This window comes from Apium graveolens, chromosome 4 (genome assembly GCF_009905375.1).
Source record: "Apium graveolens cultivar Ventura chromosome 4, ASM990537v1, whole genome shotgun sequence".
NCBI classification, from domain to species: domain Eukaryota; kingdom Viridiplantae; phylum Streptophyta; class Magnoliopsida; order Apiales; family Apiaceae; genus Apium; species Apium graveolens.
The window spans coordinates 139575990-139648078 of record NC_133650.1 but is presented as its reverse complement, the minus strand read 5'-3'; the positions used below and the strand labels follow the sequence as shown (position 1 = coordinate 139648078).

The 72089-nt window shown below is 36.9% G+C and overlaps 1 protein-coding gene and 1 non-coding gene across 7 annotated transcripts; both read left to right on the top strand.

Moving 5' to 3' along the window:
* Positions 1 to 52449: 52449 nt before the first annotated feature.
* Positions 52450 to 52556, top strand: LOC141723158 (small nucleolar RNA R71). Its single transcript, XR_012576148.1, has one exon. It is a non-coding gene; the product is annotated as a small nucleolar RNA R71 (small nucleolar RNA).
* Positions 52557 to 62266: 9710 nt separating this feature from the next.
* On the top strand, positions 62267 to 67478 carry LOC141720317 (UDP-galactose transporter 1-like). 6 transcript variants are annotated; one of them, XR_012574231.1, is made up of 6 exons: positions 62267 to 62507; positions 62585 to 62696; positions 63904 to 64100; positions 64477 to 64550; positions 66500 to 66730; positions 67143 to 67478. XR_012574231.1 is itself a non-coding variant. In XM_074522657.1 (5 exons), exons 2-5 carry the CDS (start codon positions 62598 to 62600, stop codon positions 67276 to 67278), a joined length of 663 nt encoding a protein of 220 aa, XP_074378758.1. In that variant the 5' UTR covers positions 62279 to 62507; positions 62585 to 62597; the 3' UTR covers positions 67279 to 67478. The 6 variants fall into 6 exon arrangements, 5 of the variants coding, with proteins under 5 accessions (XP_074378758.1, XP_074378757.1, XP_074378761.1 ...); XM_074522657.1 differs by lacking the exon at positions 64477 to 64550 and having other exon boundaries at positions 62279 to 62507; XM_074522656.1 differs by lacking the exon at positions 64477 to 64550 and having other exon boundaries at positions 62281 to 62507; positions 66479 to 66730.
* The last annotated feature ends 4611 nt before the right edge of the window (positions 67479 to 72089 follow it).

Sequence of the window (72089 nt, the reverse complement as noted above, 5' to 3'; positions counted from 1 at the left end):
TCAAGTCATTATCACATAAACATGCAAAAATTGAACAAAACAACAAGAATGATTTCAAGGACCATTCATTCGGCTCCCATATGGTCATGGCCGAATGAAATGGATGGAAATGGCCATTAAATCATCAAGAGTTTCCTTCTCAAGACTTGGCACTTATCCATTTATTGTAGTCCTCTCGAAAACAACCTTAAATCCATAAGAATCAAGATTGTATTTTGAGTTTCACTAAAACCTTTACATGCAACCCTTAAACTTAAACTTTCTACTCAAAACTCTTTAAAATATGAATGATCATGATATAGGAAGTAATATTTACTTGTATGGAAGGTGGAAACTTGAATGTGGAATGAAGAAAAGGGGAGGGGGTAGGTTTTCGGCTAAAAACCCGAGAGGAGAGGGGGAGGGCCGAGAGGAGAGGGAGGAGGGAGGAGAAGTGTGGAAATGGTGGAGTGAAAGTGGTGTGTTTGTCATGTTTACTTGGTTTTTATTTGCCCATAAGTGAGTGGATGAGAGAAATTACAATAGTAACCTTCCAATCTTAGTTAGGTAGATTTGCATGCAAGGACAAAATAGTAATGTGGCTAGTAAAATGAAAGTGAGTGGGGTTGGAATTGCCCTCCTTGCCCCTTGGTTGAATGGAAGAGAGTTTGCATGCAAGGGTAATCATGTAATTTGATAATTATTAAGCAACTAATTTCCAAAGATTTATTTTTATATAATAAAATACAAGTTCAAAAATTATAAAATTTATACCATAAAATAACTTGGATTTTTAGAGACTTTATAAAATCATTTTCAAAATTTTGTGAACAAAATGTCTTTTAAAAGAAAATTTTTCCAAAGCTTAGAATATTCCTTATAAATCAAAAATAAAGAAATTAAATAAATTCTTGCTTTGAAAAATCATATACTACCCAAAGCAAATTTATAATGCAGAAATTTTCACTCACACAAACGTACAAGCATTGAATATATTTTTATTTAACTTAATATTATTCACAAATAATATTACATAAAATGCCGGTCGTAACATCCTCTCCCCCTTAAGGGATTCTGTCCCCAGAATCTAAGAGAACAGATGAGGATACCGGGAACGCATATCAGACTCTAACTCCCAAGTCGACTCTTCGACCTTAGGGTTCCTCCAAAGTACTTTCACTAACTTTACTGATTTATTTCTAAGACTCTTTACTTGCCAGTCGAGTACTTTAACCGGTTGCTCCACAAATGACAGGTCTGCCTGAATTTCTACAGGTTCATATTCTATCACATGGCTAGCGTCAGGATTGTACTTCTTAAGCAACGACACATGGAACACATTATGCACATGCTGATACTGAGGTGGTAAGGCCAACTCGTAGGCCACCTTTCCTACTTGACTCAAAATCTCAAAAGGACCTACGTATCTAGGTGCTAACTTTCCTTTCTTGCCAAATCTTATCAACCCTTTCCTAGGTGACACTTTTAGCAACACAGCTTCGCCAATTTGGAATTGAACATCCTTACGCGCTGGATCCGCATACTTCCTCTGTCTATCTTGAGCAGCAAGCAACCTTTTCTGAATTAACTTGACTGAGTCATGCAACTGTTGTACCAATTCTGAGCCGAGAATTCTTCCTTCTCCTACTTCATCCCAACTTGTTGGTGATCTACATTTTCGGCCGTACAAAGCTTCATATGGTGGCATGCCGATACTGGAATGATAGCTGTTGTTATATGAAAATTCAATTAATGGCAGGTGGTCGTCCCAACTTCCAGCAAAATCGATTGCACAACTGCGCAACATGTCTTCAATTGTTTGAATTGTTCTTTCACTCTAGCCATCAGTCTGCGGGTGATACGCCGTGCTCATATTCAACTTCGTGCCAAGACATTCCTGGAATTGCTTCCAGAATCTTGAGTTAAATCGGGGATCTCTGTCTGAAACTATTGATACAGGTACCCCATGCCTTAATACGATTTCGTGCACATACAGATGAACCAACTTGTCCAGTGACGACTTCTCATTTATTGGAAGGAAATGCGCCGACTTCGTAAGACGATCAATTATAACCCATATTGCGTCATGTCCGGATTTTGTTCGCGGTAGTCCTACTATAAAGTCCATAGCGATATTTTCCCATTTCCATTCTGGAATCTTCAGGGGCTGAATTAATCCGCTTGGTCGTTGATGTTCTGCCTTTACTTTCTGACAAGTATAGCACTTCGCAACCCATTCTGCCACGTCTCTTTTCATATTTGGCCACCAAAAGTTCTTCTTTAAGTCTTGATACATCTTGGTGCTTCCCGGGTGGATTGAAAATTTCGAATGGTGGGCTTCATGGAGGATCTCATTCTTTAATTCAGGTACATGGGGAATCCATATTCTGGATGAAAACCTTAGTATTCCTTGCTCATCCCTTTTAGTATTAATCTCTTCTCCAGATAACTGATTTTTCTCTTTTTCCATTACTTCCTCTTGATACTTCTTTATCTTTTCCAGTAGTGTTGGCTGAAAGGTCATTGCATGACAAACTTCTTTGACTTTCCCATAAGCACAAAGTTCCAATTCAAATTTTCCAATTTCTTCGGATAACTCTTTTGATGTTATCATTATATTCAATCTTTCCTTCCGACTCAGCGCATCGGCCACTACGTTCGCCTTTCCAGGATGGTAATTTATCGAACAGTCATAGTCCTTAATCAATTCCAGCCATCTCCTCTGCCTCATATTGAGCTCTTTCTAAGTAAAAATGTATTTTAAACTCTTGTGATCCGTGTAGATTTCACACTTTTCTCCATAGAGATAGTGTCTCCAAATCTTGAGTGCGAACACTATGGCGGCTAGTTCCAAGTCATGCGTCGGATACTTTAACTCGTGCGGCTTCAACTGTCTTGACGCATATGCTATTACCTTACTGTGTTGCATCAACACACAACCCAAACCCTTATGTGAAGCGTCGCTGAATATTACAAAATTCCCTTGATCATCTGGAAGTACCAACACCGGAGCTGTTACCAACTTCTGTTTTAACTCTTGAAAGCTATTTTCACATTCTGCACTCCATTCAAACTTTTGATTCTTTCTGGTTAACTTGGTCAATGGCGTGGCGATCTTCGAGAAATCCTTGACGAATCTTCTATAGTATCCGGCCAATCCTAGAAAACTTCGCACTTCCGTAGGAGTCTTTGGCCTCTCCCAACTCATAACTGCCTCAATCTTCGCCGGATCCACTTTAACTCCCTCATTTCCAATAACATGCCCCAAAAATTGAACTTCCTTTAACCAAAACTCACATTTGGTAAACTTGGCATACAACTTCTCTTGTCGGAGTATCTCCAATGCTATCCAGAGGTGCTGCATATGTTCTTCTTCCGATTTAGAATAAATAAGGATGTCATCAATAAATACCACGACAAATTTATCCAAATACTTCTTAAATACTCGATTCATCAGATCCATGAATGCGGCCGGAGCGTTGGTCAATCCAAACGGCATTACTAGGAATTCATAATGCCCATATCTGGTCCTAAATGCGGTCTTGGGAATATCTTCTTCCTTGATCTTTAATTGATGGTATCCCGATCTCAAGTCAATCTTCGAAAAACATTTTGCTCCCTTTAACTGATCAAAAAGGTCATCTATCCTTGGTAGCGGGTAGCGGTTCTTGATCGTTACTTTATTCAACTCCCGGTAATCTATGCATAGACGCATACTCCCATCTTTCTTCTTCACAAAGAGAACAGGTGCTCCCCATGGCGACGTACTTGGTCGTATCACTCCCTTATCCAATAATTCTTGTAGCTGGCTCGCCAACTCTTTCATTTCTGCTGGTGCCATCCTATACGGAGCCTTTGAAACTGGTTCCGTGCCTGGAGCAAGGTTGATCTCGAACTCAATTTGTCGATCTGGTGGTAAGCCTGGTAGTTCGTCGGGAAACACATCGGGGAACTCATTAACTACAGGAATATCTTCCATGCTGGGGCTGCCTCTCTCTGAATCCACTACATATGCTAGGAACGACTCACAACCTTTTCTAAGTAACTTCTTAGCCTGAATAATTGTAAGAAATAGTCGCTCTTGCCTCTGTCCCTTAAATACTACCTTCTCTCCACTCTTCGTCTTTAAATACACTCTCTTGGTCTTACAATTTATCTGAGCGCTATTCTCTCCTAACCAATCCATTCCTAAAATTATATCAAACTCTCCCAGCTTGAAGAGTATCAAGTCGGCCGAGAACTTATATCCCGAAATATCAATCTCACATTTTGGACAAAATTGATTCACAGGAATCTTCTCTTGGTTCGCAATTACCACATTTACTACCTCACTCATAACCGTTTTATCACATTGGATCTTATCAACAAAAGATTCTGATATGAAAGATCTTGTGGCTCCCGAATCAATCAATATTTTGGCTTTGACATTATTGAGTAAAAGTGTACCTGCTATCACCTCAGAATTCTGAACAGCATCTTTCATCTTTAGATCAAATGTCCTTGCTGTTGCTTGCGGGGTTGGTGCGGGTGGTGGAGGTAATGCCAATACCTCAGCTGGCACGCTTGCACTGGTACTTACCACGTTCATCAGAGCTCTGACTGGTCCTGTTGCCTTACACTCCCTAGCCATGTGTCCAGTCTTCCCACATTTGTAGCACGTAACTCCTGGCTTCGGCATCTTGCACTCATTTGCCAAATGTCCCTTCTGATTGCACCTATAACAGGTCATACTCAGCTTATTGCATACTCCGAGGTGCCTTCTTCCACAGTGCTTGCATTCTGGCCTCTGGAACCTGTTTTCTCCAACTTGCCCTTGGCTTGCCTGATTGTTCCCTTTTGATTCTTGCCTTTTGCCCAAATTTCCTTTCCTTTGAAAATTTCCGCCCTTCTGGAAACCAATCCTCTTTACATTCCGATCTTGCGAACTTCCAGCTTCAGACTTTTCTCCATAAAATGGAACCTTCCTCTTCTTGTTATCCCTCTCTTTCCTTGACTGCATCCCATTATTCTCAATCAGAGCAGCTTTCTGTACTACTCCCGCATAAGTTTCAAGCTCAAATATAGCCACCCTATCTCTGATCCAAGGCTCCAATCCTTGCTGAAATTTCTTTGCTTTTTCTTCCTCAGTGCTGGTATACTTTGTCACAAACCTTGACAACTCAGTGAACTTCTTCTCATATTCCAGTACAGTCATGTTCCCTTGTTTTAACTCAAGAAATTTTAGCTCCATCTGATTCTGCATGTACTTAGGGTAATACTTGTCCATAAATAACTTTTTAAATCTCTCCCAAGAAACCTGCTGAGTGACTTCCATAGCTTTTACTGATTCCCACCAATAGATGACTTCTCCCTTCAAGAAGTAAGTGGCATACGGCGTCTTCTGATCGTCTCCTAACTGTACCAACTCAAAAGCCCTTTCCATCTCCTTGATCCATGTGTTTGCTATCACTGGATCAGTGGTATCATGAAATACAGGTGGATTCACATTCTGAAAAGCTTTAAAAGTGACAATTTGTCTTGGTGGTACTGGTGGTTCAGGTGGTTGGTGTGGCTCACGGTCATCTTGGTTTTCAATTCGTTGTTGAAGAGTTAGTTGTTGTTGAGCTATAGCATTGGTTTGCTGTTGCAAGGTTTCCAGTAGTTGAAGAATGTTTGGGTCTGTGGTGAAGGTGGTTGTTGGGTTCTTCTTTTTGGGAGGCATGATCCTGAAATAAGAGTTGTGTCATAACAAATATGAATGATAAAATGATTCGAGGGTATCGCATGGCATTCGCATTTACATATGGGGTCAAGTTTCCAAATTAAGCAGATATGATGATAAAAACATAAAATAACAGTTGAGAGCAGATGGAACAATAGCACATAATTATTGAAATTTTAAAGGTCACAGTACATAGGATTGGGACATAGTCTGATTCTAGAAATAACAGGCTTATTTAAAGGAAAGACGGAAACAACTGGGGATTCCATAGAGTTTGATAGTACAACAACATGAAAGGTAAATGGAAAGAACTAAGGCTCCACTCCATCTGAACGGGGCTTGGTAGTCTTTTCCTCTCGAAGCGTCTTCACAATGCTCTGGAGCTCATCCGCCACCATCTGAATGACATACTGGCTGGTACGGTCCCGGTGTGCTGGCATCTCCTCAAGCTTAGTGTTGACGTACCCAACCAAGGTCTCAAGTCTCGCAATCATCTGCTCCTTGGGCTTCCCTTCGTAGTTTCGGCTGTCCGGATACACGTTCTTCAGTCGGTCTATCAGTCGGTCGTACTTGCCCTGAAGCATGTCGAACTCGCGCCTCAACTCAGCATACACGGAGAAAGCAATAGTGTCGTCCGACCCAGAGGATGACGAGGAATGCGCCCTTTGCTGACAACCAATAAGAGGAGTATTAATAATAATTTACTTTACCTTCTCTCTCGCGTAATATCTATAACCTACACACAAATCCTATAACCTATTTGGGCTGTCCAGGGACTCTAAACCGTAGCTCTGATACCAAAACCTGTCACACCCCCAACTTAAATAGCAAAATAATTATAGCTAGTACATCATTTTAATGAGTATTACACAACCAAAATCCAAGATCTTATAGTTTAGGGTTTGGAACAGCCCAACACTACCAACTATTACATCTGATTACAAATACCGAGTCCTCACACAACTATTATTACTTATTCTACCTGAGCTCGAACATAAGCATCAGCATCACAGGTCTTACGGGCAGTCTGCTTGAATCTAACCATGGCTGCTAGCTGTAATATCAGGGTAAAGCAAGAAGTGAGCCAAAAGCTCAACAAGTGCTAACAATACAACGCAAAGCATAAATCGAGATATACCTTTAGGAATGACAATGGAATGACATAATCAATGATAATCGAGAGATAAAACTTATGTGAGTTGGCATCATTTTGCTTGCATCAAAACAAATTTTAAAACCATTCTTAATCAAAATCATTTTATGACGCTACGGATTACAGCCGGTGATCAGCCGCGAAGTAATCCCGAACCTCGCTGGGTTCTAAAACATTATTGGGAATCCCTAGGCAACTTTTAAGCCTAATATAAGTGTGGAAAGGACTCGCGTCTCAGTCCAGATCCACCATTCAAGAAAACATTTGTCCCCCTTTGGGACTGAAAAATCCACCTTTTATTCATTTTGAAAACTGATGCCGATTTATGACAAAATCTCTTTTGACTGAAATCATTTTTTTTTTTATCAGGGGATTATAGATCAACTTGAAACACTGGAAATATGACACTAAATCTCAGGGCCATGATCCACTAGACTTTACTATATTAGGGTAATCGAGAGATTTCCATGAACAAGAATTTTGACAAGGAAATTAAGCAAGGCTATTGGATAATATGAAAGAGTAATGCCAAACTAGGCTTAAAGCAATGGTTGTAGACAAGGTATAGGTATTAGAACATCAAGAAGATAAGCATCACTGGTTCCAATAGGATAGAGGTGCTAAAATATAAAGGAAGTGATCATCAGCTCAAGATATAACAGGGTATCAAGCTTTAGGGTAAGGATAGGGTTATCAAACAATCATGAATGAATTTAAGAAAAGATTGGCTTTTAGGTATCAAGATAAAGTTTCTATCGAGGTTATTTCAAGAGTTGAATCAAAGCATCAGGGTGCAACATCAAGATTTCTCAGGGATCAATAGCATGATAATCAAAAGGATCAATAAGGTATTATAACACATCTCTATTTTATCATGGCATTAAACTATCATGAAAGACTTTTGAACTACTTGCAATACGTACTCGAGGGTTCATGGCATCTCTATGTAACTCAAAGATAAACAAAAGATACTCTTGACTTAAATATATCAAAATGACTCAGGATAATTGCATCGATATATATATGAACTGTTTACAGTAAATGCGAAGGTCAAGTTGAATCACTTGCCTTGAGATAGACTGGTCTGGTCTGACTGGTAGGAGCAACAACTGGAGCTTCACTCGACTTTTATGGCAAGTTTTCCCTCGTCTCGAGATCCTACATAAATAATAATAATCCTCATTATAATATATTCTTTCCATCTTAACCTATTTACAACCCGAAATTAAACATGGATGGCACTTAGGCCTATACGCACTTAATTCATATCCACCATTATATTTTCAAATGTACACACGTAGCCACATAATCACATATCGTATATTAATACCAAATAACATCATATACACCATAATGCCACACTAGGCTTGGATGATCTCGACTCACCACTTAATTTACTTGGTCGCTAACTAAACGAAGTCTTCGAATTTGGGCTTCCTAACTCAATGTGCCTTTCCTAAATTATCCAAAACCTATTGACCCTCACTTGTGCCTTTTGTTCTACTGACCTTATACTATCTTACAACTATGGTGGTCGACCTAATACTCACTTCTAAGTGTCCTAAAACTATGTGATAAGTGAAAGTGCTCACTGGTGCAAATTTCAGAATGGTAACTAAGGTTTCTTGAGTGCATTAGACACTCTTAAACTACAAGTTTTTCTTCAAAATTTTTACACAAGACTCTCCTGACCTAAGGGCATCTCACAAGATTGATGTGGCTCAAAGGCCTGGCTTGGGCCTTCTTGGGCCTAAGCTAAAAGTCCAAGGTACCCCTGTTTTTCTGGGCAGAAAATGCCCTGACTTGAATTAACTTGTGACACATGGTTCTAGCTCATATCCTATGAACTATGGTTGGAAAAACTTCTCTGACATACCCTCTAACTAAGGCCCAATTGGGCCTAATGAGGGCCTACCCATGACATGGCCAAATCTCCCTATTTCTAAGTTGCAACAAAACTGTCCCCTGCTGGACAGATTTTGTTATTCTACTTGTGCACCTAACCAAATGACATGCAAACCTCCAACCAACTCCTAAAACCTATTATATACTCCCCATACTAACTTCTGGTGGCTTGGGCCTCAAAGTGCACATCAATGACATGGTCAAAACTCACTCTAAACCTCAGGGTACTAAACTGATTTTTCTGCAGAAACTATAACTCTCATTTTCCAAGGTTTTGACTTGACAAACCCAATTATCAACAACTAAATACTTAGACCAAGACCTATACTTGGTATTCTACTGAACTAACTCCCTTTTTCTCAAAATAACCTTGGTGAGATCATCCTTACCTAAGGTGCAACTATGGCAAAACAAAAGAGACTACTCTTAACAAATCGCAAATCTTCATGCTTTTGAAACAACAAGATATATATTTTTATAAAAGATAACCACAAATTATTACCATGCAACAAGAAGCATAAATCAATATTATCACATTATTCCTACTGAAATTAAGGCTCACTAACAAAATCTTTTCCAAATGATCAAAATCTTACAACAAACTAAGAGAATTCCACATGCATGCATGCCTTCGGGTTTTTCAAACCAAAACAACATATCTTCTACATATATTCCATCTTAAAATTGACATGCAAGCCTAGCATAAGGTATACCTAGATGATCACTTAGCATGCAAGGAGTTTTATCAAATTTTCACCACAAAATTCAAGTCATTATCACATAAACATGCAAAAATTGAACAAAACAACAAGAATGATTTCAAGGACCATTCATTCGGCTCCCATATGGTCATGGCCGAATGAAATGGATGGAAATGGCCATTAAATCATCAAGAGTTTCCTTCTCAAGACTTGGCACTTATCCATTTATTGTAGTCCTCTCGAAAACAACCTTAAATCCATAAGAATCAAGATTGTATTTTGAGTTTCACTAAAACCTTTACATGCAACCCTTAAACTTAAACTTTCTACTCAAAACTCTTTGAAATATGAATGATCATGATATAGGAAGTAATATTTACTTGTATGGAAGGTGGAAACTTGAATGTGGAATGAAGAAAAGGGGAGGGGGTAGGTTTTCGGCTAAAAACCCGAGAGGAGAGGGGGAGGGCCGAGAGGAGAGGGAGGAGGGAGGAGAAGTGTGGAAATGGTGGAGTGAAAGTGGTGTGTTTGTCATGTTTACTTGGTTTTTATTTGCCCATAAGTGAGTGGATGAGAGAAATTACAATAGTAACCTTCCAATCTTAGTTAGGTAGATTTGCATGCAAGGACAAAATAGTAATGTGGCTAGTAAAATGAAAGTGAGTGGGGTTGGAATTGCCCTCCTTGCCCCTTGGTTGAATGGAAGAGAGTTTGCATGCAAGGGTAATCATGTAATTTGATAATTATTAAGCAACTAATTTCCAAAGATTTATTTTTATATAATAAAATACAAGTTCAAAAATTATAAAATTTATACCATAAAATAACTTGGATTTTTAGAGACTTTATAAAATCATTTTCAAAATTTTGTGAACAAAATGTCTTTTAAAAGAAAATTTTTCCAAAGCTTAGAATATTCCTTATAAATCAAAAATAAAGAAATTAAATAAATTCTTGCTTTGAAAAATCATATACTACCCAAAGCAAATTTATAATGCAGAAATTTTCACTCACACAAACGTACAAGCATTGAATATATTTTTATTTAACTTAATATTATTCACAAATAATATTACATAAAATGCCGGTCGTAACATTTTCTTCTTTGTGACAAGAGCCTTGCCTTTGTCACTTTTCCCTTTCTTGCAATCAGGAGATATGTGGTCTTTCTCACCACAGTTGTAGCATTTGACATTTGAGTAATCTCCTCTGTCAGACTTTCCTCCTTTGCCTTCAGATTTTCTGAAACCTTTCTTATCAGAACTTGCACCTTTCCTGGAAAACTTCTTTCCCTTTCTGAATTTCCTGTATGCAATCTTTGTGATTCCTTTCACCATAAGAGCACAGAGCTTCATCATCTCTTCATCAGGGTCCATCTCAGATAGACTTTCAGTTTATGAATCCTCATCACTATCAGGACTTGATGACTCAGTATCAGACTTTGTGATGAGAGCCTTTCCTTTGCCTTTCTTTGAGACAGCCACTTTAGGGGATTCCTCCTCAGCCTTAAGAGCAACTGTCCTTGATTTTTTCCCATGCCTCTTGCTTCTTTGATCCATCTCAAGTTCATGAGTTTTAAGCATACCATAAATTTCATCAAGAGTTGTCTCATCAAGAGCATAGTTGTCTCTTATAGTAGTTGCCTTCAAATCCCAACTTTCAAGAAGAGCTAAAAGGAATTTAAGATTAGTATCTTCAAGATCATATTCCTTATCCACCAGTGACAGATCATTCAAGAGTTTGACAAATCTGTCATATAATCCAGTTAATGACTCATCAGGTTTTGAGTCAAAGTGCTCATACTCTTGAGTGAGTATAGTCCTCCTGTTCTTCTCAATTGAATCAGTTCCCTGGCATCTTCTCTCCAAGGCATCCCATATCTCCTTTGAAGTCTTGCAGTTTATTACCCTGTTTGACATGACATTATCAATGGCACTATGCAGCAAATGTCTTACCTTTGCATCCTTTGCAATAGATGAGATATCTTCAGCTGTATATTCACTTTTCTCCTTTGGTACAGTCTGTGCTGGCTGATCTGCAACTACAACAGAGAGCTTGGTTGGCTTATATGGTCCTTCATTAATTGTGTCGAGGTATTCTGGATCTGTAGCTTCCAGAAACATAGACATCCTCACCTTCCATATGGGATACTCGGAAGGTTTCAGTATAGGAACCCTAATAGTCTCATATCAATTATGGATTTGAGTCTTTGGAGTTTCTTCAGTTTTGGTGGGCTTGGTTGGAGTTTGTGCTTCTTCAGACATGATTGTTTTTGGATCTTTATTGTATGTATGTTAACAGATACCTACCATACCACTTGTTAGGTCACACACACTGTAGAAGGGGGTTGAATACAGTGTTTACTACAATCAAATCGAATATAAGAACTCAAGTAACAAAACACAAATTTTATTCAACACAATAAACTCTGTTACAAAGAACTGTTCTCTCTCAGTGACGAACAAATTATCACGAGAGCTGCTAGGGTTACAATGAATAATAATCTCAATTTTGATAACACATATAGTGTAAACCCTATGCTGTGTTTATATACTACACAGTTGCAAGATAATATTCTAACTGTTATCGAATATAATTATGCTTCCTAATATATATCAAGTAGTTATCTTTTCTTCCAAGTATTCTATTCTTCATAGAATTCTTCTTCATGCATATCTCTTCTTATGTTTGTCTTGATCTTCTTTCCTTTCAATCAGCCGCCTTCCTTATCTGAACGTCTCCTTAAGTCCTGATATTATCTCCTGATAAATATCTCCTGATAACTTAAGTTCTGACAACTTAAGTTCTGATATCTTAAGTCCAGACTTCAGTATAAGTACTGATTTCCAGTTAAGTACTGATTTGTCCTGTTAAGTAAGATCTGAAAACTAAACACAAATCATATTAGTCATGACATCACAAATATATCTAACATTTTACTTGTTATTCATATAGTGGTACTGCTGAGCAATTGATTGCTCACTCTTGCAGAATGTTTTATATATGTATTGCAGATGCTTAGGAGATTCCTCTGTGGTTGTCAGGGCAGAGTTCCAGTTCCTTCGGTGTCAGGCTCTTCTGAGGTAGTTGTTGTTATTCCTAGTGGACTAACAATGAGATTTACAGAAGGGGGGTTGAATGTAAATCTCAAAACTTTTTCAAGTTTTGAGCAGTTTTAAAGGCTTTGTGTTCAAGATAAACAAGTGTGTGAATTGCTTTAAGCTAATACAGACAGATATATATTCAAGCACTAATGTAAAGAACACAACAGACCTTAAAAACTTTTCTAGTGGATTGTTGTTCCACCAGAGATGGTATTTCAGAAAATCTGTGATTCAAGATGTTGATCACAGCTGCATCCTAGTACAAACTAGATAATTTTTCTCTCAAGATTTTTCTAAACAGCACTGGAAAAATTCTTATCTAATTACTAGCTGCTACTTGGTTTATATATCACCAAGTGTACAAGTGAAGACAAAGATAAAAATACAATAATAAAATAAGTTTTCCACTTGTTTCTTCTCCATATCACTCAAGTACTTTGTTGACTATTGCCTCTTTGTACTAGAGTAGAACGGCTGCTTTTTCTGATGTTCCTGAAATTAGGCTTCCACATTTCAGTTATCTCTGTCAACCCATGTGCCTCTGTCTGCTGTTACAACTACCACTTATCAACTGCTATTTAACAGAACATCCGTTGAAGCCTTCATCCGTTGATGGCTTTATCTGTTGATGTGTTAGCAGTTGAAGCTCTATCCGTTGAAGCTTTAGAGACATCCGTTGAAGCTTTGTTTCTCATCCGTTGAAGGTCTTTAAGACATCCGTTGATACCACTTCATTTATACAAAATTACAAGGCATGAAATATTTACAATTGGCCTTCCTATTTGCATATCTTCTAGTAGTCAACATGACTTATATTTTCTCTCAACTTCTAAGAATTATATCTTAAATACAGAGACTGAAATGTGCTACAACACTAGACTTATTTCTAAGTAAAGCTGCACCATCAACGGATAGCCAAAGTGGTCTTATCCGTTGAGGCTACAAACACTAAACTTCTACTTAAGTGTTTTGTTAAACATATCATCAAACTAATGCACATATATTCCTAACAATCTCCCCCTATTTATGTCTATAAGAATTGTAGACATAAATTCAGGGTTAACTTGATGATAACAAAACACTTAACAAATATATGAATTGAAACTAAGTAGAAATTTAATAGTGCTGCAAAAGTGTATGTACTAGGAGGTAATTGAAGATTTACAGAATTTCCAAGGGTGCTCCTCTAGTCTGAGCAAATCATCTTTTTCTTCTTTGTTCCCTTGTTTTCTTTCCTAGCCCTTTGTCATTTTCCTCAATTTGGAGTTGGAGTTGTCTGTAGAATTCAGCTTCATCTTCATCACTGATATCCAACTTAGATTGTATTTCCTTGAGAGTTTCATTGCTGGCAATCTTGAGTTGGTCTTCAAGTCTGAAAAATCTTCTGACTCCTTTATCATCTCTAAATTCCATCAACCAATGAGGTGATTTGTGGATTGTAATTCCCCTTTCTTGAATAAGTAAAGTTCTGGGCAAAGCATTGGGCTCCCTCCAAGTTTTCCTTATGTTGGCAATCTTGTTGAGAATTTCAGTCTTGGCAGTCTTGGTAAAGCCAGAATCCTTTTGTATGGATGAAAAGACTCTGATCAAGGTAGAGTAGCCTTCATTCAGAATCCTGTAGAGAGGCCATGTTCTTTCCCCAGCTCCTTTGTATCTGAACACCAATCTCTCTGGTAGCTGTCTGTAGGCAGCTATTCCCCTTACATCCTCCAGCTCATCCAGATAGAGTTCAATGTCTGAAATTTCTTTTATGTCACAGATGTGAACATAATCATCTTTAGAAATGGGTGGCTTAGGCTTAGGTTTTTGTTTTTGAGTGAATTTCTTAGAGGTTAGGGGAGGTGTAGATTTGGATTTTCTTTTCTGTTTCTTTGGTAGTGGAAGAGTGGTTAAAAAGGTAGGCAATTTGATGGTATCCCAATCAATAGGTTCCTCTTTTGGGATGATTAGTTCACCATGGATGTTTAGAGTGGGATTAGCAACACAAGGTTCAGGTATGGAAGGTAGTGGTTTAGATATTGATTTAGTTTCTTCAGTGTTATCTTCACTCCTTCTATGTGTCTTGGCCTTTCTTCTGTTTCCCTTCTGCCATTCCTCTCTTTCCTCCATACTCTCACCAAATATACTCCCAAAAACCTCATCTAGGTTTGCAATCTTGTCTTCACCCCCGACTTCAATTCCTTTCTCTCCTTCAACTTGACTTGACTTTAGCTGTTGTTCAAGCTTTGCTTGTGCTCTTTTGTCAGCCTTGAGTTTTTCAGCTTCTTTCTTCAACCTTTTGGTTTCTTCCCTCTTGGCCTTTGGAAATTTGGGATGTCCTTGCATCACACAGATACTCTTTCCCTCTCTAAAGATAATGGCCATTTTCATTCTTTCAACTATGTCCTTGGTCTCCTTGTACTTTATGATGTTAGCACCCAAAACTTTGTCTTCATCAGGCTTTGGAAGAGGAAAGTCCACTTCTTTCATCTGAGCAAAGTCTAGGGGGTTCTTTGTGGAGTCCTTGCTGGATCTAGTGTTGGGCTTGAGAACCATAGGTTTTAGATTCTTGAAAGAAGTCTCTCCAACCTTATTCCTCCTTTCTGGCTTGTGCTCCATAATGATTGGTTCAACCTTTGTGCTATGTTTCACAGATATTGATTTATCTTGTATTGAGCCAAACACTTGTTGCACCCTTTCATCAATTCTCCTCCTTTGCTCTTTCACTTGAATTTCAGCTGCTGCTAGCTGGATTAGGTCAATTCCATTAGGCTTTCCTTTGATTTGCATTATTGGAGAAGTAGTGATGGCAGGAACTAGCACTTTAGATATCTGGATTTTTGTAGATGGCTCTCCTTCCCCTTCCCTTTTTCTCTCCCCCTTTTTGTTATCATCAAGGAGAGGGGTCAAGCCTTGTGCCTTTGCCAGCTGCATAAGTAGACTTGTTTGAGATTGTTGGTTGTGAAGAATGCTGGCCACAGAATTTTCAATAACTTGGACTATGTCTTTTAACTTAGCCAGCCTCTTTTCAGTATTTGAATCCTTTTTCAATCTCAACAATAAGTCCTTCATTATACCATAGGGCATATGACTGAATCCAATTTTTCAGAATTGTAGGATTTCAAGTCAGCAATATCCTTTTTGAGTTCATCCACACTCAAATTCTGTCTTACTTGCTGCAACTTCATGAGATGCAGTGAGTCCAGGTGAGCTGTAAGGATTGCCTTGGTACCAGCATGTGAAGTTTTCTGAATGGCCTGTTGGATAGTAATGATTTGTTTGACTAAGGAGACATTGAATTGCCCTGATGTAGACTCCTTTGTCAAGGCCCATTCAGGTAAATTTGGAATAGAACTAGGGCCTTCATCTCCCCCTAAGTTCATGCTTCCATCAAAAGAACAGAGTCATCATCATCAGAATTTACTCCAAATTCCTCAGATGACTCACCAGCTGTAGAAGGCATCTTGTTAATAGCAGCTTTATCCCTTTGAAGAGATTCTGTTGTATGTACTAGATGTAGTGTCTTTTCTGCCTCCTCATTGCCCTGAGCAGCCAACAACTGATAGGTTGTCACAGGATGAGTAAAAGTGTCAGCATCCAAGGAAATGTTATCAATTACAGCTTTGTAATGTTGCTGAAATTGTCTTTCCTTTTCAGCATCATCCACAATCATTGACTCACTAGCAATGGCTGGATCCACCCTTATATCTGCTGTACCTACCTTTCTCTCTTTTTCTCTATATTCTTGCATCAGGGGCTCCCCCTGGCTCACACTCCTCACACCCTCACCTTCACCTACTAAGGTGGTACTCCTCTCACTTACTTTTGCCATGCTGGAAGAAATAGCATGCTTATTTGAGCTCTCAATCTCTCCTTTTGCCTGGGTGCAACCCAGCCTCTCACTCAAATTGTCACTCCCTTCCCTCAGTCCTAAAAGTGATTGTACAGTAATCATGTCTTCTACACTTGGAATTGTTTCAGTTGCGTGTGTAGAGACTATCAACGGATATGGAATAGCCGTTGAAGGTGACACTGATGGTATCAACGGATAACTGCTGTTAAGCTTATCCGTTGAAGAACAACCACTTGTCAACGGATGAGTGATATCCGTTGAAGAAGGAAAAGAAGTAGAAATTGAAAGTGATATAACTGTTGAATCTGTGTGGATTGATTTGAGTTTTGGTGACACAGATCCTTCAATTACATCTGAAAGAATTTGCGGGTGATCCAACAAATCATCTAAAAGATGATGATCACCTGTATTTGAGTGGGGCTCCTCCCTGAGTTGTAAAGAGGGAGAATCAGGAATTGATGGGAATAACATATCCACATCCAGAGATGGTGATGAAGTGTGTGGTGAATGATGTGTGTTGATTGTGAGAGAATGGGGCTGTGACTCCACATTTGTTGGAGCCACATCAAACTGAGTTTGAGAAGGCATAGATACAGATGGATGTATCTGTGCAGTGTGTGCACCCTGTGTAGAGGATTGGGTTCTAGCCCTCTTTCTTCTAATAAAAGCTTTTGTTGGCGAGTGTTTGGCTTCAGTGTCCCTCCCTCGTTTGTTCTGTGTTCCTGGTTGGGAACTATTTTCAATAGTTACATCCTTTTGGGAGGATGCAGCTAGGGATATGCTAGAGACCTTTTCAACCACCACAGCTTTTTGAGAAACTGTGGCTTAGCTAGCTTGGGAAGCACTTATCTCTCCTTCCTTACCCTGGGGGTTTCTTTGATGTTCACCCCTCCCCTCACCACTCACACCCTGTTCACTCCCCTCAGGGTTAAGGGTAGGTGTTACAACTGTTGTCTTTTGAGAAACAACAGAGGTGGTTTTCTTTGTCTTTGATTTTGAAATTTTAGTTTTGGTGACCTTGGTAGGAATCTGTTGGGGCATTGTCACAGATTCCATGGGCACACTAGAAGATAAAGAAATAGAGGGGTTGGAAGAAGTAGGAGTTGTAGAGACAATTACCTCATTTACCTGAGGTGCATCCATGATTGGTAAATATACCAATGGTACACTGCTGTTGAGATCCATTCTCAATAAATCTGCAAGAACTCTTTTCTCTTGTGCCCAGCACTTGAGTTTGTTATTCTCATTGGTTATGACCAAACCTTCAGCAACATGGTTAGCCAATAACATAAAGAATCTAGCATAATAGATGTTATTAGGTCTATTAGCTTTGTTACCTAATCTAGTACCCAATTCTAGCATAACATAATTGCTAAAGTTAAAATACCTATCAGAAACAAGCATATAGAGCATATTAACAAGAGATGAAGTTATAGCATCAAAATTACTAATTTTCCCAGAGAAAACCTTGATAAAGGCATCCCCAAGAAAACTCCATTCTTTCCTAAGGCCTTTTCTTTTAATACTCCCTAAACTAGCAGAGTTAAGAGAATAACCTATGGAATCTAACATGCTGGATACATCATTATCAGTGTGTGGTGTCATGGCATTGTTCTCAGGTAATTTAAAACATGCTAGTAAATCATCACAGTTAACACAGTGATTTTTACCTTTGAGAGTGAAAGAGATGGTCATATCTATGGAGTTGAACTCAGCAGTTGTCCAAATCTCCTCAACTACTTCACAGTAAATCGTTGGGGCTTCCAGCATTGCATAGCTAAGTTTACAGTTTTTGATGAAGTCCATCATTTTGTGATAATCTGAGTGGGCTTCATTCTTTGCTACCAAAGCTATGAAATTGTTCTTCTCATAGATGAACCCAGATTGAGACATAATTTTTACTACAGGTGCCATTGTTGTGAGTAGAAGTTGCAGAGAATAACTTGAAGGATTTGCAGAGAGAAAATGGTAAAAGCTTTGAAATTTCAAGAAAGCGTAAAGTAAAAATGAAAAATCAGAAGGGCTTATATACTTTCTCAAATTAAAAAGTATAAATAAAAGATTAATCAATAAACATATGTTAGTGAATTTCAGCCGTTTAAGAATAAACTGTAAGTATTCTAAAAACTACCTTTAAAACAAATACATACAGCTGTATGTATGAGTATCAACGGTTAAGAAAATAGAATCAACGGCTGTGAAACACCTGAATCGACTGATGTGACATTTCAACGGATAAAGTAAACTGTCATCCGTTGAAAGGTACTTCAGTTTTATCCGTTGACGGATAAAAATTCCAGAAATGTATATGTCTTTCAACGGATAATGAACATCCGTTGACAGAACAATTTTGACTTTCAACGGATAGGAAATATCCGTTGATGGAATAATCTTTGTTAAGAAGTCAAATTTGTTCTAGCAACTAATACATTTCAGGCTTCAACTCAAATTGCAATTAGGACATAATTTTTATGAGTAATTAAGCATACCTAGCTCACTTACCAATCTTGTGAATGTTGATTCATCAAGTGGCTTGGTAAATATGTCTGCAATTTGTTGTTCACTTGGAACAAAATGTAGTTCCACTGTACCATTCATGACATGCTCTCTGATGAAGTGGTACTTGATATCAATATGCTTGGTCCTTGAGTGCTGCACAGGATTCTCTGTTATGGCTATGGCACTTGTGTTGTCACAAAAGATAGGAATTCTATCAACATGAAGTCCATAATCAAGGAGTTGATTCCTCATCCATAACACTTGAGAGCAACAACTTCCAGCAGCAATGTATTCAGCCTCAGCTGTAGAAGTAGAGACTGAATTTTGCTTTTTGCTAAACCATGATACAAGCTTGTTTCCCAGGAATTGGCAGGAGCCTGTTGTACTTTTCCTGTCTATTTTGCACCCTGCATAGTCTGCATCTGAATAACCAATTAGATCAAAGCCAGATTCTCTAGGATACCAAATACCTAAATTTGGTGTACCCTTGAGATATCTGAAAATCCTCTTGATAGCAATTAAGTGAGACTCCCTAGGATCAGCTTGAAATCTAGCACACAGACATGTAGCAAACATTATATCTGGTCTACTGGCAGTTAAATATAAAAGTGAACCAACCATGCCTCTATAACTTGTAATGTCCACAGACCTTTCAGTCTTATTTAATTCAAGTTTGGTGACAGTGGCCATGGGAGTTTTTGCAGATGAACATTCCATTAAGTCAAACTTCTTTAAAAGATCATGAATATATTTAGTTTGACTAATGAAAATTCCATCACTAACTTGTTTAACTTGTAAACTAAGAAAATAGGTTAGTTCTCCCATCAGGCTCATTTCATAATTACTTTGCATTAGCTTAGCAAACTTTTTGCAAAGTTTATTATCTTTAGAACCAAATATTATGTCATCTACATAAATTTGAACAAGTATACTAGAGCCATTAACATTCCTAAAGAAGAGAGTTTTATCAATAGTACCTCTAGTGAAGTGATTCTCCAAAAGGAATTTTGATAGGGTTTCATACCAGGCTCTAGGTGCTTTCTTCAGTCCATAGAGTGCTTTCAACAGATAATACACATAGTCTGGAAAATTTGGATCTTCAAACCCTGGAGGTTGACTTACATAGACTTCTTCCTCTAATTTCCCATTTAGAAATGCACTCTTGACATCCATTTGATAGACTTTGAAATTGGCATGGGCTGCATAGGCTAGAAAAATTCTGATGGCTTCAAGTCTTGCAACAGGAGCATATGTTTCATCAAAATCTATTCCCTCTTGTTGAGAATAGCCTTTAGCAACCAATCTGGCTTTATTCCTTATGACAATGCCATTTTCATCCATCTTGTTTCTGAATACCCATTTTGTGTCAATAGGACTCTTGTTCTTTGGTTTGGGTACCAGCTTCCAAACTTTGTTTCTCTCAAATTGGTTCAGCTCTTCCTGCATAGCTAATATCCAATCTGGATCCAATAAAGCTTCTTCCACTTTCTTAGGTTCCTCCTGAGATAGAAAACTACTATACAGACATTCATCTTGAGTGGCTTTTCTTGTTTGCACTTTAGATGATGCATCACCAATGATAAGTTCAAAGGGATGATTCTTGGTCCATTTCCTTTGAGGTGGAAGATGTGCTCTAGATGAGGTGTCCTCAGTATTGTCATGATGTGAGACAGAGTGTTGATTAGTTGAAACTCCCCTTGAGTTGTTGGCTCTTTGCAGGGAATTTGGAGTTCTATCAACTGCTGATGTAAATCGATTATCCGTTGATGAACTATGATCAACGGATGCTTCATTTTGTACTTCAACGGATGATGCATTATGTCTTTCAACGGATACTGCATTGCCTCTATCAACGGATGCAGAATTTTGTGCATTAACCAAGGGCATATTTTGAATCCCTTTTGAAGTGTCATCTCCATCAATCTCCTCTTCACTATCATCACAATATATCTCAATATTGACAAATTTGAGTCTCTCATGGTGTCCCTCATCTGTTAGTCCATCAATCTTTTTATCATCAAACACAACATGCACAGATTCCATAACAATGTTGGTTCTTAGATTGTAGACTCTATAAGATTTTCCAGCTGAGTAACCAACAAATATCCCTTCATCAGCCTTTGCATCAAACTTTCCTTTATGGTCAGATTGATTCCTCAGTATAAAGCATTTACATCCAAAGACATGAAGAAAGTTTAGAGTTGGTTTTCTTCTCTTGAACAACTGATAAGGAGTCATGCCTTTAGCTTGATTGATCAAAGAAATATTCTGAGTGTAGCAGGCACAATTAACAGCTTCAGCCCAGAAATATGTTGGTAACTTTGATTCTTCAAGCATTGTTCTGGCAGCCTCAATCAAAGATCTGTTCTTTCTTTCAACTACCCCATTTTGCTAAGGTGTTCTTGGAGCTGAGAACTCATGCATGATTCCATTTTCTTCACAGAACAGCCTTATTGACAAATTCTTGAACTCAGTTCCATTGTCACTCCTGATATTCCTAACCTTCAAGTCAGGATGATTATTGACTTGCCTGATGTGATTGATAATGATTTCACTTGCTTCATCCTTTGATCCAAGAAAATAGACCCATGAAAACTTTGAGAAATCATCTACAATCACTAAGCAATATCTTTTTCTTGCAATTGACAATACATTGACTGGTCCAAACAAATCCATATGCAGCAGCTGTAATGGTTCATCAATTGTTGTTTCAAGCTTCTTTTTGAATGATGTTTTCCTTTGTTTGCCTTTCTGACAAGCATCACACAAACCATCCCTTGAGAATTCAACTAGAGGAATTCCTCTAACTAAGTCCTTTTTGACTAGATCATTCATTGTCTTAAAATTCAAATGGGATAGCTTCTTGTGCCATAGCCAACTCTCAACTGAACTTGCTTTGCTGAAGAGACAAGTAATAGATTCTGCATCTGTAGAGTTGAAGTCAGCTAAGTACACATTCCCTTTTCTAACTCCAGTTAGAACCACTTTGTTGTCTTTCTTGCTGGTGACAACACAGGCTTCTGAATTGAAGGAAATTGTATTCCCTCTATCACATAGTTGACTGATACTCAGTAAGTTGTGCTTGAGACCATCAACTAATGCAACTTCATCAATGATGACATTCCTTGTTGAAATCAAGCCATATCCCATAGTAAACCCTTTGTTGTCATCTCCAAAGGTTATGCTAGGGCCAGCTCTCTCCTCAAACTCAGTGAGCAGGGAGAAATCTCCTGTCATGTGTCTTGAACAGCCACTGTCCAAGTACCATAGATTTCTTCTTTTTCCCTGCACACCATAAAATCAATCAAGTTGATTTTGGTACCCAAGTTTCCTTGGGTCCATTCCTGTTAGCCTTTCTCCTAGACTTCATTCCTCCTGCATCTTTAGACTTAGGTAACTTTGAGTCAACCTTGATCTTAGATGTAGTTGGTTGAGGTGTAGGGTTAGTCACAGAATCATTTAGCACATTTGGAATTTGATAAGGCATGGATTGTGCAAGCAGGTTATTCCACATTGGCATATTGTATGGCATTTGAGGCATACTAAATGCAGCAAGATAAGGATTGTTAAAATATGGCATGTTTGCAAAATGTGCATAAGGATTCTGTTGAGACATAACAGGCATAGCATGCAGAGGTGATGCAGACATATTAGGCATGGAAGAGGGCACAGGTATGGGAGTTTTCTTAATAGATTTGCAATTAGCAGATAGATAATTAACACTACTACAATGCACACAGCTTTTTCTAGGAGCATACTTATCAGGTGTGTAATTATTATGTTTGTTAACCCCTACCTTCCCATTTCTATTAGATTTCCTTTTAGTTTCCTTTTTATCCTCAACCACTTTGAGCCTATTCTTTAACTGTTCTAAGGTCATGTGTCCTATATTCACCTTACTGAAATCTTTGGATGTGCTTGCTTCTCCTTTGACAAAGTTCTTGGAAGTTGAACCAAACTTTTTGTTGAGTTTCTTTAGATTTTCACTTTTAGAAACATCTGCCTGTTTTAATTGAGGAACCTTCAACGGATGCTCCTTTTCTTCCTTCAACAGATAACTTTCATCATTCGTTGATTCCACATCCGTTGACAGCCCATCAATTAATTCCAGTTTCTTTTTGTTTTTATCCCAGGCAGTTTCACAGAATGATTCAATTCCTTGGAACTTGGAAATTTGAGCACTAACATCCCTAGATGTCTTCCAGACTTTAATCACCTCTTGCTCTCTCTCTAATTGATTGGAAAGTATTTCTACTTTCTTAACAGATTCAGCTAGTTCATTTTTAACAGATATACAATGTAGCTTAGTTTTCTCTAGGTCAATCAACTTATCTTCTAACACAGCATTTCTATTACTTAAAAACAGATTGTTCTCTTTAATCCTACTATTTTCTTTAGCAAGAGATTTAAGAGACACACGCAAATGATACAATTCAGTAGACATGTCATTAAAAGCATCATTGCACTCTTCTTTAGTAAGCTGTGTTAAATCAGTAGTGATTACCTGGTTGCTTGATAAACTAACTTCATTTTCCTCAAAATCAGCCATGAGAGCCAAGTTGACATATTCCACATCTTCATCCTCTTCTTCTCCATCAGCTGCCCAGTCTTTTTCTTGAGTAATGAAAGCCCTCTCCTTTTGCTTGAGCAGATCAAAATATTTCTTTTTGTAATCTACTTGGTCAAATTTCTTCTTTTCAGAAGTTGGCTTTCTGCACTCACTTGCAAAGTGTCCACTTAAACCACAATTGAAACACTTGAACTTGGATTTGTCCACCATATTCTTATGAGGTTTAGTGGCTCTAGTGTTTTTCCTAAATTTCATCTTTGCAAATCTCCTGGACAGAAATGCAAGATGCTCATCAATACCATCAGAGTCATCTTGGCTGGAGTTGTCTTCATTCTCAGCAACTTGCTCCTTACCCTTGCTTGATTCTGATTTGCTTGTGCCATCTTTGGAGTTTGATGTAGATCTCACAGTTTCTTGTCTGCATTCTTTCTCATTTTCAGCTACCAAGGCAACTGAACCTCCTTTTTTTCTTCCCTTCTCCAATACCTCATCCTGTTCCAGCTCTAGTTCATAAGTCTTCAAGATTCCATATAATCTTTCAAGAGTGAAGTCCTTATAATCTTGAGAGTTTCTCAAGGAGACAGTCATGGGTTTCCATTCCTTTGGCAAGGATCTTAAAAATTTAAGATTTGAATCCTTCACCTGGTACACTCTACCATACAGCTTCAGTTCATTCATCAGCTTTTGGAATCTATTGAATGTGTCATTTAAAGATTCATTTTCTTCAAAATGAAAATACTCATACTGTTGAATGAGAAGCTGCATTTTGTTTTCTTTTACTTGTTCTGTACCTTCACACAGTAGCTGAACTGTGTCCCAAACCTCTTTGGCGGTTGTGCAATTTATCACATTATCAAACATATCCTTGTCAAGACCATTAAACAAAATGTTCATAGCCTTCTTATCCTTGTGGACTTCTTCTGTGTCTTCCATTGTCCATTCTGCTCTAGGTTTTGGAATGGATTGACCAACAGCAATTGTGGCTGTAGCAACTGTGGCTACTTTGTGGGGAATGTGAGGACCATTCTCAATGCAGTTTACATAACCTTCATCTTGGGAGAGTAGATGAAGGTGCATTTTCACCTTCCAATGGTGATAACTGTCTTTGTCAAGAACTGGAATTTTTACTCCAATATCCTTCTTACTCATCTTTGTTAGTTTCCAAGATCTTTAAACTCTTTGTGTGTCAAGAGCTTGCTCTGATACCAATTGTTATTCCTAGTGGACTAACAATGAGATTTACAGAAGGGGGGTTGAATGTAAATCTCAAAACTTTTTCAAGTTTTGAGCAGTTTTAAAGGCTTTGTGTTCAAGATAAACAAGTGTGTGAATTGCTTTAAGCTAATACAGACAGATATATATTCAAGCACTAATGTAAAGAACACAACAGACCTTAAAAACTTTTCTGGTGGATTGTTGTTCCACCAGAGATGGTATTTCAGAAAATCTGTGATTCAAGATGTTGATCACAGCTGCATCCTAGTACAAACTAGATAATTTTTCTCTCAAGATTTTTCTAAACAGCACTGGAAAAATTCTTATCTAATTACTAGCTGCTACTTGGTTTATATATCACCAAGTGTACAAGTGAAGACAAAGATAAAAATACAATAATAAAATAAGTTCTCCACTTGTTTCTTCTCCATATCACTCAAGTACTTTGTTGACTATTGCCTCTTTGTACTAGAGTAGAACGGCTGCTTTTTCTGATGTTCCTGAAATTAGGCTTCCACATTTCAGTTATCTCTGTCAACCCATGTGCCTCTGTCTGCTGTTACAACTACCACTTATCAACTGCTATTTAACAGAACATCCGTTGAAGCCTTCATCCGTTGATGGCTTTATCCGTTGATGTGTTAGCAGTTGAAGCTCTATCCGTTGAAGCTTTAGAGACATCCGTTGAAGCTTTGTTTCTCATCCGTTGAAGGTCTTTAAGACATCCGTTGATACCACTTCATTTATACAAAATTACAAGGCATGAAATATTTATAATTGGCCTTCCTATTTGCATATCTTCTAGTAGTCAACATGACTTATATTTTCTCTCAACTTCTAAGAATTATATCTTAAATACAGAGACTGAAATGTGCTACAACACTAGACTTATTTCTAAGTAAAGCTGCACCATCAACGGATAGCCAAAGTGGTCTTATCCGTTGAGGCTACAAACACTAAACTTCTACTTAAGTGTTTTGTTAAACATATCATCAAACTAATGCACATATATTCCTAACAGTTGTGTTGGACCAAAGATGGTCTATTGAGTTAGTTGCATCAGGATGGTTATTGTAAGACGATGTTGTAATAGTTGTAACCTAAATCATACTTAAACCTGGAAAAGGTCTTGGTAAAAGGGTCGTGGTTATGTATAATTAGCGATTTGGATTATATTATGTTTATTGTTGTTGTTGGTGACGTCAACTCCTGACCCCGGGGTTGAGGCCATCACACATGACAACCAAACAGCAATTCAAGCATCCACAAGTGCCATCACCAAAAGTTTACTTAAAGCTCACCTGGAATCTCTTCAACTACACAAGATACAGGCTCTCAAATAAAGTCAGGATGTGGATGCTCTAAAGCAAGAAATTTCTGAAGTCAAACAAGACTTTGTAGCAAGGTTAAATGTTAGGTTTCCTAACATCATAATGACAGAAATAGCTCAAAAGCTAATGAAGGAAGCTGATTTGAACAGGAAGGTTGAGGCAATGGATTCAAGACTGGAAAATGTGGAGAAATCAATGGCCAAGATACTCACAAATCAGGAAACTCAAACAAGTCTGCTACAACAGTTGGTGGCTGCACAGACCTCAAACTCTGCTCAACTTGATGCTAACAAAGAGGGGAAGAAAGACTCTATCATTCCAGTTAGCCAATAAGAGTCAGCTAGTGAGGGGGAGAAAGTGCTCAACATGAATGTCAGCAAGGTAATAGTTCGAGCAAATACCTTCATAAAGCCACCAATGCTTGACAATATTGATTTAATCAATATAGAAGCAATTAAATTGGAGTTGAATGAAAAATGGAAGAAGCTTGATGAGAATATCAAGAAGAAATTTGGTCCAATTGAGAAACAAGACAAAGTATTTTCTCATTTCTCTCAATTGAGACCAATTTCAACAAATGACATAAGCTTAGGGAACATGGAAATGGGACAACCCTCATCAATCAAATCTCCAAAGGCCAATATGATTTTTCAGCCAAAGAGAAATTATCTAAAGAACTCAGACAAAAATCCATTGGAACTGGCCAATGAAACTCCCAAGCCTGATGAGAAGAAGTTGCTTGGAAGGTCTATTGCTTTCTTCAAAGATCCCGGAGATTCAGTGCTAAAGAAAATAATTACTAAAATCTACAGGAATGGAAAATTAATCGGTGTGGTGGCTGGACATCCACAGTTTGTAGAGGCTAAGAAAGAAGAAAAGGTGAGGCTCAAACAATAATAAAAGCAAGCTGCTTTAGATGCCAAGAACCAAGCTAAGAAGCCTGCAACCACAGATCCTGTAGTGCCCACTGTGACAGCTGAGACTCATATTGAAGAAAAGCAAGCAGAACCAAAGCAGATTAAGAAAATGAGATACAAGATTAAACCAAAGACGAAGCTGGATTGTAATAAAGACAAGGATGAATATATGTCAACCCAATCTACTACTTCAAGTCAAACAACCAAACCTACATTGAAGGAGGCTGAATTCAAGGTTAAACCTGATATGAATTTCCATGGTGAACCCATATTTTCCAAGGATGAACCTATAGATTGGGATATCCTACCTCTTCCTGATCTAAACATTTCAATCCTATCCAAGCCAAAGAAGACAACGAAAAGATTAATCAAGAAGGTCAATCATGTCAGACTTCAATCCAAATCATTGGCCAAACCCAAACCAACTGTCAACAAGGGAGATCAACTCTTCATTTATGACATCAAAGAATTCTCAGACGTAAATCTTTATGTGGATGAGCTAGAAGAATTTAGAGCTATTGATGCTTACAAACATCTTCCAGAAAGATTAGTCTTTAGGTACAAGGGTGGAAAAGAGATGACTTGGACACTTTACATAATTTTCAATGAAGCCTATTCTGTTTTGGTGAAAATTTTCTCCTCAATAAAGAAGAATTTTGGATTCAACATTGTTGCCAATGGTATTGAACAAAATTGAGGAGATAATGAACAGCAAAAGAAATCCAAAAGCACTCCCAAGAGTATTAACAATTCCCTTCACTGGAAATAGAGTGCATTTGAGGGCATACTGGATAATGTAGTTCAAAGATGAAAAATGCATCAAAAGATTCTTCAGATTGGAAGATCGGCTAAATATTTCAAGAAATGAAACTCTCATGGAGATGCAAGAAAGCTAGATCAGACAAATGATGATGAATCTGAATTCTACAGGAAACTTCAACACCGGATTGAAGAAAATAATGAAAAGTTGGGTAAGAAGTTCAGAAAGTCAAGGAAATAATCTAAATATGCTCAGTCTAGAGGAGCACCTTGAAAATGGCTTGTGGGATTCTCTATAAACCTCCTTTGTATGTTTGTCAATAAATTACAGCACTTATAAAATTTATCTACTATAATTCAATATGTATTCATTGGGTGTTTTGTTATCATCAAGTTTCTCTTAATTTATGGCTACAATTCCAGTAGACATAAATTGGGGGAGATTGTTAGGAATGTATTGTGTACTTGATGATAAGTTAAACAAAACACTTAGTAGATTTTATTTAGTGACTTTGTAGCTTTCAACGGATGATCACTTCAATATTCGTTGCAAGGGTAGCTTATGTAATAATAAGTTTAGTAGCACATTTTCACATATTGTAATGCCTTAGAGAATTAGATGTTGTAGAATGTTTTAAGTCATATTGACTACTAGATTGATATGCAAGATAGGTTGGTTAATTGTAAATACTAGATGCCTTGTAATCTTGTATAAATGAAATAGAGTCAACTCCTATGAAGATAGTCTCAACGGATGTTCCACAAGGCTTCAATGGATGATCAACTAAAGTCTCAACGGATGATCAACTAAAGTCTCAACGGATGATCAATCAGACTCTCAATGGATGATCTAACAAAGTCTCAGCGAATGATCCCACTGAGTTTCAACGGATTATCTAATTGAGTTCCAACGGATGAAGAAATTCAAAAGAGCAGTTGATAGTGACTGGACAGTCACATGCATTGATTGTATGTAAATGGAATGTGGCAGCCTATTTACAAGTTTTAGAGAAAAAAGAAGCATTTCTATGCTAAACTGAAGATATTCAAAGATGCTGGATTGAGAAATGAAGGAGCATGAAATTAGACTGGAAACTTTTTGTGTTATTTGTTTGTCTTTTTATCATGTAACTTGGTGATATATAAACCAAGGGTACCAATTAGAATTACAAGAAGAATCCAAGTTAGTAAGCAATTACTAGAGAAATACATAAAGCTATATCTGTAAAGAATTTATATGTTCTTGTAAGTTCAACTTGTAAGCAGCTGTGTGCAAACATTGCATCACAAAGTTCTCAAATTCATATATATGTCTGGTGGAAAAGTTCAATCCACCAGAATGTTTTTAAATACTTGTATTTGATTACTTTGTGTTTGATTTCTTCAATACTTTCATTCCGCACCATTGCTAAATCAAACACAGTTATATATTCAAAGTAGAAAAGTTCTTAAAATTTAAAAAGTAGCCAGAATCATATTCAACCCCCCTTCTGTAATTCTTTGTTAGATTGTTTGGGAATAACAATCGGTACCAGAGAAAGCTCTTGAAGAACAAAGAGTTTCAATATCACAACAACTAACAAGATGAGCAGAATAGATGTTGGAGTAAAAATTCCATTTCTGGACAAAGACGACTATCACCATTGGAAGGTGAAGATGCACCTGCATCTCCTCTCTCAGGATGAAGAATATGTGGACTGCATTGAGAAAGGTCCTCATGTCCCTATGAGAGCTGCTAGAGGAAATAAGCCATCCATTCCAAAGCCTAGAGCAGAAGGGTCTAATCCAGATATTGAGCAAGTCCATAAGGATAAGAAGGCCATGAATATTTTGTTTGATGGTGTTGATGGTGACATATTTGATAACATCATAAACTGCAAAACTGCTAAGGATGTCTGGGATATAATTCAATTCAAGTTATGTGATGGAACTGAGCAGGTAAGGGAAAACAAAATGCAAATCTTAATTCAGCAATATGAGAATTTTCATAGTGAAGAAAATGAGTCACTCACTGACATATTTAGTAGATTTCAAAAACTACTAAATGCTCTAAAGTTACATGGAAGAGTTTATCAGACAAAAGACTCAAACTTCAAATTCCTTATATCTCTGCCAAAGGAATGGAAGCCTATGACAATCTTATTAAGAAATTCTCAAGACTACAAAGAATTTACCTTGGAAAGACTATATGGGATTCTAAAGACCTATGAGCTTGAAATAGAGCAAGATTAGAAGCTGGAGAAAGGAAGAAAGAAAGGAGGATCCATTGCATTGGTTGCTGAGCAAGAAAAGGAGAAAGAGATAAAGGTTGAAGCTGTGAAATCTACACCAAACCCTAGAGTTTGTGAAGGCAAGGGAAAAGGGATAGTAGCTGAATATGAAGACCATCTTAGTCAAGATAACATGGATGACATAGATGAGCATCTGGCTTTTCTATCCAGGAGGTTTTCTAAGCTCAAATTTAAGAAGAATTTTGGAGCATCCAAGCCAAACAGAAACATGGTTGACAAGTCAAAATTCAAATGTTTCAAGTGTGGCTTGAGTGGTCATTTTTCCAATGAATGCTGATAGAAAGAAGTTTGAGCATGTGGATTACAAAAAGAAATACTTTGAGTTTCTCAAACAGAAGGAAAGGGCTTTTCTTACACAAGAAAATGACAGGGATGCTGATGGATTAGAAGAGGATGAGGATACAAGCTATGTCAATCTAGCACTTATGGCCAAATCAGATGAAACAAAAGTTAGTTCATCCAGTAATCAGGTAATCACCACCAATCTAGCACATTTATCTAAAGCTGTGTAATGATCCTATACATGACATGTCTACTGAATTATATCATCTGCGTGTTACACTCAAATCTCTCACTAAAGAAAACACTAAACTTAAAGAGAACAATTTGTTTTTAAGTGAAAGAAACAATGTGTTAAAAATTCAATTTGTTGAGTTTGAAAAACTGAAGATAGAGTGCAAGATTACCAAAGATGAACTGACTGAATCCTTCAAGAAAGAGGATATTTTAAGAAAGCAACTTGAACGAGAACAGGAGGTAATTAAGGGATGGAAATCATCTAGAGATGTCCATGCTCAAAATACTAAAGTTCAAGGTATAGAATCCTTCTGTGATGAAGCCTGGAAAAAGAGCAAGGAGAAACTAGATTCCAATTTGGTTGAAGGACTTTAAACGGATGTGGATTTGATGTATGATGAATGTTATCCGCCGAATGATCAAAAGAATTATCCGTCAAAAGACAATGAACCACATCCATTGATGAACGTAAGCCAGTTAGCAAAGCCAAGCAAGCTAAATTAAATGAGAAATATGGATCAGTTTCTAAGAACTTTGTTCCAGGAGAATAAGTCAAGTGAAAAGGGACAAGAGAGTCGATCTAGGGCATCTGTCAATCAAGAATTTGAATGATATATTGGAGAAAATTGAGGTTAAGGTAGAATCTAAAAGGAAAAACAATAGGAATGGGAAAGTAGGAATTAAAAAACATAAAAACTACACACCTGATAAATATGCACCTAAAAAAATCTGTATCAGATGTGGCAGTGTTAATCATTTATCTATAAATTACAAACTTGCTATGCCTGTTCCCATGTATGCACCTCCTTTATTTCCTAGTATGCTTACATTGCCTGTGAATGTTATGCCTGCACATAATTTGAATGCACAGTTTATAAATATGCCATTTGCACAAATCCTTATTATGCTGCATTTAGTATTGTTAGTCGCTAAACAAGCACTAATAATACATGCAAGTATACGAGTTCACAAGTAGTATAGAATCATTTCTAGTTCGTTCCCACAGAAACTATATTGGTTAACTAATTAATTCATGCACTTAAGCAATAATGTATGGTTATTATTCAATGCTAAGATGATAACGCAGTGAGGTTGTTTATAACTAAGAATTAAACTAATAATTATAACTACGAGAATAAGATTGATTGAATTAATAAGTATGACAAATATGGGATTATAACTTCATTAAATACTTTATTCAATATCCTTATTGTTCTTAACCTTAGCATGCGATGGTGATGACACTAATCAGATAACACGAAACCGATAAACGCCAACTTCCGTTGCATGAGTACCATACTACCATACATCCACAAAAGAGATAGAAGTTGAATAGACACCAATTATATTGAGACCCTATATGTCTAAAGAATTGGACAACATAACGGTTTAAGTACAAATTATCTATCCTGATTACACAGGGCAAGTAAGATGGTTAAAATTACCTACGAATAATGCATGACAATACATGATCCTATGCTAGCATGGCAAGTTTTAAATCCTTAAATTCACTTTCACTTGATTAAGAATTAACACACTATCCTATAAGTTCACGACGCTCATAAGACGAATACGCACAACCAACACTAGGATATCATACAATCACCACATACTAAGGCATCAAACAATTTAACTAAAGAAATCCATAATAAATCCGCTAGAACCCCACGATAACGATTAGCCCATAATCGGATGCATCATCAATGTGGGTTCCAATGAAAGCATGGTATATAAAATGTAATCTTTATAACAAATAAATAAAACCAAGTACAAACAAGAGTATATGTTCAACAAAACAAGAAACGAGCATCAAAGATTACAACTCAAAACAAAAATTCACAAGAATAAACTAGATCGTCTTCGCCTTTGTTGAATTATGCTATAGGTCTCTTGTCATCTTCTCCTTGTGCTCTGGTAAGTCTCCTTATTAAAAAACGATCTTGAGTTATCAATATATAGCAGTCCAATCAACCCAGGAGTCCAGAAAATAGAATTGTAATATAATCAGGATTTTAATATCCCGATAGGGCACGGTCGCGCGCTTCATCAGCGCGGGGGTGCTGGTTTTTTGTACTTCGGCGCGGCCGCGTGCTTGTTCAGCGCGGGCGCGCTGGGCTTCTGCCAGAAATAATTTCTTTTCTTTTTCTTTATCTTGCAGCTTCGATCCGGCTTCAACGAGCTTTTATTCCAACACCACTTGGACACCATATTAGCACCAAAATAATGCTAATTCACCTGATTCACAGATTAATGTCTGAAATGCAAAAACACTAGAAAACACGTTAAAACACTTACAAACTTGAGTACAAATGCATCAATCCAAAGCTTATTAGAGCATAATAAAATTTCATAAATGCCACTCAACATACCCCAAACTTGAATCGATGCTTGTCCTCAAGCATAACAGACTCAAAGAACAAGAAATAAAAATGCGTGAATGCAACTAATATGAATGCAATGATCCCCATAGAGTAACTAAACCAACCAATAAGCAACACCTCAGCAAATGCAATTATTCGCATAAGGATCAATTAAATCTCTCAAATCAACCTACAAACCAGAGACGTGCGTGTGTGAAAATGCTTACAGATATACTATTGCATCTAGATCGACAATCATAACTCATTATTTATCAATAGAATAAAATCTAGACACAAAATAACTTATAACACTTCAATTCTTATATTGGAGTTTTTATGGATTCATGATTTTATTCACAATAACACAACACAAGTATACTTATTTGATCGTGCAATGAGTGAGGTCCTTAAAAGACTTATACAATAGTGCTCATGTAGCGAGCGTTAGGTTAGCAAATCTCAGACTATAAAAGCCTTAGGTCACTAGGCACAAATTCCCCTAAGAACTTAAAAACTCGAGTACTAAAGAGCCCACTCGTGATCAATTATGCATAACACTTATTCTTCTCCTTTTTTTTCTTTTCTATTTTTTCTTTCTCCAATTTCTGAATGAGTGCATTTCGCTCCATCTCATTCAACCCTAGACTACTCATAAAACTATGAGCCGGCTACTAGCCATTTGACACATAGCCACACAACTAGCAATGAAATCCAATTTCTCCAATTGTTAAATATCCATGTCTTTTATTATTAAGAGAATACCCTAAATTCCAAATATAAACAAGCGATTAAACCTCGACAATCAAACAAATCATGACTATGATCTAACACTCTAGCAACCTATAAGACTTAGTGAAATACAAGTGTCTCTAGCATGCAAATCAATCCAATAAGACTCAACATCACCAAATACGACATCACTACATTAGCATCAGTATCACAAGTTATTTGGAAAATTATCTAAGGGATCATGTTATAATGCAAATGCATGAAACTACATGAACAAAATATCATAAAACTACCAAAAAAAACTATATGGAAAAATATGCAACTATATGAATTAAAACTATCATCAACATGCAAACTATATGAGACTCACACAAGCTATATTCCTTCAACTACTACCCCCAAACTTAAAATATTCACTGTCCTCAATGAAGGTAATAGTAAGGAATCAGGCATACCTACTGTGAATCAGAATCCTCACCCTCAACGGGTGGAGTGTCAGGCGTGTCTAGAGGCGGATGCACTGAATCCTCACCAAAAACTGGCCACTAGATGTGAAAGGCATATGTCATGGCCTATTTGTTTATTCGAGGATTTAACTCAACTCAAATAAGAATGTAATAAGTAAATAGTGGATCTATCGTCAGAGAGATCTCACAAAGTAACATCTGTCAAAGGGTTAATAAACATTATTCATCTACAGACTTGAAGACTTAATTCACTGGAAGAAGCTCAAGAAATTGATCAAGCCTCAGTGATATAAATCAAGATTGTGGATTTAATCAAGTGACAGAAATCTCGTCAGGGTATCAATTAATTACAAGGATTTAGTTTGAAGAAAGTCAAGAGTATCAAGGTCAAGGCTTGAAGAAACGTCACGGAAGTTAGTCACTCATGAACCAGACAGTACATCGAGTGTCAACATTGAAGTGGTGGAATTGATTCATAATTCACAGTAATTTTCAGAAGATTTTCAGAAATATGGTTGCTGCTCAAGATTAGTATTAATTCTCTATTAATTAATTAAGTCAAATAATTTAATTAAGAAAATAAATTATATCTGCAAAGATTAATTTATTGATTAATTGAATTAATTGATTAATTAATTCAGAATTAATATTAAGGATTTTCAGAATTGTTATTAGATTAAAATCTATTAATAATTCAGTAAGTCAATATGATTTGAACTACTATGACAATCGGTATGACAATTGATAGTCATACCGAAAGTCTTGCTTGTTCATTCTGATTGTCTTGCTAGCTATTGGGATTGTCTTGCTAGTTCAAAAGGATAGTCTCACTGAAAGTCCTACCAGTTCAAATGGATTGTCATGCCAGTTCATTTGATTGTCTTGCCGAAAGTCTTGCTGATTCAACTGGATTGTTTTGTTTACTTAAACAACAAAAAGCAGAAGACATTCATGCAATTATTCAAACAGAACACACAAGTCAAGAACACAGCAGAAACAAAAGCAAATCATTTCATTTTTCATCTGCTCTATTCAAGATCAAAATTCTAGATTGTAAAGTTAAATCCAAACCACTAGAATTATTTATCTTGTTCTTGTGTAACAATCTAGCGGATTAAAATCCCTAGAACTTAATCTCAAATCGCATTTAGCATTTGATCTTTTCATTGAAAAAATAGAAAAAGTTCATGTCGAATTTATTCTAGATTTGTAATAATTGATTTGAGATTAATCCCTTGTAACAGATACCGTTGTTGTAACACCTTTCAAGTTTAATAAAAGTTTTATTTAACTTGAATTTTGTTTCACCTTTTTATTCCGCATTTTATTCGATTAAACGGTATTGTTTGCATTCAACCCCCCTTCTACAAACAAATTGGGACCTAACAATTGGTATCAGAGCCTTCTGATTAATGTACAAATCAAGATCCTAGACTTTTGTGTTTCTTTCACTCCTTGAATTTTTTATTCACTCAAAAAAAATTCATAAAGACTACACAAAAAGTTGGAACCGTTAAAATTCCACTATTCGATAAAGAAAATTATGTTATGTGGAAGAAGAAGATGCTATTGTTTTTACAAGTTGCTAATCCCAAATATCTGCAAGTGTTAAAGAAGGGTCCAAAAATTCCAATGGTTATTGAACCAGAGGTAATAGAAAATGATGTGGTGATCACCAAAGCTAGAACTTATGTGAAAGATCCTGAGGATTTCTCTCCTGCTGAAATAGAAGAAGCCTCCCTGGATGCTAGCCTTCAATTAATTTTAGTAGATTCCCTTGATCCCTTGATGAATAGACATGTGATGAATTGTAAAGATTCCAAACATATCTGGGAAACTATTGAGGTTATTAATGAAGGCACAGAGGAAGTTAGGGAGAACAAGTTAGAAATCCTAACCTCTGAGTATGAATACTTTAAATCCAATCCAGGAGAAGGAATCACTGAAGTGTTTGAGAGGTACAATGCATTGATCAACAACCTGAACATTAATGGTAAATAATATTCCATCAGGGAGGTCAACAAAAAGTTCCTTTTAACACTGCCAACTCATCTCGAACATAGAATCACTGCCATAAGAGAAGCAAGAGATCTGAGTGAGATTTCTTTGGATAGGCTCTATGGTATGTTAAAGACTTATGAGTTGGAGCAGATTCATCAGAAGGAAGTTTACGGGAAATGAAGAGTGGTCAGCACGTCTACTGCTCTAGTAGCTGATGAACAACAACAACAACCATAATATCAACAACAATCTCAACAGTCAGAAAGAATGGTACAGTCTTCCAAGGTTGAAGAAAATGTGATAGTAGCAGAATTTGATCCTCCTACTACAAATCAATCAGGAGATGATTTTTATTCCTTGGAAGAACTGGAGCAATTGGAGGATGAGTCAATGGCCCTGATTGTCAAGAGATTCTCAAATGTCAGATTCAAAAGGAATCCCAAGTTCAAGTACAAGTCCAACTACAACAGATTCCAGAAAGGTGGATCTTCATCCTCTAACACCAGCAGTGGTGGGTATAAAACAGGGATGGTTGATCGAAGCACCATTCGATGCTTCAACTGCAATGAGTTGGGACACTTTGCCACAGAATGCAGGAAGCCAAAATAAGTTAGGAAGAACTCTTACGATTCTAATCAGAAGAGTAAATCTGAAAGGGCTTACCTGGCAAAGGGAAGAAGCTGGGATGATACTAACAGTGAAGATGAAGAAGTTGGGAATCTTGCTCTCATGGCTAGTGATACAAACACCTCATCGTCAAGAAAAGAGGTAAAATTTACTGATGCTGAATTAGTTTATCATCTAGGAGGTTCCTTAGATTGTGCTCGTCGTGATAATGAATTGTTAAATCAACAAATCAAAGACCTTGAGAAAGAGGTCAATGAATTAAGACTTGTGCACATTAATCAAGTTAAATTAAAAGAACAAGTATCTTTTCTAGATAATAGAGTTGATTGTTATAGACAACTTGAAACTATTCTCAAAAACAAGATCATCGGTCTTGAGGCTAAGGTTAAAGCTTACTTTAATTCTTGTTCGAAGTCCAAAGAGTTTTACAATAAGCAAGCTGTTAATCAAATATCTGGAATAGGTTATGATTACAATGCTGCTATTGGAAAATTAGGCATAAACTCCCCTCCTCATGTCTGTGCTAAAGGCAGGGAAGTACCACATGTGCTTAAGGGTGTTGATGAACCCCTCTATAAAGAATCGATTGTTGAACCATTTGATGAGACCTCATTTATTATTCAAGAAGAAATCCGTGCTGAAGATAATGCTAATGAGAAAGCTGTCTCCAAGTCAAGTGTGTCAAAAGTTCCAGTCAAGGTTATGAAAGCAACTGAGACTAACTCAGACACACATGAGTTGGATAACACAAATGCCATGTCTACCATGTATAAGTTGCCTATTGTTAATCCCTCTCATAAAGCATGTGGTGTTCCTGATTGTATGTCTTGTGCTTTTAATCTGATGTATGCTTATTTTAATGGTAAGCATGTTTCTAATGATAAGACTACTCCTCGTCAGCATGTGAATAATAGAAAGCATGATAGGTCTAAGACTGCTAGTCCTCCTTAAGCTAGAAAGGAGACATTTGTGCCTAAGCCTAAACAGAAATTTGTCAAGGTTGTTCACAAGGTCAAATGTCCAGTCATTGAGAAAGTTGAGAATATTAAAATTAAGAATGTTGTTTTGCCTGATAAAGGCCAATTTTACAAATATGCCGGACCCAGCCAAGCCTGGGTTCCGAAGAAGGTCTAATCCATTTGTATTGCAGGGCATTAAACAGGTACAACCGGTAGTGTGGATTCTTGACAGCGGATCGTCAAGACATATGACCGGATATAGAGCCCTGCTATCAAATATGGTTGAGAAAGCTGGCCCAGTGGTTACCTTTGGAGATAACAGCAAAGGTTTAACGGAGGGATATGGCTGTTTGCTAGCTGGAAATGTTATCATTGAAAATGTGTATGTTGTGCAAGGACTTGAACACAATCTGCTTAGCATTGGTCAGTTCTGTGACAGCGGCTACAATAATTTATTCGACAAGCTGAAGTGTCAGATTCTGCACAATAAAAGTGAAAAACCCTCCTTGATGGGAATCCGGAAAGGAAATATGTTCGTAGCTGACATGAACTCTGGAAGCAATCCTGAAGTCAATTGTTTCTATGCAAAGGCATCGTCAGATGAGAGTTGGCTATGGCACAAGAGACTTTCTCATCTCAATTTCAAAACAATGAATTCTCTTGTCAAAAGAGAATTGGTCAGAGGTCTGCCTCAGCTGGAATTCTCCCCAGAAGGACTATGTGAGGCTTGCCAGAAAGGAAAGTCAAAGAAAGCAAGTCACAGAGGCACTGACACATCTTCCATAACTGGTGTTCTGCAATTATTGCACATGGATTTATTTGGACCAGTTAATGTCCTTTCGATGTCAAAGAAGTGTTACTGTCTTGTGATAGTTGATGACTATTCCAAGTATACGTGGGTTTTATTTCTTCACTCTAAGGATGAAACACCACAAGTTGTGATTGATCATATCAAGATGATTGAGTTAGATTCTAATGTCTCTGTTAGAGCAATAAGGTCAGATAATGGAACAGAATTCAAGAATTCACTTCTCAATGGATTCTGTACAGACAAAGGATTAGCAGACAATTTTCAGCTCCTAGAACTCCTCAGCAAATTGGAGTGGTAGAAAGGAAGAATCGTACATTGATTGAAGCTGCAAGAACGATGTTAAGTGAATCAGGTCTTCCAATGTACTTTTGGGCTGAAGCTGTCAATACTGCATGTTATACTCAGAATCGAACTCTAATCAACAAAGACTTCATGAAAACTCCTTATGAGATTTTGAATGAACAGAAACCTTCTATCAAATACTTTCATGTATTTGGTGCCAGATACTTCGTGCTCAAGGATGGAGATGATCGTCGTGGTAAATTCGAGGCAAAGGCATATGAGGGTATTTTTGTTGGATATGGAAGAAGATCATACAGAGTGTATATCATTGATCAACACAAAGTAACTGAAAGTGTCAATGTTACATTTGATGACACTAAACTCCCTAGTATCCAAACTGAAGATCCCTCTGAGAAACTGAAGTTTGATGATATGCCAGATTCAGAATCAGAACATGGTCAAGAACCTGAGTTTGTTGCTGGTGAAGAACCTGTTAATCATGATGATACTCAAGGTAATAGTGATGGAAACTTTGGCAATAATGGAGATACCACTGCTACTGACGGAGAATCTTCAAGTCAACATGGCAACAACTCAGGGGGAGATGCTGAAGGATCATCTAGTAGGACACAACATCCCAATGAATTTCAAGGCGAATCATCAAGATCAAATCTTCCAAGACAGACTGTCTGGAATAAAGCTCATCCTTTTGAGTTGATTATTGGTGATCCAGATGTTGGAGTCAGAACTAGACGTGCTACTCAAAATGAGTGTCTGTTCTCAGGATTTCTTTCTGAGATGGAACCTAAGAAGATTGAGGAAGCACTGACTGATCCAGATTGGGTGATTGCTATGCAAGATGAACTCAATCAGTTTGAAAGTCAACAAGTCTGGAAACTGGTACCTAGACCTACACACAAGAAAGTTGTTGGTACTAGGTGGGTATTAGGAATAAACTAGATGAAGATGGTGTGGTTACAAGAAACAAGGCAAGACTGGTAGCAAAAGGGTATTCACAAGCTTAAGGCATTGATTATGATGAAACCTATGCTCCAGTGGCTAGACTAGAGGCCATCAGGATATTTTTAGCATTTGCAGCATTCTCTAACTTTAAAGTTTATCAAATGGATGTCAAGAGCGCCTTTCTGAATGGAAAGCTGGATGAAGAGGTATATGTAGAGCAACCTCCTAGTTTTGAAGATCCAGATCATTTGGATTTTGTCTTCTTTCTTTTCAAGGCTATCTATGGGCTCAAACAGTCTCCAAGAAAATAGTATGACACTCTCTCTGAATTTCTTATTGAAAATAGCTTTATTAGAGGTGCATAGACAAAACTCTCTTTTCTAAAAAACATAAGAATGATACTATATTAGTCCAAGTCTATGTGGATGATATAATATTTGGGTCTACTAATGATAATCTCTGTAAGAGATTTGCTAAGTTAATGCACAGCAAGTTTGAAATGAGCATGATGGGAGAGCTGAAGTTCTTTCTTGGATTACAAGTAAATCAAAGGTTAGATGGAACATTTATTTGTCAATCCAAGTATCTCAAGGAACTCCTCAAAAAGTATAATCTAGAGGATTCTGCATCAGCAAGGACTCCATCAACTACAGCTGTCAAGCTTGGACCATGTGAAAACTCCATTAAGGTAGATGTCACAAGCTACGGAGGTATGATTGGCTCGTTACTCTATCTTACTGCAAGTAGACCATATATTATGTATGCTACATGCTTATGTGCAAGGTTCCAAGCGGATCCTAGAGATATTCATCTCGTTGTTGTTAAACGAATCTTAAGATATCTTAAGGGAACACCAAATCTAGGTATTTGGTACCCTAAAAAATCTGGTTTTAACCTTGTTGGATATACAGATTCAGATTATGCAGGAAGTGTTATTGATAGGAAAAGCACCTCAGGGAGTTGTCAATTCCTAGGTAGCAGACTAGTCTCGTGGTACAGCAAGAAACAGCAAACAGTTTCCAACTCAACGGCCGAGGCTGAATATATTGCTGCTGGAAGCTGCTGTGCTCAGATCTTATGGATTAGGAACCAGCTACGAGACTATGGCTCTGTATTGAACAAAATTCCTATTTTATGTGACAATACAAGTGCAATAGCCATCACCAACAACCCTGTGCAGCACTCGAGGACAAAGCACATTGACATCAGGTATCATTTTATTAGAGAGCACGTCATGAATGGTACTGTTGAACTATTTTTTATTCCAACAGAAGAACAAATAGCAGATATTTTCACTAAACCACTTGATGAATCCACATTTACCAGATTAGTTGGTAAATTGGGTATGTTGAATAGTTTTAGTGATTAATCTAGTTAATATCTGAGATCTGTTCTTGAATGAATTTACAAATGAATTTTTCATAAATAAAAAATTCATTTGCAAATTTATTTTATCATTTTATCATATTTCTTGCTTAATTCTATGTAATTTATATTATCTTATCTATTTTATTTACTCTACTTGTTAACTTCAAATATCTCAGAATATTTTATTTTCTCTAAAAATATTTTTCTATGAATTTTATTTGCTAAAATTCAACAGAAATCTATTTTTGGAATAAAAATAATTAATTCTGAAATATTGTCTTTGTTTTTATAAATATTTTCTGTAAGTATACAATTGTCTTTCTACTGGAATGACAATCGGCAAGACAATTAAAATTGTCTTGCTGAAAATCATTTCAGTACATATATATATATATTTATTTATGTGTGGTTATTTTGATTTTAATGCTGCTATAACAATCGGCAAGACTATTAAAATTGTCTTGCTGAAAGTCATTTCAGTCTAATTGTGTTTTGTTTTGTTTATCAGTATAGTTTTATACTTGCAAGACAATCGGTATGACTATCAATTGTCTTGCCAGTAATAAACCTTATATATAAATATTTTCCTTTTATTTTATACTGGTATGACAATCGGTATGACAATCAGATTGTCATACCAGTTATATATTATTATTATTGGTTTTATTTGTTTTTTTTTCAGATTTGCCTTGTATGACTATCGGTATGACAATCGGTAAGACTATCCCGAATTGTCATACCGGTTGTCTACTTATAAGTTTTTTTGTTGTTTTATTAAGTCATTCATTCAGTTTTTTGTTTTTCAAAATTTCAACAGTCTCTTTTCCTCTCTCTCTCTCTTCGAACAGCAAACACCAATTCCATCGTCATTATCTCCTTTGCTCGAGTTCTTACTCAGCAATCTTACTCCTGTTATATATACTTACATATATATACATACAGGAGTGCTGCCAAAATTTTTTCAAAACTTTTTTCGAATCATTTTTTTTCCTTCAAATTCAGTTTGTGTTTGTTGATTTTGGGTATTTTTAATTTTAATTTTAATTTCTGTTTTGTGTCTTTTGGCTTTTCAAATCTGTGTGTGTGAGTTAAGAATTTTAACGAGATACATTTCTGTCTAAATTTTTTGATTATAATTAATTTAATTCGAATTATTAAATTAATTTAATTAATTCGAATTTTCTTAATATTATTCTTAAAATTCTGAAAGTGTGTGTCTTATTATTATTTTTAAATGGCTCTCAATTTCCAAATTGTTTCGCATAATCTTGTTGGTTATTTTAATCCAGAAAAATGTGATGTGGAAAAATTTAAGCCATGGATTAGATTTTTAAATGACCATTCGATTGTTAGCTCTGCTATTAAATCAAATGTGATTTTAAATGTCGATCTGCTTAGACTGATTTGCACAACCTCTACTGTGGCCGATGATTCTAAATCTTTTTCATTCACCGTGGAAAACACACAGTATGTAGTTGATGAAACAGTCATCAATCGAGCGTTAAATTTTCCATTGGACAATTTCTGTAATTTACCCTCTGAAAATGATATCACAAACTTTTTCCATGCTATTCACTATCAGGGGGTGATCAATTTAACCAAACTTTCAAAATCCAATTTGGTGTCTGAATGGGACATTTTCTTCGATACACTTTCTAAAGTGTTTGCCAACTGCACTAAATCCAACTTTCACAACATCACTTCCACTCTGCAGTATATTGGTCTTGCGGTTGTTTTCAATCAAAGGATCAATTTTGGCAAACTACTTTTTCCCATTCTCTTGAGACGTCTCACTACTGCTTTACGTGATCATTCTACAAATCGTAGGGTCTCGTGTTACTATGCTCGTTTTCTCATGCTTATAGCATATCATCTTCTCACACCTGAGCACAAAGCCCTTTTTGCTAACTCTGTAGTAACCGAACCCCCTCCTGTAAGCAAAAAGATTTACACCCGCCAAGACACAACCTTCAAATTTATGCAAGTTCCAGTACTTGTATCTGCTTTCATGGCCACTTATATTCCCTTACCTATTTTCAATCTTCCCGGTCATTAACAGCAACCTCAACCTCCAGTGGTTCAAGCCACCCAGGCTCCTCCAACATCAGATGCTCTTCCATTACAGGTAGTAATTCCTCACTCTCACTCCATTCCTACTTCTGTTGAAAGACCCCCAGTGGTCGATAGGACTGACCATGAAGTTGTAGAACCACAGCTTCAATCCCAGATCATAGAGCCAAACACAGAGTCACAACCTATCTCAACCTCTCCCCCACTGTCTAAAATGTTACCCAGAAGGTTAATAGGAAGTAGTGTATTGTTGAATGTGAGTGAACCCTCAGCTCTGCCTCCTCCCAAGAAAAGAAGAACATATACTGAGGCATCTGAAAGCCCATCCTTGTCCTCCCAACAGGACATGGACTTTGAAATGGCCATTGAACAGTTACTAGAGACATTCTCTCAACAAGATGAATCAATTGAAATTCGCCATAGGGCCATGGCATCCGGTACTGAGTCAAGCACAATTCCATTACTCAAAATGGAACCATACATACCAGTAGATGATACTCAGGACACGGAGCGAGGAGTGCACATAGAGTCTGTTACAGTGCCTGCCATAGTTACGGCAGAAGAGCAGTCACATGCTTCTGAGGGAAAATCTGACTCTCAGCCACCTTTAATAGAGTCATTTTCTCCCCTCCCAGATCCAACACCTCTGGCTCCCTCACGGGATTCTCCACTCGCAGATTTATCTGGAGAAAATGGAGGGCAACTCGGTCAATCTATCCCTGAAGCAATTAAGACATCTATTTCACATGAAATGATAGGTTTGACTGAGGATCGGGACTCGTGAATTCCCATTGCACCACCACTGACCTCTCTTGAAGAGGCTAGGGTGATTTTAACTGCAGGTACAGAAGAACAGCAACAGGAAGACTCCTCACGAGCAATTATATTGAGAGAAACACAAGCACGAGAGGTGAGTGAACCAAACACGAGTGAAATTCAGGTGAGAGCACACACAGACACAGACACTGAAAAGACTTAAAGAGTTTGCCAGCAGGGCTAGTCCTCAAGTGGTCAACAATCCTCATCAGGTGAGATTCTTTAAGTCTGATTGTCTTCAAATCTGTCAGCTAGATGTACAATCTCTTAAAGACTACTCAGCTAAGCATCTGGTCTGGATGGAACATCATTTAAGAACTGCTGGATACTCATCCATGTTGAAGACTCAAGCTACTGATTTGATTCAAGCTTATTGTGAAAAGAATATTAAAAGGTACAATCAGTTCAAGAATAAGCTGAAGTCAGTTGGAGTTCAACCAGTCAGACCAGCAAGCTTCACTTCAGAAAAGGATCGTGTCTTTGACAAGGAGTTGCTTCAAGATCTAGAAGAAGGTGAAGTCAGAAGAGAAGACAACTGAAGTCAATTAACTCAAAACTCAATGTAATATGATTAGAGCTTTATGAATCAAGATAGAATAATGTAGTTATATGTTCAGGCTAGAGGAACATCTATCTTGTATTCACTTGTAAATTTCTTATGGAATCTGGAAAATGTTAAATATAATCCAGAACTTTTCTGCTATTTACTTTGCATTACTGTTTATATCTTTTTCTTATTTGTTAGTTGAGTTATCCTCTAGATATTTGTTGTTATTGTCTAACAAGCAAATAGGGGGAGATTGAAAGGCATATGTCATAGCCTATTTGTTTATTCGAGGATTTAACTCAACTCAAATAAGAATGTAATAAGTAAATAGTGGATCTATCGTCAGAGAGATCTCACAAAGTAACATCTATCAAAGGGTTAAGAAACATTATTCATCTACAGACTTGAAGACTTAATTCACTTGAAGAAGCTCAAGAAATTGATCAAGCCTCAGTGATATAAATCAAGATTGTGGATTTAATCAAGTGACAGAAATCTCGTCAGGGTATCAATTAATTACAAGGATTTAGTCTGAAGAAAGTCAAGAGTATCAAGGTCAAGGCTTGAAGAAACATCACAGAAGTTAGTCACTCATGAACCAGATAGTACATCGAGTGTCAACATTGAAGTGGTGGAATTGATTCATAATTCACAGTAATTTTCAGAAGATTTTCAGAAGAATGGTTGCTGCTCAAGATTAGTATTAATTCTCTATTAATTAATTAAGTCAAATAATTTAATTAAGAAAATAAATTATATCTGCAAAGATTAATTTATTGATTAATTGAATTAATTGATTAATTAATTCAGAATTAATATTAAGGATTTTTGAATTATTATTAGATTAAAATCTATTAATAATTCAGTAAGTCAATATGATTTGAACTACTATGACAATCGGTATGACAATTGATAGTCATACCGAAAGTCTTGCTAGTTCATTCTGATTGTCTTGCTAGCTATTGGGATTGTCTTGCTAGTTCAAAAGGATAGTCTGACCGAAAGTCCTACCAGTTCAAATGGATTGTCATGCCAGTTCATTTGATTGTCTTGCCGAAAGTCTTGCTGATTCAACTGGATTGTTTTGTTTACTTAAACAACAAAAAGTAGAAGACATTCATGCAATTATTCAAACAGAACACACAAGTCAAGAACACAGCAGAAACAAAAGCAAATCATTTCATTTTTCATCTGCTCTATTCAAGATCAAAATTCTAGATTGTAAAGTTAAATCCAAACCACTAGAATTATTTATCTTGTTCTTGTGTAACAATCTAGCGGATTAAAATCCCTAGAACTTAATCTCAAATCGCATTTAGCATTTGATCTTTTCATTGAAAAAATAGAAAAAGTTCATGTCGAATTTATTCTAGATTTGTAATAATTGATTTGAGATTAATCCCTTGTAACAGATACCGTTGTTGTAACACCTTTCAAGTTTAATAAAAGTTTTATTTAACTTGAATTTTGTTTCACCTTTTTATTCTGTATTTTATTCGATTAAACGATATTGTTTGCATTCAACCCCCCTTCTACAAACAAATTGGGACCTAACAAGATGTCAATACCGGTGGCTCTAAAAGCTGTCCCAAGTGCCTGGGTGAGATCGTGTGCAAACTGACTATAGATGGCGTGCATCGCATCCATCCTCCTCGTGATATGCCTCTACTGCGTCAAACTCAGCCCAGCTCCCATCTCTGCTCCTGCTACCTCCTGTTGCTGCTGCGACGAACCAGTCTCCTCTCCATATTGAGCTCTCCAGGCTGCTCTACGGCCATGTTGAGAACCTCCTGTTGTAGCTGCTTCCATAGGCACACCACCTGGTAAATGATCATATGAATAACCAAGCCCCTTAAGATCGGGCTTCCCTCCATACCACTCTTGCATGCTCTGCAGCGTAGAACTATCAATAGGAGCACTGGGAAGCTGAAGCTGATGTACTGGCCAATGAACTCCAACCGCCACGCACAACTTCGTCACAACTGACGCATACGGAATAACACCTGTATTACCTCCCCTCAAGAATCTCAAAATCCCCTGATATATCATCATCCCCAAGTCAATGGAATCACCCTGCAGAATACCCTGTAGAATATCCCACAGCAGACGAGCACGCTCCACAGTAATCTCATGCACATGCGAAGATGGCATGATTTTAGCACAAATAAACGAGTTTCAAGCCCGTGCAAACCTGTTCATGCATGACGCAGGGAATGTGGAGTAATCAGTAGTGTCCCTCTTGAACTTCCAATATGTCTCAGGCACACAGAGAGTAGCAACGATGAGATCCAAATCAAAGTCCTCCGGAGTCTTATCGTTTCAAGTGTCCTGACCCACCTTCCTTACGGGCTTCTCAATCACCACCCTGATAGCATCAGCACTTTACTCTATAGTCATCCCCCTCACCATCGTGAACCCATTCTTCTCCACCTTGGCATTCGCATAGAACTCCCGTGTAATACTCATGGGCACAGCAGCGGGTGCCTGACAAAAAAAACCTAGCCCATCTCGAGAAGCATCTTTAACAACTTACCATCCTTTCCTGATGGCAGAAAACCTCGCTCCTTAGCAATAGTCTTCGAGAGAAGCCTCGTGTACTCCTCCTCAGCCTCAGGAGTAGAAAACCTGGGCCTCACACCACCCGCAGATGAAGAGTCGGTGGTGCTGCTTCTAACTTGTGTTCTTTGTCTCTTGCGTGCCATCGGGATTGAAGAAGAAAGAATAAAAGCTTAAGTGTTTAGAGAGAATGTGTGTTGAGAGGTTGTGAATTGGTGGAGAAGTTGTGTGTAAGTGTATGTATTTATAGGTGGAGAGGTATGAATTCTATGAGGAAAAGAAGTGCGAATTGATTATGGAAATCGTGGGAATAAGGGAATTGATTAGGAGAGGGAATTATGGGAGGTGGAAGAGTAAAAATCGGGTTGGAATTGATTTTTTGGTTAAAAATCCCGATTTTACCTTAAAAATGCCTCTTTTTTGAACAGGGACCTGGCGCGGCCGCGCGCTAGGACAGCGCAGGCGCACTCACTTTTGGAAAATCGGCGCGGGCGCGCGCCTAGAACAGCGCAGGCGCGCTCTAGAACAGCGCGGGCGCGCTTGGCTACTAGAAAAATGGTGCGGCCGCGCGCTTGTTCAGCGTGGGCGCGCCTAGTTTCTGTAGTTGGCCCTGAATTTTTTTCCTTTTTCTGGTTTTTTTGTATTTTTCTCTTTTCTTCTTACTTCTTCTACCTACTAATGTACAACATACTTGGGTTGCCTCCCAAGAAGCGCTTCTTTTATATCGGTAGCTCGAGGTAGAATCTTGTGATCAAATGGACAATATAACGGCACTAACCACCTCGCGGTTTACCGTGTCACCATAATAATGCTTCAACCTCTGACCATTTACCTTGAATGCTTGGCCCGGATCATTCTCAAAAATTTCCACCGCTCCATGTGGAAACACAGTTTTGACAATAAACAGCCCTGACCATTTTGACTTCAACTTTCCACGAAAAAGACGGAGACGAGAGTTGAATAAAAGAACTTGCTGCCCCGGCATAAATGACTTGAGCACTAGACCCCTATCGTGCCACCTCTTGACTTTCTTCTTAGACATTTTGTTGTTCATATAATCTTGAAGTTGAAACTCGTCAAGTTCATTCAATTGAAGCATCCTCTTCTTTTTAGCCGCATCCAAGTCCAGATTCAACTTCTTCAAAGCCCAATATGCCTTATGCTCGAGCTCCACAGGCAAATGACACCCCTTAACATATACCAACTGAAACGGCGTCATTCCCAATGGCGTCTTATATGTTGTTCTATATGCCCAAACAGCTTCATCAAGCTTCAAAGACCAATCCTTCCTTGATGGACACACCACTTTCTCCAAAATGTGTTTGATCTCTCTGTTAGATACCTTAGCTTGACCATTCATCTGAGGATGATAAGCCGTAGCAATGCAATGATTCACATTATACCTTTTTATCATAGCAGTGAACTTGCAATTGCAAAAAGCGACCCCTCATCACTGATTATGACTCTTGGAGTTCCAAACCTTGTGAATATATACTTGTGAAGAAAATTAAGCACCACTTTCGCATCGTTCGTTGGAAACGCCTTAACTTTAACCCATTTCGACACGTAATCAACCGCCAACAAGATATACTGATTATTACAAGATGAGACAAATGGCCCCATGAAGTCAATTCCCCAAACATCGAAGACCTCAACCTCAAGAAGCATATTAAGAGGCATCTCATCCCTCTTAGACATATTACCCATACGTTGACATCGATCACATTTCAAAACGAACTGTTGAGCATCTTTAAACAACGTCGGTCAAAAGAAACCTGCTTGAAGAACACGAGCTGCTGTCTTTTCTCTAACATAATGTCCTCCATAAGCCGTTGAGTGGCAATCTCGCAAGATCCCCCCCGTTTTGCTGTAAGGAATACATCTCCTAATGATTTGGTCAGCTCCTTGGTGAAAAAGAAACGGCTCATCCCACATATACCACTTCACCTCATGTAGAAACTTCTTCCTTTAAGCATAAGATAAGTCGGGCGGCATGATATTACTCACAAGGTAGTTCATAATGTCTGTAAACCACGGTTCTTCTTCTTGCCCTCCAAACAGCTGCTCATCGGGAAAAGACTCATTTATCAATGTCTTGTCCAATGAAGTAGCATTAGGGTTCTCTAAACGCGAGAGATGATCAGCAATTTAATTTTCAGTTCCTTTTTTGTCCTTGATCTTTAGTTCAAATTCTTGGAGCAAAAGAACCCATCTAATCAATCTAGGCTTCGAGTCCTTTTTGAGACGAGATATTGGATTGCGGCTGTCACCTTAGTCCCAAGTAGGTAAGATCAAAATTTCTCAAAACCATAGACAATAGCCAAAAGTTCTTTCTCTGTAGTAGTATAATTCAGTTGGGCACCATTTAGGGTCTTACTAGCATAGTAGACCACATGAAATATGTTGTTCTTCCTTTTCCCGAGAACTGCTCCAACTACATAGTCGTTTGCATCGCACATCATCTCAAAAGGCTTTTTCCAATCAGGTGCAGTTATGACCGGTGCCGTGATTTGACTCTTCTTCAATGTCTCAAAAGCTGTAAGGCACTCGTTATCAAATTTGAAAGGAACATCTTTCTGTAACAGACTGCATAATGGCTTCAAAATTTTTGAGAAGTCTTTGATGAAACGCTTGTAGAAACCCGCATGACCAAGAAAACTACAAATTCTCTTAATAGAAATGGGTGGAGGAAGATTCTCAATGACTCCCACCTTGGCCTTATCCACCTCAAGATCCTTACTAGAAACTTTGTGCCCGAGAATGATGCCCTGTCGCACCATAAAGTGACAATTTTCCCAATTGAGAACCAGATTGGTCTCAACACACCTCTTGAGAACATGTCCAAGATTTTGCAAGCATTCATCAAAAGAATCGCCAAAGACTAAGAAGTCATCCATGAACACCTCCACATTCTGGCCAATCATGTTAGAAAAGATGGCCATCATAAATCTCTGAAATGTGGCTGACGCACCACACAGACCAAAAGAAACTCGTCTGAAGGCGAAAGTACCAAATGGACAACTGAAGGTAGTTTTCTCCTGATCTTCTGGAGCGATACAAATCTGATTGTAACCCGAATAGCCATCCAGAAGACAATAGTACTCATGACCGTCTAACCTGTCAAGTATCTGATCAAAGAAGGGCAAGGGGAAGTGATCCTTCCTAGTGGCTTTGTTTAGCTTCTTGTAGTCCATGCAAACTCTTCACCCCGTGACTGTCCTTGTAAGAATAAGCTCATTCTTCTCATTTGCTACCACAGTAATTCGACCTTTCTTTGGCACACATTGAACCGGGCTTACCCATGAACTATCAGAGATAGGGTAGATGATCCCTGCATCTAGCCACTTAAGAATTTCTTTTTTCATTACTTCCTTCATGATAGGATTAAGTCTTCTTTGCTGCTCAACCGTAGGTTTGCTACCTTCCTCTAGCAGAATTTTATGCATACAGTAAGAAGGGCTGATTCCCTTGATATCTACTATAGTCCATCCAATTGCTGATTTGAAGTCTCTCAGAATCCTCAAAAGCTTTTCCTCATCAGTACCTGAAAGGTCAGATGCAATAATAACAGGTAGAGTAGATGCATCACCTAAAATGCATACCTCAAATGTTCAGGTAAAAGCTTAAGCTCAAGAGTGGAAGTTTCCTCAATAGAAGGCTTGAGGCGTTTAGAAGCTTTGTTCAATTCCTTCATTCCAAGAGATTCAAAAGGCATATCAATTTTCCTTTTCCAAGGAGAAGCATTCAAATATTGCAATTGTTCTTCCTCTTCGTCATCTTCACTATCTGAATTCCCCAATAAGGCTTTTTCTAAGGCATCTGACCTTAGCAATTGATCAAGTTCCGAGGTGACCACCGAATCGACCAACTTCACTTTTAAGCACTCCTCATTATCAGTAGGGAATTTCATAGCATTGAACACATTAAAAGTAACATCCTGATCCAGAACTCGCATGGTGAGCTCACCCTTCTGCACATCTATCAAGGTTTGGCCAGTCGCCAGGAAAGGTCTTCCCAAGATTATGGGAATCTTCTTATCCTCCTCGAAATTAAGAATTATGAAATCGGCAGGAAAGATGAGTTTATCAACCTTGATCAAGACATCCTCCACAATACCTCGCGGATATGTAATAGAACGGTCGACCAACTACAAGGTCATATAAGTCAGTTTGGGATCAGGTAAATTCAACTACTTGAAAATTGACAAAGGCATCAGATTGATGCTAGCTCCCAAGTCACATAAGCATCTGTCAAAAGACACTGTTCCAATAGTACATAGAATAGTGAAGCTTCCTAGATCTTTAAGCTTCGGAGGCAACTTCTGTTGCAGCACAGCACTGCATTCCTCCGTGACAACGACTGTCTCTAAATCATCTAGCTTCACCTTCCGAGAGAGAATACCTTTCATAAACTTTGCATAACTAGGCATCTACTCGAGAGCCTCGGCGAAAGGTATGTTGATATAAAGTTTCTTGAACACCTCCAGAAACTTCTCAAATTGCTTGTCCAGCTTTTTCTTCTGCAGCCGCTTGGGAAAAGGCGGTGGAGGATAGATATGTTTCTCCCCTGTATTACCCTCAGGCGGAGTGTGCTCAACAGTAGTCTTCCTTGGTCCCACTTCTTCGGCCTGCTGCACTAATTCTTTCTCAGCCCCAACTTCTTCAATCAACTCTTGAGTTTGTTCGGGATTCGTAACCTTTCCAGACCTTAAAGTGATTGCCTACCTGCTCCTTAGCTTCCCTCTTTCCTGACACTTCAGTGTCACTAGGTAATGTACCAATTTGATTTTCCAAGGTCTTGATAAAAACATCTTGACTCTTGCACATAAGCTTCAACTCCTCTAATTCAGATTTTTCATTGGCTTGTTGTAGCTGGAGTTGCTGTCTAGGTGCGTACTGTGGTTGCTGAAAACCAGGGGGGTTGTACTATTTAGCTGGGTACTGCTGTTAAGGCTGTTGAACCGCATTCTGAGCATTGCTCCAACCGAAATTAGGATGATTGCGGTTGTTGGGATGATAGGTGGATAGCACTGGTTGCTGCGATTGCTGGAAGTTGCTCACGAACTGAGCTGATTCACTAGAAATTATGCACTGATCAGTCTCATGGGCACCAGCAAAAAGCTCACAGACACTAGCAATTTGATTTACTCCATAATTAGCCAAAGTGTCCACCTTCATCGTCAAAGCCTTAAGTTGGGCAGCGATAGCAGTAGCTGCGTCCAACTCCAGAATTCCTGCGACTTCCCCTGAGTCAGTCTCTGGGAAGGATTATGGTACTCATTAGCAGCCATCAGTTTAATAAGTTCATAAGCTTCATCGTAGCTCTTAGCCCACAAGGCTCCTCCTGATGTTGCATCAAGTATGGGTCTAGAACTAGCACCCAATCCATTATAGAAGCAATTAATAATCATCCAATCAGGCATGTCATGGTGTGGGCACTTCCTTAGTATCTCCTTATATCGATCCCAAGCTTCACACAGAGATTCCCCTGTTTACTGAGCAAACTTGGTAAGAGCATTCCTGATTGCAGCAGTCTTCGCCATGGGGAAGAATTTAGTGAGAAACTTTTGCACAAGATCCTCCCAAGTGGTGATAGATCATGCTGGCAGAGAGTGTAACCGGCACTTAGCCTTGTCCCTCAGAGAAAATAGGAACATGCGTAGCTTGATAGCATCTTCAGTCACATCATTGAATTTGAAAGTATCGCAGATCTCGATAAAATCCCTGATGTGCATGTTGGGGTCTTCAGTAGGAGAACCCCCAAACTGAACTGAGTTCTGTATCATCTGAATCGTGCTTGACTTGATCTCAAAAGTGTTAGCCCTGATGGCCGGTCTGATGATGCTTGACTGAATGTCATTAATCTTAGGCTGAGAATAGTCCATCAAAGCCTTCAGATTTTCTGCTTGATCTCCCATCGCTACTACAACTGGTTCTTCGACTTTCTCTTCTTCTTCTACCTTCTTTTCTTCCTCAAAAACTTTCTTACAAACTACCACAACTTCTTCCTCGGCTTTATCCAGTGTTCTCTTATGAGTACACGAACGCGTATGCAAACACCCTCGCTAGAGTACCTGAAATAAGACAAGGAAATAGATAAGTAACAATGTCCGAGTCAATAAACTTTAACGATCACTGATGGCAAGCACATAACTATCAATTAACACTGCAGTCCCTGGTAGCGGCGCTAAAAACTTGTTAGTCGCTAAACACGCGCTAATAATACACGCAAGTATACGAGTTCACAAGTAGTATAGAATCTTTTCTAGTTCATTCCCACAGAGACTGTATTGGTTAATTAATTAATTCGCGCACTTAAGCAACAATTTATGGTTATTATTCAATGCAAAGATGATAACGCAGTGAGGTTGTTTATAACTAAGAATTAAACTAATAATTATAACTACGATAATAAGATTGATTGAATTAATAAGTATGACAAACATGGGATTCTAACTTCATTAAATACTTCATTCAATAGCCTTATTGTTCTTAACCTTAGCATGCAATGGTGATGACACTAATCAGATAACACGAAACCGATAAACGCCAACTTTCATTGCATGACTACCATACTACCAGATATCCACAAAAGAGATAGAAGCTGAATAGACACCAATTATATTGAGACCCTATATGTCTATAGAATTTGACAACATAACGGTTTAAGCACAAGTTATCTATCTTGATTATACAGGGCAAGTAAGATGGTTAAAATTACCTACGAATCATGCATGACAATACATGAACCTATACTAGCATGGCAAATTCTAAATCCTTAAATTCACTTTTGCTTCATTAAAAATTAACACACTATCTTATAAGTTCGCGACGCTCATAAGACGAATACGCACAACCAACACTAGGATATCATACAATCACCACAAATTAAGGCATCAAACAATTTAACTAAATAAATCCATAATAAATCGGCTAGAAACCCACGATAATGATTAGCCCATAATCGGACTCATCATCAATGTGGGTTCCAATGAAAGCATGGCATATAAAACGTAGTATTTATAACGAATAAATAAAACCAAGTACAAACAAGAGTATAGGTTCAACAAAACAAGAAATGAGCATCCAAGATTATAACTCAAAACAAAGATTCACAAGAATAAACTAGATCGTCTTCGCCTTTGTTGAATTATAATATAGGTCTCTCGTCATCTTCTCCTTGTGCTCTGGTAAGTCTCCTTATTAAAAAACGATCTTGAGTTATCAATATATAGCAGTCCAATCAACCCAGGAGTCCAGAAAATAGAATTGTAATAGAATCAGGATTTTATTATCCCGATACGGCGCGGCCGCGCGCTTCATCAGCGCGGGCGTGCTGGCTTTCTGTACTTCGGCGCGGCCGCGCGCTTGCTCAGTGCGGGCACGCTAGGCTTCTGCCAGAAACAATTTCTTTTCTTTTTCTTTATCTTGCAGCTCCTAGCCGGCTTCAACGAGCTTTTATTCCAACACCACCTTGACACCATATTAGCACCAAAATAATGATAATTCACCTGATTCACAGATTAATGCCTGAAATGCAGAAACACTAGAAAACACGTTAAAACACTTACAAACTTGAGTACAAATGCATCAATCCAAAGCTTATTAGAGCATAATAAAGTGTCATAAATGTCACTCAACAAGTATGCCACAAATGTTATTTAGCATACTTATTGGAATAACATGTTTGCACAGCATATGCCTTTCCATGTTAACCATCATGTGCATGATAATTCTGCAAATGATGAATGGTTTTAAGGGTTCTACTCAATTGACTAAGGATGAATCTCAAATACCTAAGTCAAATAAGGACAAGCCTAAAAAACCCAAGAAAAAGGCTAACAAAACGGGACCCAAGGAAACTTGGGTACCAAAATCAACTTGATTTGATTTTGTTGTGTGCAGGAAAACAGAAAGAATCTTTAGTATTTGGATAGTGGGTGCTCAAGGCACATGACTGGAGATTCTACCCTGCTCACTGAGTTCACGGAGAGAGCTGGCCCAAGTATCACTTTTGGAGATGACAACAAGAGTTATACTGTGAGATATGGCTTGATTTTAAAAGATAATGTCATCATTGAGGAAGTTTCCCTAGTGGATGGACTCAAGCACAATTTGTTGAGTATCAGCCAGCTTTGTGATAAGGACAACTCAGTAACATTCACTTCTGAAGCCTATGTTGTGACCAACAATAAAAACAACAAAGTGGTTCTCACTGATGTGAGAAAAGGAAATGTGTATCTAGCTGACTTCAACTCATAAAATGCAGGATCTATCACTTGTCTCTTTAGCAAGGCAACTTGAGATGAAAGTTGGTTGTGGCACAAGAAGCTGTCCCATCTTAACTTCAAGACTATGAATGAACTAGTCGGGAAAGATTTGGTAAGAGGTATTCCTCAAGTGGAATTCTCTAAGGATGGATTGTGTGATGCCTGTCAGAAAGGAAAACAGATCAAAACATCATTCAGAAAGAAACTTGATTCAATAACTGAAGAACCTCTATAACTACTGCACATGGATTTATTTGGACCAGTCAATGTGTTGTCCATCTCAAAGAAAAGATACTGCCAAGTAATTGGGGATGATTTCTCAAATTTCTCTTGGACATATTTTCTCAAATCAAAAGATGAAGCTAATGAAATCATCATCAATCACATAAGGCAAGTTAACAATCATCCTGATTTCAAAGTTAGAAGAATCAGGAGTGATAATGAAACTGAGTTCAAGAATTCTGTAATGAGATTGTTTTGTGAAAAGAATGGGATCATGCATGAGTTTTCAGCAGCAAGGACCCCACAACAAAATAGAGTGGTGGAAAGGAAGAACAGATCTATTATTGAAGCTGCAAGAATAATGATAGAGGAATCAAAGTTGCCAACATATTTTTGGGCAGAAGATGTAAATACTGCATGCTACACTCAGAATATCTCTTTGGTGAATAAAGCAAAATGCATGACACCCTATCAATTATTCAATAACAGGAAGCCAACATTAAACTTTCTTCATGTTTTTGGCTGTAAATGCTATATCTTAAGGACTCAAACTGATCAAGTGGGAGTATTGATGGGAGTATTGCATCTCTCACTACTCAGTCGCACATTATTTCATATTTGAAGCGCTTGGGTGTTGATTTGTATGTTAGAGAATCAAGTGGTAGCATTGCAAATTTAAAAGTGGAAACTAATCTTGTTTTAAGGGTTATGGAAGCTCAGAAAAGTGATACAGGTTTGGAAGCTATTAGATCCGAGGTGGCAGGTGGAACGAAAACACATTTTTGTGTTGTAAGGAAGGTGTGATATGGTTGGGTGGAAAATTGTGTGTGCCCGCAGACCTGACAATTCGTGAGGAAATTTTGAAGGAGCTCATAGTTCTTCATTCTCTATTCATCCAGGTTCCACTAAGATGTATGGAGATTTGAAGAAGCACTTTTGGTGGAGTGGAATGAAGGGAGACATAGCTGAATTGGTAGGAAAATGTCTTACATGTTAACAAGTGAAGATAGAGCATCAGAGGCCTAGTGGATTGTTGTAGCAGCTAAATGTTCCAATTTGGAAGTGGGAAAATATTACTATGGATTTCGTGACTCATTTGCCGAGAACCTTCAGGAAGAATGATGTCATATGGGTGGTGGTTGATAGACTTACTAAGTCCACTAATTTCTTACCTATTAAGGAGACTACTCATGTTCATGAGTTGGCCGAGATTTTTCAGCGTGATATTGTTAGACTTCATGGTGTGCCTGTATCGATAGTTTCTGATAGGGATATGAGATTTACATTACGTTTTTGGAAGGGATTCCAACAGGCTTGGGGTACGAGGCTTAATTTTAGTATAGCTTATCATCCACAGACTGATGGAAAAATCGATAAGGACGATCCAAACATTGAAGGATATGTTGAGGGCATATGTTTTGGAGTGGATAGGTGATTGGGATAAGTATTTGTATCTGGTTGAGTTTGCATACAATAATAGTTGGCACGCGAGTATAGGTATGCCACCATTTGAGGCTTTATATGGTAGGAGGTGCAGGGGCACCATATTCTTGGGTTGAGGTTGGTGAGAGGGTCATTGAATGACCAGAGTTAGTTAGAATCACTAATGAGAAGGTAGAAAAAGTTAAAGCAAGTTTAAAGGATGCTCGATCGCGCTAAAAGAGTTATGCGTACCAACACCGGAAGTTTGGTGGATTTGAACCGGGTGATCTTGTGTTCTTGAAGGTTTCTCCTTGTAAGGGTGTGAAGCGTTTTGGTATGAAGGGGAAGCTTAGTCCGAGGTATGTTGGACCTTTTGATGTTTGTTAGTCGCTAAACACGCGCTAATAATTCACGCAAGTATACGCAATCGTAAGTAATATAGAATTATTTCTAGTTCATTCCCACGGAGACTGGTTTAGGTTAACTTTGTGATTTATGCACTTATGCACTTATGCAACACTGATATGGCTATTATTCAATGCTAAGACGAATAACAAATTGGGTTTGATTATACTATGATTAACTATTGAAAATTATACTAGAGAACATGAACTAAGAGATTAAAGAGAGTTGAATAATATATGACACAAACATGGGCTTCTAACTTCATTAAATACTTCATTTAATAGCCTTTTCGTTCTTAACCTTAGCATGTAATGGTGATGACACTAATCAGATAACACGAAACTGATAAACGCCAACTTTAGTTGTACGAATACCATACTACTAGACATCCACAAAAGAGATAGAAGCTAAATAGAGACCAATTATATTGAGACCCTATATGTCTATATAATTTGTCAACATAACGGTTTAATGCACAAGTTATCTATCGTGATTACATAGGGCAAGTAAGATGGTCAAAATTACCTATGAATCATGCATAACAATAACACATGAACCTATGCTAGCATGGCAAGTTCTAAATCCTTAAATTTACTTTTGCTTCATTCAAGATTAACACGCTATCTTATAAGTTCGCGACGCTCACAAGACGAATAAGCATAACCAATACTAGGTTATCATACAATCACCACACACTAAGACATCGAAATAAATTAACTAAAGAAATCCATAAATAAATCCGCTAGAACCCCACGATAATGATTAGCCCATAATCGGACTCATCATCAACGTGGGTTCCGATGAAAGCATAATATAATAAACGTAGTCTTTATAAACAATTAATAAACAAAGTACGTAATCCAGAGTATTAGGTTCAACAAAAAAAGAAACGAACATCCAAGATTACAACTTAAAACAAAGATTCACAAGAATAAACTAGATCTTCTTCGCCTTCATTGAATTGTGCTATAGGTCTTCTTGTCATCTGTTGTGCAAGACATGCCTGTATCATAACAAGACTAAGTCATATTGACAACCCTAAGATTAGTTGTATTGTAACCTTAATCTGTAATTTATACTTGTAACACTTAATGTCTGTAAAATATAAATGGAGCAGACTGAAGCATTTTTCCCTAAACAGTGTCAAGCCTAAGAATTCTATCTGGAAGAAGATCAAGAAGGTCATGCCTCAGAAGAATTATGAAGAAGCTTGGAGTTGAATAATTTTGTTTGGTGAAAAACATTCTAAGTCAAGATCTCTACAAATCACAGAATTAGTGTTATAGAGAAGTCATTTGAGAACTCAGAAAGACCTATCGAGAACTCAGGAATTGTCTATCGAGAAATCAGGAAATGCTATTGGGGATATCGATAAGTCGGATACCCATTCGAGAACTCAGAGATATCGACAAGTATACATTCATTAGAGAACTCTGAGTTATCGATAAGCCAAAGTCCATTAGAGAACTCTGAGTTATCGATAAACCAAAATTCACTAGAGAACTCAGAGTTGTCGATAAGTCAAGTCAACAATGAAGTTTCAGAGATATCGACAAGCCAACATGCCTATCGAGATGTTGAGTTCTCTACAGCTTAATTGGAGATCTCGAAGTGAAGAAATATCTCTAAGTACAGAATTGCAGAACAGTTCAATATCCAAGGTTGCAAATCAACAAACAATTCACACAGCTGGATTGACAAGTCTACAAAAAGCAGCTTGAGAGATGTGCAAGATTAATGGTGAAGATTAACTGACAAAGGAGGATCAACCAATACACAGTGGATGAAGATATGCTAATCTAGATATGGAAATCTCACTTTTCCTTTAAATAGAAGTGATTAGTGATAGGTTAGAAAAGTGATTAGCACTTCTTATTGTTCACTGTGTAAATCAAAGTTAACTATCATATAAAGTTAACTGAGGTCCTTTGTTTAAGATAGGACTGAATAGATTAGAAATTGTATTCTCTCTCAAGAAAGAAGCTAAGTTCTAAACCACGAACTTAGAGATTTTGTAGCAAAACACTGCTTGATTTTTAATATAAAATTAAGTGAGTTTTGAAGATCTTTGTTTTACATATTTGCATTGTTATTTATGTTTAACATCTATTCTACAAAATCATTGATAACAACCAACTGCTAAACCCAAAGTCGATCAAAAAGTAAATATTTAAGCCAAAACACATTCACCCCCCCCGGTGTTGTATTCATATCTAACAAGTGGTATTAGAGCAAAATCTGAAAGTAAACAGATTAGATCTTGGAAAAATGAATACATAGAAAATCAGTAGTATCAAGATTCCTCCCTTTGATAAGGCCAACTACACTTTATGGAAAAAGAAAATATTGCTGTTTATAAGAATGGCCAATCACCTTTACATTCAGATCCTCAAGAATGGGCCCTTCACTCCTATGGTTAGAGTTGAGGAAACCACAGATGGAGACATGGTTATTCCAGCTCATTATGCTCCCAAGGATGCCTCTGAGTATACTGAAACTGAAATAGAGAAAGTTTCCCTAGACAGTGCTTTGCAACTGATACTAATTGAGTCACTTGACAATGTAATGTATAATAACATTGTCAACTGTGACACTGCTAAACAGATCTGGGAAAAGATTAAGATACTCTGTGAAGGAACTGAGGAGGTTAGGTCAAATCAAAGAAGGATATTGATTTCTCAGTATGAGGGTTTTATGGCTAAACCAAAGGAAGGTATTACTGATGTGTTTGAAAGGTTTAATAAACTGATAAATGACTTGCAGCTTCATGATAAATTTTATGATGTTGAAGAAGTGAATTTGAAGTTCTTGCTTACTCTCCCTGATCATTTGGAACAAAAGATCTCTGCAATCAGAGAAGGAAGGGATTTGAGTAGAATCACACTGGAAGTGCTCTATGGGGTTCTGAAAACTTATGAACTTGAAATGATTCAAAAGAAATCATTAAGGGCTGGTCAAGGATATGTAATGGATGGATCAAGTGCACTAATTGTGAATGATGGCCAGACCTCTAATGATGAACAAAGATCCCAAACTCCAGAAATTTCTACAAGTGAGAAAAGAGTCAATGATACTAAAGAGCAAATCATACTGGAATTGGATGAAGAAGATGAGTTCTACACTCTTGATGAGCTTGATGAGCTAGACAAATCAATGGCTTACTTGGCTAGAAAATTCTCTAACATTAGAGTGAAGAAACCAAGATTTTTCAAGAGCAGAGGACAGTCCTTCAACAAAGACAGCAGTTAAAAGGAAAAGGGAAGTACACTCCTGATAGCAAAACTGGCTACAAAACTGGATCTGTTGATAGATCATACATAAGGTGCTTTAACTGTGATGAGTTGGGCCATTTTGCTACAGAATGTAGGAAACCCAAGAAGGCAAAGAAAGACAAAGCCTATCTTAGATTTGAATTTAGTTTTTCTTGGTAGATTTGAATTTAAATTTTGAATGGTCCAACAATATTTAATTTTGGATTGGATTTTATAAAACTCTATGCTAACTCAAGTGTTGTCATTCCTCTATATTACTTATTATTTGGGACTTATATACATAAAAAAAATTGAATAATGCTAAATGTATCAAAATAATTTCTAAAATAGCTGTCAAAAAATATATGAGATGTTTTAATTAATTGACTCATATTAACATGTAGGGTCTCTGACATCCCATATTTTGAGAAAATCTTTTTATAAACTCTGAAATTATTGTAAAAAATTAATCTCCGCGTTCTTGGTATGTATATTTAGATACTTTCTTTTTCTTATTTCTTAGCTACGCAAAAGATGGGAGAATTATTTGATATACCTTACAAAAAGAGTGATTCCACATTTTATATTATTTTAGAAAAGGTTTGGAAATAGAGCTGTTATAAAATTGCAGGTTCAAATATGAATTGTAGGTGACCGTTGTTAGAAATAGAATAAAGAAAGAGAAATAAGAAAATTAGGAGGCTGTTGGAAAAGGCCCAAATAAATTGACTTAGGAGTTCATTTAATATTAGTTAAACTGAGGAGTCTGTTTAGAAACACTTGGAGTTGCTCTTACATGCAATATTTTTGTGTCCACATGATCTAGGTAATTGTCCATGGCCTCACATGATCTAGGTAATTGTCCATGGCCTCACATGATCTAGGTAATTGTCCATGGCCTTACTGTTATTAGTTCTATATATGTGGTTTCTCATCTATCATGTACAACCATATTTTATTTCAATATATATATATATATATATATATATATATTAAACATGTGTTATTTAAGGCTATCCTGGCATACGCTATGTATGCGTCACTCATATACGTCACTCATATATTTACATAAATATTTTTATTGATATTGATGGTCTTGTATGAGTATCATATGGAATCTTGTTAAATTTTAAAAAATATCAATAATACATATATATTTAACATGTGTTATTATATAAACATAACGACATGTGCACATTATTATAGATATCCTTTTTTATGCAACCTGTGTTTTGTACTGATAATTTAATTATATATTTGATTAAGATTATTATTGTTTTGTCTAGTTTTGTTCTTACGCGTGGCTTGTTTAATTTTATAATATTAATGGACTTATTTAAGTTGTGACATGTTTTATAATTATTTTGTAATATATTTAAATTACATATGTCTTTTAAGTTTTTTTAAAATTAATTGAGTTGTTATATACATATTAAAGGATAAATATGTCCAAGTGAGTATATACATGTTTAGCCAAACTAAAATTTGTTTTAGTTAATTTATTTGTTACTTGTTTTGTTTTTGTTTTGACTTGTAATAGCTAATTAAAAGAACGGTTTGTTTAGTGTGTGTCAATGGATACATGATAAAAGAAAATATGACAGATGAATTATAAAAATTTTATTAGTAAAAATTTTTGTTAATGCACTAATATTAATAAACTCTTCCCCAATATTTCGAGGAACACCTCTACCTACACTAAACATATGCCCATGTACAGGTAATAGAAAAATCCATAAGCAAGTGAAGCTCACTCGCTGTTATCCAACGATGAAAACAAGTCTTTCTTACTGCTCCAAGTGAAGAAGGTGAAGAAGCTGTTTTACTCTAGGACATCACATGGCCCCTTCCACAGTTATAACTCCTGCTTCACTTACACTGATCCTCCTTCTCTCTCTAGAATTTTGAGGTTGGTTTTTGTTTATAGTGAATTTTATATTTGATTTATTGATTATTAAATGTGGGTTTGTTTTGTTTTGTTTTTAGGTGAATTTTAACAATGATGGAGGATGGGAGTGTGTTCAAGTCAATTTTTGCAATTTTGCAGTGGTGGGGTTTTAATGTTCCTGTCATTATCATCAACAAATGGATCTTTCAGGTCTTTTTCTTTATTCTCTTTCTCAGTTTCTTATTTATTTTGTTTATGGATTTTTTTTTTATTTTTTTTGTTAAATTTCCAGTTTTTGAATGCTTGTGTTATAATTCATTTTTTTTCTTGCATTTGAATTTTTGTGTGTTAAGTGGTGAGCTGTTAGTTTTCGAGCTTTATTTTTTTTGCCCATTAAAGACATTGTTGTGTGAAGATGAGAGATGAGTATAGGGTTTGATAATGTAAGTTGTTACTTTGTATGTTTTCAGTTAAATTAGTAAGATGATCTAGTGATCAAGAGCGCTTTCATTTGCCTTTGCAGCACATGCTCTTAGGTACATTTTGTAGTGTGCTCCAAGTGGCCGGTGGATAACTTATTTTAGCTGTTAAAGTTGAGGTTTTTATTTGTTAATGTATGGGAGAGGAAATTTATAAGTGTTTGGGTCTCTTTCCTTAACCGCCTTCTTATTTAACTTTAAAAGGTGCCTGGACCTGATTGAGAACTATATAGAAGGGAAAGTCTTAGGTTTGGTATCAGGGTTACATGGATGTATCTAATTGAGTGTTCAGGGCACTATAATTCTATGCAGTAAAGAGAAAATGTACTGTATATATTTCATTGCATTAATTGTGGAGAAAGCAGACAAGAGTATCTGTAAGTTTTGGCGTTAGTCATAGTTGTTTTCAGACAGTAGATATGTTTTAATTATGTAGGTAATTGATGTTTTCGGCTTTAAAAACACTACCATTTACCAGGTGGTTGAGCTTGTTTACTATAAACCGCGGCTCAAGTTTCTTTCTTATATACACGATTTCATGCTAATATTCAGGTTTTTGAATTTTGATAGTCTTTAAATAAACAGAAACTGGAATTTCAATTCCCTTTGTCAGTATCGTGTATACACTTTATATGCTCGGCTATTGGTGCATTCGTTGTTATCAAGGTGCTGAAGCTTAAGCCTCTTATTATTGTTGAATCTGAAGATCGTTGGAAAAAGAATATTTCCCATGTCCTTCGTGTTCTGTATCAATATAGTTTTGGGGAATGTGAGTCTACGTTACATTCCCGTTTCTTTTATGCAAACCATAAAGTCGTTTACACCAGCAACCACAAATTAGCCTCTTAATCATGTCGACCTATTCACCCTTTCCATTCTTGAATCCTTCATCTTGTTAACTTGTCTATTTTGATGAATTTTAAACAGTGTTTTTGCAGTGGCTGGTCTGGAGAAAATACTTTGACTGGCGAATTTGGGCATCTTTGGTTCCGATTGTTGGCGGAATACTTCTCACTTCTTTGACAGAACTAAGCTTTAACATGCTTGGATTTTGCGCCGCCTTATTTGGATGCCTTGCTACTTCAACCAAAACTATACTTGCTGAGTTGCTCCTTCATGGCTTTAAATTTGACAGGTATCATCTCACCACCATCTTCTTTGTTTTCATTCCTTGCAACTTAAAAGACAATTTAAACACATTTCTTTTTCACTTTCTCTAATGAGTAAAAAAATTCCCAAAAAGTGAGGTGTTGGTTTGTGATTGGTTGATTGCTCATCAATGTGATGGACCCCACGTGCGTTAATATGAGTCCCACCAATTAAAACATGCCATCTTTATTTTGGGAGTTATTTTTGTACCTCTAGCACTACTCTTTTCTAATTGAATGGTTCATTACTTCTTTAACATTTTGCAAACTTATTTACTTGGATTTTTAATGCATAGGTACTCATAAACAGTAATCTAAGTAATATTCTATCTAATTGGATTTTTTTTGTTTTAATTTCTTCAGTTTAATATATTTCCAACCTGGAATGAGATTGCAGAACTCAGTGTCACTTGACTACTTGCCAGACCATATGTCATGTACGCTTATTTATTATATTTTCTGAAGTTGTGTATGAACTATTTGAACTTGATATAATAAATAAAAAGCCACTATTCTCGTTGCTTAATTAATTTCTAATGTAATTCGTGCTGGGCTCTCAGATATAGTTCTCTCTTTAGAAGATTTCGTGTGTTTTCTTTAAATTTGAAAGTCTATTAAAAACTAGTATTTAAGATAGTCTATTAACTAATTGAGCTATTGAAATTTAGGATATCAATTGGTCTGAGGTCCGGGTTTCAGGTGGTATCCTTCAACTGCTCATGTGTATCTTTATTCGTCAAGTTTAAGGGGTTTTTAGGCTACAACTTTTCGCATTAGTGGCTATCTACTGGCTTTTGCCTAGCTTGGTAACTGTTTTATTGAAGGACATATATGAATCTAGGATGCGAAATTAATATGTTGATACATGGGACCCTGAAATTGAGTATTATGATGCTAAGGAGTGGTCTATTATACAAAGTAATGCTTATCTTTTGAGGTTTTTTCTCTTTAGGTAAAACGAGGTCTTGTCTACTGGAAAATGATAGTTTCCTATATTTGATTTATGAGTGGAGTCTAGCCTTGTTACACCGTAATTGTTCTGTGTGGCTACATCAGTTTTGATGTTAAGTTGTATAAAAAACACTTCTATGCCCTTTAACATACTTTATAGTTTATAGAGACTTTGTAAATAAAGAGGTGGCAAGAGTATAAGAAGCATTTGTAAATTGCAGATGTTTGGTTCCATCAATTATCTAGTATTTGCACCATATAATAGATAGTTGCAGGATATATATGAATGATCAGATACGTATGTTTGGTATTTGCATTAGTGCATCAAATAGATATTGCTACGTAGCACCTAACTGGTTTTATTAAGAATTGAAAAAAAAATATTAAAATTTTACTAGGTTCATACAAGAAAATAAAGCAGGACGGCAGGCCAAGTCAACTAAAGTAACTCAGATAGTGATACTAAGATTAATTAGCAGCCTACGGCAAGCTCTTACTCCAATTATTTTGGGTATCAACTCGCGTTACTCTAACACTCTTGATTCTTTGTTGATGGACAAAGAATCAGTACATGTATACTTCCCATTTTCTCCTACTATGAGATTTCGTCTAACCTAAACTGAATCGCATGACTCCTTGTAAATGTGTAGCTATTATGTCTCTCGCATAGTATGCAAGCAACTGACAGTTTTGAAAGTCTTGGTTGTCCTCACTGTATAATAATAGTACATTGTTCTTTCAATACCAATGATTGATAATAAATATTCATTTCCTGCATTCTGGGTCCATCAGAAGTCGGAGATCTTATCGATACTACTTTGGATAATTATAGTATATTCTGCCTTGACTCCTATATGACAACTAAGTATACATTGATATATCATATGTACATTTGGATGAAGAAATTTTCATTATTTGATTTATTATCAAAATATTACTATTATATAATTGCTTAACTAAACTTGATCCACAAATTATGTGTAGAGTGTGTCGACTAAATTAAAAAAAAAAACTTATCCACTAGGTAGAGGTATTTATTTTCGTCATGTTGAATTATTACTATTACTACAGAGTTGACAAAAATCATTTCTTTGACCTTTTTTTAGGAAACTAGAACAAGCTGGTACTTTATTCAATTAGGAATTTGACAAGTAGCATTCAGTATCAATTTTTTTTAATGTAGCTTCTATGTGGAAAATCATAGTTTAATCTCGGATACAAAATTTGGATATAATCTTGGGTCTGAACTCTAAAGCACCGCTAGAGTTAAAATTTATTTGGTGACTCAAAACCTATACATTACTATTTAACAAAAACATTTTCTGCAACTATGATTTTGGCAAGAAGCATTGTTCGTGTATGGTTATTAATTTTGTTGATGACGCTGATAAAATATTCCGTTCACTGTCTGTAGTATAAATACTGTGTACTACAGGGCACCTTTTGCAACTATGATCTTGGCGGTACCGGCCCTACTGCTGGAAGGGACTGGCGTATTACACTGGGTCCAAACATGCCCCTCTCTTCTCTCCTCACTTGTGATCATTTTTGGCCCAGGAATGATGGCTTTCTGCCTTAATTTCTCTATATTTTACGTGATTCACTCTACAACTGCTGTCACGTTTAATGTTGCTGGAAATATGAAGGCGAGGCATCATGTTTGCAGGTTCATTATAATCTTCCATAAAACAGAGAACTGATTGTCATCATTCATAGGCAACATACTATTATATTTATTAGATCATGCTTTCAGAACTAGTTTGAATGCCTATTACCTGGTTCTTTGCAAACAAATAGCATTTGATTGTAATACGTCACTTTTATAATCTGATTTGACAGAACCAAATGGACCTGTGGTAGAGAAATAGTAATGATTTACAAGTTTTCTGAATACATGCTTGCAAATTTAATGTAACATCATTTGTTTGTACAAGGGAAAAGATATACCCTACTGAAGGGATGAAAATTTTGTTAATCTTACAAGAATGCACAAGTGATGATTGTGAACAATCAGGAAATAGCTAAACCTATAAATTGTCATCAACTTGTAGTCAACGAGTTTTTGTTCTTGTTAACAGGTTGCTGTTGCTGTTACATATTCAGGAACCCGATCTCCCTTATGAATGCTGTCGGATGCACAGTGACACTTGTTGGATGTACATTGTATGGGTATATAAGGCATTTGCTCTCCCAACAGCTACCAGCAACTCCTAGGACACCAGAAACTCCGCGAAATCGTATAGAGATGGCTCAGCTTATAAAAGATAAATTAGATGATAAAGTTTAATGTAATTAGTCAAAATATTATGCTTCCGGCCCTGGGAAAATAGTAGTAGGTATAAATAGAAACAGTCTGAAACACCCGGCTACATTCGTGTATTTCTTGTGTAGATTAATGAAGCAAATCTTAGTTCTTCCTATTCTCATTTTCATCATCCCTTTGCACCTCCTGCCTGGAAAATTAGTGTCAGGACTAGAGATATTAAAGAAGCAATCTGAAATGCTCTGTTTCTTAAATCTATGTTGCAGTTCTCTATTTTCTAGTTGTGTTTTTATTTGCTAGTTATAACTTACGTGGGAGTAGTTTTTAAAGGCATTGTAAGAAAGCCAGGATTTGAAGGGAATGTTGGGCTTGTTGAGCAGGCCTAATTCCACATTAGTATGATAGTTCGTTTTGGGCCGAACCCGCACGAGTTTGTTTTTGGACACCTTCTAAAAGGCCTCATACTAATTTGAGTTGTCTGACCGCTTATATTCTAGCAAACTGTCTCGTCCCTCCCACAAAGGATGTGGGATAACTTCTAACAATCTCCCTCTTCACACATCGGGCCCGATACCTGTCAATTCTGCTTCCTTCAGTGTGACCAGACTCTCTCTCGACCCATACTGAAAGTCCATCAGGCTATTTGCCCCCCTAGACCAATACTGGAAGGCCCGTCTGCCTTTTCCTTCAACCCACTCTGGGGCAAGCTCATCTACATCTTCCTAGATCACTTCTGGAGTCCGGTTGCCTATTATTCTAGCAAACTGCCCCTCCCACAAACGATGTGGGACAACTTCTAACAATCTCCCCCGTCACACATCGGCCCCGACACCTGTTGATTCTGCTTTCTTCAATGTGACCAGACTCTCCCTCGACCCATACTGAAAGTGCATCAGGCTATCTGCCCCCCTAGACCCATACTGGAAGGCCCGTCTGCGTTTTCCTTCAACCCATTCTGGGGCAAACCCATCTGCCTCTTCCTAGGTCACTTCTGGAGCCCTTCTTTGATTGTTATGGACCGTTTATAACCTGAAATTCTGATACCACTTGTTGGGTTTGTTGAACAGGCCTAACTCCATATTAGTATGATATTGTTCATTTTGGGTCGAGCCCGCACAAATTTGTTTTTGGGCACCTCCCAAAAGACTTCATATTAATTGGAGTTGTCTGACTACTTATATTATAGCAAACTACCCCTCCCACAAACGATACGAGACAACTTCTAACAAACTCCTAAGAGGAAGTCCTTTGGTGGATAAAATGTGGCCAGTGGAGGGAAGCCTTCCTACAGGGTGTTATGAACTATAAGAGGCTTTCTTTGCTGTTCTTGTCAATGTTTCATAGTCCCTTTGTTATTCCTTGTTAAGTTCTTTTTAAGATTAGGAGGGTGAGAGAGGGAAATGCCATTTTACCAAACGTTGCGGTCTTCAAAACTTGACAAGTGATGAGTAATGAAGATGCCAATATAAATCTTTGATATACAATTTGTCTGTCCCAAATTCTAAATATAAGAAGGTTTACAGTTTGAAAAATATTAAATTTCTGATAGGAAATATTTCAACGTTGCTTAAATATTTTAAACTTAAGATTCCTAAAGCGCGACTGACGGATAACTTAACGCAACTTCTATCAAATAAATGATTAACATATAATAAAGAAAATCAGACCAACTTTTAACTTTATTTTATATATATATTGAAAAAGTCATTCTTTAACATATTACAAAAATAAATACATACGAGGATTGAAATCCACAAATTAACCCCCATTAGAGCATCTCCAAGAGTATTATGTAAACTTATTAGGTAAAACACTATTACCTAAAATTTTGTTCTACTTGTAAGGATTTATACTTCAGTCATATTAGTTATATTCATTAGCTATATCCAAAATATTATTTTATTTTTATTTTTTAATATAAAATTAAAATTAATTTAAGCTATTTATGTTCAATACAATTGAAAATAAAACATATATTTAAATCAAAAATATTTAATGACAATATTTTTATTTTTTTATATTTATGAAAATATTTTAAAGTAAATATTATAAAATAAAAAATTATTGCAAATATAAATATAATAACATATTTAAAAATGGAAAAAATAAAATTAACAAATATTACCTAAATTTAAATATAATTTTTAACTGAAGCATATTTTATTATAATATAATATTAGAATTTTTATTTTTGGTTAATAATTAAATAATATTTAAAATTACCTAAGGTAGTATGTTATTTGTTATAAAAATTATTTATAAAAGATAATACAAGTAAGATTATGTTAAGTGTTAGACCATATTTTAAGCATGGACTGAGGTGAGCTGATATATATTGATTTAGATGATATGAGTATATTCAATAAAGTTTAAGAGCAACTCCAAGAGTTCCTTACTCCTATTCTCAAAAACAATATTATTAAATAGGCTCCTTGTAACTTAAGAGTTAAGATAGAAATTTGTCTTTTCACTCCAACAATCCTCCTCAAATTTATCTTTATATATTTTTAAACTATATTTTGAACATATATAGGGTGCACACGTTATCTATAATTACACATTACTATACACCACTATTATATATGGCTTCTCTTGTATGTTTTTCAACCAATTCAAATACTTTAGTTACATTTTTTTTTCTTAAATAATATAAAATATTGAATCTCTCTTTTTGTAAGGTATAAAATATTGAATTTTAACTATATTAAAGGTTATGTATTTTTTGTCACGGAAACTTTTTTATATCATCGAGGCCGTAAATTGAATTATATCTACTGTTACTAATTAATATCAACGATGAATTCAATCTACTGTGTAAACAATGCAAATTAATATCAAAGAGGCAGTGGATTGAATTCAATTACGTGTAAATAATGGAGTAAGAAAAATCATATTGATATAAAATTAAGAAAAGATGCATATACTAATAAAAAATGAAGTAAGGAGAGGAGAGACTCCTAAAATTGAGGAGAAAATAGTGGCTCCTAAAAATTTGAGGATAACTTAGGAGTTTGTTGAAGTTAATTTTCAATATATTATCTCTAAATTTTGACTTACTAAGTGATTTAGGAGCCTTTTGGAGTTGCTCTAACACCGTTAAAATGATACAAATTTTATATATTAGGTATATTAGAATATCACGTGCACATTATACTGATCAGCCTTGGAGATGCCTTGGAGATGCTCTTATACTTACACTTGCTCAGCCTACAATTGAATTCCTCCCAATGAGAAATAAAATGTAGCCCAGTTATGAATGCAAAATTAATATGTATCCACACCTAGACACATTACCCTACTCACAATTTGGACACTAGTTAAAAAGATTAGTCACAGTCAATGAAAATTTTCACATTCCCGAGGTAAATACAACCAAAAAACTGCATTCCAATTGCACAGTTATTCATGCACGAAGTTCTAGCTTCCAGGTAGTGCTGGCCACTTGGGCGGTACGGGCGGGCCGGGCCGGGTTGTATGCGGGTTGAACTTGTGAAACATGAACACTGAACCGATACATATGATTCACGAACCGGGCCGGGCCGGGCTCGAATAAAGAAAATAAGACTCGTAGTCGGCACTGAGATTCGCGAGCTCACGTGCTCGTGCGAGTCGTGCGGGCCGAATTTGACGGTTCATACGGGTTGAATATTGTTTGAGTAGTATAGAAGCAGAATTTGATTATTTAAATGGTACAGAATGATTAAGTAATTCAAGACTAAGAGCTTATAAATCTTATTATCTTAATTCCTAAAACTGCATATTCGATTAATTCTCAAATTCCATATTCGATTAATTATCATCTCGTTGTCCCCGAAATTTTTACATTTTTTATTTTATAATGTTATTTTTGATGTTTTTCTTTAATTTTCCATTTTGTCACGTAATAAATTTTTAACAGATAATTAAGAAAGTTAAAATTTGCAATTGAATAAAGTACTAGAAAGAAATTTATAAGATTAATTTCAAGATAACTAAATATTTTAATATCCATGAAAACAAGGTTACGTGGTTTCCCCTGTAAATAACCAAATCTATACTCTAGTGATTTACTTACCGGGCTTTGCGGGCTGCGGGCTGCGGGCTGTGCGGGTTGTACAGCTTGTGCAGCTCGCGCGGGTTGCAGTCGTGCCGGGTCAGTGCTGTGCGGTCCGGGCCCGGTTTGTCAATATTGGATTCGTAATCGGTTCGGGTAATTTAACAAATTGTGCGGGTTTGAACCGGCCCGTTTCGGGCCGAATAATTACGGGTTTCCGTACGAACCGGTCCCGAATGTGCGGTTCAAACCCGCACATTTGGCCACCTCTACTTCCAGGGTATTGTCACATGAATTACAGTATTGGCCTGCCTGAATCACCATTATTTTATGCTTAATTTAATCTTCACTTCATGTATTGTTCCACAGCACCAGAAAATGGAGATTGACATTTTTAGCTCATTTTACTTCATGTATATCCCTATCAATCTATAACACTGTTTAGATATAGATAAACGCTATGAAACTGTCTGTGCATTTGAAATTGCATTATTAAAAACATGAAAATATAAATAAGATCCTGTCATTTGAAGAAAGCAAAAACAGGGAGGGGCATGCAAACATAGATCATGTTCTTCCCCAGGCTGCTGCTCTATCATTTTACCCACTTTTTTTGTTTGCCAGGCACACACAATCATGCACACACATGTGTGTGTTTGTCTATATAAATTAATGCATACAATATGTACTAGAACAATGCAGGTAAAAAGGGAGAAATAGAGAGAGATT

Bases quoted from the DNA above. Each gene is read 5' to 3' on its own strand.
- LOC141720317 (XM_074522656.1), top strand. From the start codon at position 62,598: ATGATGGAGGATGGGAGTGTGTTCAAGTCAATTTTTGCAATTTTGCAG. The intron at 62,697-63,903 runs GTCTTTTTCTTT...GTGTTTTTGCAG, and splicing joins TCAACAAATGGATCTTTCAG to TGGCTGGTCTGGAGAAAATA. The intron at 66,731-67,142 runs GTTCATTATAAT...TCTTGTTAACAG, and splicing joins GCGAGGCATCATGTTTGCAG to GTTGCTGTTGCTGTTACATA.